We start from the raw sequence: 72,089 nt of genomic DNA on the forward strand, positions 1-72,089 counted from the left end.
TAATCATCCCTAGATAAGCAAGGTGCCGTCCAAACATCAGAGTGAATTAAATCAAAGCAGTTTGCATAAAGAGTAGATGATCTCTGAAAAACAGTCTTACAATGTTTGCCCAAAATACATGCCTCACAATCATTATTTTTAAACATGACACCTGGTAACATAATGCTTAAGGCCCTAACATGTGGATGTCCTAGCCTAGCATGCCACAGAGCATCAGTACTTAAGGAAGAAACAGAACTAAACGAGAAACAAGAACTAGAAATAGGTGCAAGGTCTTCAATCATGTAAAGATCCCCCTTGGTTGCTCCTTGCCCAATCAACTTACTGCTCTTAATATCCTGAAACTTAACATCATTAGGACTGAAAATAACATTGCATTGAAGATCAGTAGTGCATTTCTTAACTGATAAAAAATTAGAGGTGAACTCAGGCATGTAAAAAGCTTTTGAATCCTTATTAAACAAGTTCAGTTTACCAATGCCCCTAATGGGAATTCTATCTCCATTTGCAATCATAACATGTCCAAGGGCAGGTTCTATGTCTTTTATCAGATTGTTATCACTAATCATGTGATGAGATGCACCAGAGTCAATTATCAATGGTTTATGCAAGCTCCTAGCAGTCTTGGTTCTAGATGTTTCATTTTCAGCTTTCAGGCTCTTAACTACTCCTAACAATCTATCAGTTATGCTAGTATGAGCAGTGGCAGTACATGAGATTTTAAAAATGTCTAACAGTTTATCAGAGATACTAGGTAATGTATGAGCAGAGTATGAGTATCCAAGAGTGTTGCCTAGCATTTTACCAGACTCCTTGAGGGCTCGGATGAAAGCCTCAAAGTCAGCCTTGGTGATCACCTCCTGAGAAGTTAGAGCTCTGCCTTCACTTTCACCCGCCTTGACATTTGGACTAGCCCCTGATGAGCCGGCACCACTTGCTTCAGCAGAAAGGTGAGCCTTAGCTTCTCTATCCTTGTTGAACTTGCTAGGCCTGAGGTGTGGATGTAGGATCCAGCACTGACTCTTCTTATGCCCCTGCCGCTTGCAATGCTCACAGCTTCCCTCATACTTCTCATACTTCCTTCCATCTCCACGGTACGCTGCCTTGTTTGCTTGCGCCTCTTCTGCTTTATGAGCCGTGGACATTCCCTTCTTGCCTCCAAACAACCCAAGAGAGCCTTCCTCCTTCTGAAGTTGTGCGCATACCTCCTCCATGGATGGGAGAGTAGGTGATCTCAGGATATGCTTGATCACATCCTGGTAGCTTTCATCTAGAGTCATCAATAGCCCAAACACCTGATCTTGCTCTCTCCTCTCAATGAGCGATTCCTCATCAGTTGTGTTGGGTCTAAGACTCTCAAGTTCGGACCACAAAGCTCCAAACTTCCCCATGTGCTTGGTGAGATCTTCTCCATCTTGCCTCAAGACACTGATGGTTTGCTTCAGATCAAACACCCGGCTTATGTTGGACTTGTTTCCATACCTCTTATGGAGCATGTCCCAAAGGCGCTTAGGAGTCTCAAAGTGCACGTAAGCTTCAAGTATGGGGAGCTCCAGGGAGGCATGGAGCACAGACAGCACCATCAAATCCTCTTGGACCCATCTCTTTGCTTCAGCTACCGCAAGAGTCTTCCCGTCGCCTTCTTCTTCATCTTCTTTGGCCACTGGCTCCGGACCATCATCTGTGATGTGGTTCCACAGCCCTAGCCTTCCAATGGTAGTCCTCACCAACTGGGACCACATCAAGTAGTTCGAGCCTCCCTTCAGTGAAACCGGAACCGTCACCAGTTTGCTAAAGTTGGTCGTCTCCATCTCCTCTTCTTTAACACACAAGAACAAACTCGCAAATGTAAAGAAAGGAACAAGGATCTCTCAATACCAAAGCCAACCTGGCTCTGATACCATATGATTTTAGAGAGTAGAATAGGTATTGAGAGATTAAGAGAGATTTGGTAAGAGATTAAGAGAAGTTTAGAAGAGATTGTGAGAGAAATGGGGAGATTAAGTATGATCCATGATGAACAAGAGAGAGACTAGAGAGAGAGTAACATAACTCGCGTGAATTCATTAATGAGAGAGTGTTTACAATATATAGGAGTGTGATACTAGGGTTTAAGAAGAGACTAAGCATGTGAGGTCAAGTCTAAGGGAGCCTTTAATTTGAACCGGACCAATGAGCCTCTCCACACGCGTGGTCACTATGCTAAAAGTGAACCTTATCCTTCCAGCCTGTGCCAGCCTGTAGAGACGCTCTTCCTCTATCCATAAACGGTCATATGCCTTCTTTGGTCAAGGCAAAACATGATCAGACCGTGAACTTCTTCTCGCGGTAACATTTCTTTACCGCTTGGTCGATACCGTCTGTACGGCCGTACGGCCATGGTACGGACCTGTACGGACCGGTACGGACGGTTCTCCCTAAGGCCAATCCTTCTCCTCTTCTCCACATCACAACCTCTTCAACCCTGAACAACTCTCCTTATATTCCTCAGCTCATCTCAACAGAAGGGAGATAGTGCATCAAGCTGTTCGCAAGGGCCAACTTTATGACTTTTAGGAATGTAAAGGATTATCTGAGTTTAGAAAGGATTAAAGAAGGAGAATAAGAGATTAAGAGACAACTTAGAGACTAATGGAGAATCTTAGTGAAATGAGTAAAGAGAAAGATTGTTTAGAACTGTCTAATCTTTATTAAGAGATGAGATTACATATATATAGGTCCATACACTTAGGGTTTTCGAAATCATAAAGCTAAGTAAGCATGTAGAGTCAAAGAGGAGCCTAAGCTTTAATTTGAACCGGCCAATGAGTGTCTTCACACGTTTGGAGCATCTTCTTGATCCAAGACTAGATGCTCTTCCTTTCCAGCTCTTGCCAGCCTGTCCTAGCTGTCAAGCCGCGTCTCCCTTATCCTCTCAACGTTCGGATAAGGTCTTGGCCGAGTGTAACTTAAGCTCAGTACATGGGAGTTACTTGGATAGTTACTTGATCCCTTTTTACCTTGTACGGATGATCACTTGTACGGCCTTGTACGGATGATCAACCCATTCCTCCTCTTCACCTCTTTGCTCTCTTTATGTTCTCAACTCCTTTGTGTCTTTACCTCAAATGTCTCAACTCTGATTAACACTCCCCCTCAAGCTTAGCTTTGTGTATACACTTTTGTGTATGTAGAGTGATGAATAAATATCAAGAGATGATTAGTGTAGTTTGTATAAGATTTGGAGATTAAGAGAATAAAGAACAAGAGAGAATACTCAAAACTCCATTAATTGATTCAGATGAGAGATTACAAGCTATAAAGAGATTACAATCATGTCTAGGTTCAATGTATTCAATCTAGACCTATAAGCATGTGGAGTCAATAGAAATGCTAGGCTGAGATGCTTCACATGCTTGAACAGGCTGTCACTTGCTGTAAAGGTGCTTATCCTTTCCAGCCAAGAGGAACCTTATCCTTTACCCTCTTCTCACGAATTCTATCCCTTCTCTTCACCAAGTTACCTTCCCATCACTTCAGGTAACTTCCCAAGTAGTTACTGTGGTTAAAATAAAGTTACCACAGTAAAACTCTAAAGTTACTGTCTCAGCCTCAACACTCTATTGAACCTCAAAGCTTCATCTCTTCACTTCTTTGTCTTCATCTCAACACTCCCCCTCAAGCTTGACCATGTGGAACAAGTCAAGCTTGGAAACCATGAAGACCTCCCTCATTAAAAACCTCACCAAAGAAAACCCATTGGGATAAAACTTTGATGAGGGAAAAAGAGTGGAGACTCCATGGTTAAGGGGCTCAGCTCCTGGGAGTAAGATCAATGAGTCCAAGCCTGGATAGTATGGACTCCATTGTCTTCAATCTCGCTGCCTTGGTAAACACATCTGCAAGCTGATCTTCACTTCTTGTATAACATGGCAGAATCACTCCTAAGATAATCATCTGCCTCACCTTATGACAATCCACCTCTATGTGCTTTGTTCTCTCATGAAATACTGAGTTGGAGGCAATGTGGATAGCTACTTGATTGTCACAATGCATAGTCATAGGAGTACTCTGCTCAATCTCTAGATGCTTCAAGATCCCCTTGATCCACACCAACTCGTTTGTCAGCTTCAACATGGCTCTATACTCAGCTTCAGCACTTGAACAAGAGATAACCTTCTGCTTCTTACTTTTCCAAGTAACCAAGTTCCCTCCAATGAATGTACAATACCCAGTAGTTGATCTCCTGTCCACTCTATCTCCTGCCCAATCAGCATCACAATACCCAACCACTTCTGTACTGCCATTACAACCCATCCAAACTCCTTGACCAGGCGTGCCACTCAAATACCTCAGTATCCTATCAACCATCTTCCAATGATGTACCTTTGGCGCCTGCATATGCTGACTTACTTGATTCACAGCAAAACATATATCAGGTCTGGTGATAGTCAAGTAGATCAGTTTGCCCACCATCTTCCTATACAGCTTAGCATCCTCAAACAACTGCTTCTCTTCAACCTCCCCCTCACGCAAAACCTTATACCCCTCCTCAAGAGGTGTCTTTGCTACCTTTCCTCCAAGTACATCACTCTCCTTCAGCATATCCATTGTATACTTCCTTTGAGACATAAACAAACCCTCCTTGGATCTGCATATCTCAATCCCCAAGAAATACTTCATCTCTCCCAAGTCTTTGATATCAAACACAGACTTGAGGAACTCTTTCGTAGCTTTAATCCCAGCCTTGTCACTCCCTGTGATGATTAAATCATCCACATATACCAGTATCACAATGATCCCTGATGGAGTAACCAAAGTGAAGAGTGTATGATCCAGTTCAGACTTCCTGAATCCTCTCCCATTTAGAGTTGTACTCAGCTTCCTGTACCAAGCTCTAGGAGACTGTTGAGTTGAGCTGAGTATAAGTGTGAAGCAAGTGAGGAGTTGAGACTAAGGAGATGAGTTGAAGCTTGGGAAGGTTTGGGTAAAGTCCGTACAAGACCGTACAGTCCGTACATGACCGTACAGTCCGTACACATGAAGATGGGTGAAACCTTGACAAGGGTAAAGAAGTTATGTGCGGTAACTTAGGTGAAGGGAAGGAACTTACCTTGAGGCATCAGACCGTTTAGGGATAAGGTAGAGCGCGCCTTGACAGGCTGGAACAGCTGGAAAGGCAAGAGCATCTCGGTCCAAGATGCCAGATACTCCGCGCATGTGGAGAAGCTAATTGGCTAGTCCAAATGAGCTTATCCTCTCCTGATTGACCTCACATGCTTTAGTCTTCTCTTGATTTCGAAAACCCTTGTATGCTCACTCTATATATTGTAACTCATCAACCCTGATGAAGATTATGCAGTTTGAGTCTCTCTAATCTCTTAGACACTATGGTTCTCTCTTAGACTCTAAACGACTCTACCTAGTTACTTAATCTTTCACAAAATCACTTCTTAAACACTCTCTTTATTCTGATTACTCTAAGGATCTCTTAATCTCATATGGTATCAGAGCCAGGTTCATTTGAATCTGGGGTTTGATCTTTAGAGAGTTACAAACGGCGTTGAAGCTACACGCGAGTAGTCTTGAAGCTGTGATACGTTCTAGTTGAAGCTGTGCTACGTTCTGTGTGTTTGCGTGATTCTAGACTCAAGGTTGGTGTGTACAAGATTCAAGATTCAAGTTTTCAAGTCAAGCAAAGATGGAACATGGGATGAACATGAGGATGAAGGTAGCGGTTACTTTCAAAGGTAGCAACTACCTTGTGTGGTCTCGGATGGTGAAGACTGCGGTGGGGAGTAAGGGTTTGTGGGGGCACATCACAACAGGGGAGGCTCCGAAACTCATTACTCAGGGAGGAGATCAAGAAGAGGTCTCCAATAAAGCGGCTGTGGAGAAATGGCAACAAGAAGACATGCTGGTGATGACGGTTCTACACGCATCCTTGGACCCAGCTATCTTGGATGCCTACAGCTACTGTGAGTCAGCCAAAGAGCTGTGGGACACGCTGAAGAAGGTGTATGGGAACACTTCCAACCTCAGCCGTGTGTTTGAAGTGAAGCTAGCGATCAACCGTCTTGCACAAGAGGACATGGAGTTCACTAAGCACTTGGGGAGGTTCAGGTCCTTATGGTCAGAGCTGGAGATGCTGAGGCCGAGCACAACTGATCCAGATCAGTTGAATGAGAGGCGCGAGCAAGACAAGGTCTTTGGGTTGCTTCTCACACTGAACCCGGCCTACACCCAACTCATCCAGCACATGTTAAGGTCAGACAAGCTTCCGGACCTTGAGGAGGTGTGCGCGCAAATCCAAAGGGAGCAGGGATCTATGGGGTTGTTTGGAGGAAAGGGGGAGCTCTCTCTTGCCAATCAAGCAGCTCATGAGGATTCAACCGAGGCTCCACAAGCAAACAAGGCATCTCACGGGAAGTACGAGGACAGGAAGTTCAATGGCAACTGTGATCATTGCAAGAAGCATGGTCATAAGAAGAGCCAATGCTGGATACTGCACCCACACCTCAAGCCGGCCAAGTTCATGAAGGAGCGTGAGGGAAGGGCAAATGTGACTGAAGGTTCAAGTGGAGCTGGCACCAGCAAGATCAGTGAAGTGGATGGGCTTGGAGGCAATGATGGGAATGGGAAGTCTCTGGTGGCTTACACAGGCGCCTCAAGCTCCCGCAGCAATGATGACTACATCAAGAGATCAGACCTTGATGCCCTCTTCAAAATGCTAAAGGAAAACGGTAACACTTACGGTTATTCCTTTGGAGCTTCTATGATTGCATATAAGGATGATCACTTGATTAGAGAACTAGTAGAACGGTTAGAAGCTAGGAATGAGTATAGACATGCCCACATTGCTAGAACTGATAAGATGCATCCATCACTTAGTAATCTATGCCATAATGCTAAACGAGTAGGTAAACCATTGATTGTTGATTCTGGTGCATCACATCATATGATAAGTGATGAGAACTTGATTAAGGATATAGAACCTACACATGGGCATGTGATGATAGCAAATGGGGATAAGATACCTATTAGAGGAATAGGAAAGCTTAAGCTGTTTAACAAAGAATCTAGAGCCTTTTATATGCCTGAATTCACATCAAACCTATTATCAGTGAAGAAATGTACTAATGATTTACAATGCAATGTTATCTTTAGTCCTAATGATGTGAAGTATCAGGATATTGAGAGCAGCAGATTGATTGGGAAAGGGGTGACTAAGGGAGATCTCTATATGCTTGAAGAACTCACTTCTGTTCCTGATTATAGTTGCTCGTTTACTTCTGCTTCTTTGTTGAATAAAAATGCATTGTGGCATGCTAGAGTAGGACACCCTCATGTTAAAGCTTTGAACTTAATGGTACCAGGTGTTGTGTTTTAGAACAAAGACTGTGTATCACTTTTAGTGATGTTTAGAGTGATCTGAGTATTTAGGAAAGATTAGAAGAGATTTAGAGAAGATTAAAGTATAAAATGAGATTAAGAGTCTAAGTAAGAACTAGAGAGAGACTAAGAGAGACTCATAACTTCTTAACATTAATAATGAGAGAGTTTACACTTATATAGGAAGCTTAAGACACTAGGGTTTCGATTACATAAAGTAGAAAGCATGTGAGGTCAATAACCAGCTAAGAGCTCATTTGAATCCTTCCAATGAGAGTCTCCACATGTGTAAGGCATCTTTGAATATGCCTTTACCTTTCCAGCCTATGACAGGCTGTCAGACGCGCCTCCCTTATCCTTCTAATGTTCAGCTCAACTTCAGGTTCACGGTAAGTAAGGTAAAGTAACTCCAGCCTGTTTACATTTCACCTTGGCCGAGTTACTTCTTGCGGATGGTCGTTGGTACGGCCTGCGTCCGTACTGCTCTCCCTATCCGTACTGTCTGTCCGTACATGCTCCTTCTCTTAGTTGCTTATTAACTCCTCAACACTTCTACACCCTCTTGGACTTCTTCTTCATATTGTAGTGCACTCTTCTCAACACTCCCCCTCAAGCTTAGCTTTGTGAAAGCCTAAGCTTGGACAGCCATGAGATCTTCCTCATTAAAAACCTCACTAAGGAAAACCCATTGGGATAAAACCTTAATGAGGGAAAAAGAGTAAAGATCTCACAGCTAAGGGGATCAGCTCCTTCTCTTCCCAAGATCTATGAGTCCCAATCTAATGTGAATGGACTCCATAGTCTTTTGTCTTGCCGCCTTGGTGAACACATCAGCCAACTGATCTTCACTTCTCGTATAGCAAGGTAAGATCACTCCAAGCACAATCATCTGTCTCACTTTGTGGCAATCAACCTCAATGTGCTTGGTTCTCTCATGGAACACCGAGTTGGATGCAATGTGAATGGCAGCTTGGTTGTCACAATGCATTGTCATTGGAGTGGCTTGATCAATCTCCAAGTGCTTCAAGATGCCTTTGATCCACACCAACTCGTTTGTCAGCTTCAGCATGGCTCTATACTCAGCTTCAGCACTTGAACATGACACCACCTTCTGCTTCTTGCTCTTCCAAGTCACCAAGTTGCCTCCAATGAAAGTGCAATAGCCGGTAGTTGATCTCCTATCAGCTCTATCTCCTGCCCAATCAGCATCACAATAGCCCACCACTTCTGAGCTTCCATTGCATCCCATCCAAACCCCTTGATCCGGCGAGCCATTTAGATACATCAGCAGCCTCTCCACCATACGCCAATGATGTTCCTTGGGAAGCTGCATGTGTTGACTCACCTGATTCACAGCAAAGCATATATCAGGTCTTGTGATGGTAAGATAAATCAATTTGCCAACAAGTTTTCTATAGAGTTTAGGATCATGAAATGGCTTGCTGTCTTCAATCTCCCCCTCTCTTGGTACTTTGTAGCCATCCTCCATTGGCATCCTTGCTGTCTTGCCTCCATAAGCACCTGCATCTTTCAAAAGATCAAGTGTATACTTTCTTTGGGACATGAACAAACCTTCCTTGGATCTACAAATCTCAATTCCAAGGAAGTATTTCATTTCTCCCAAGTCTTTGATTTCAAACATAGTCTTTAGAAACTCCTTGGTTGCTTTGATACCTTCCTCATCACTTCCTGTGATAATGATATCATCCACATACACAAGGAGAGCAACCATACCTGAGGGTGTCGTGAGTGTAAAGAGAGTGTGATCCAACTCTGACTTCTTGAAGCCTCGGCCGTTTAAGGTTGTGCTCAACTTGTTATACCAAGCTCTTGGTGATTGCTTCAACCCATAAATAGCTTTCTTTAGCCTCAGTACATTCCCTCTCTTCACTAGATGTTCCAGGCCTGATGGAGGATGCATATAGACTTCATCCTCAAGTTCTCCTTGTAGAAATGCGTTCTTTACATCCATTTGCCACAATCCCCATCCAAGGTTCACAGCCAAGCTTAAAACAATCCTAATGGTGTGCAGCTTGGCCACTGGTGCAAATGTTTCAATGTAATCCTCTCCATATGTCTGAGTGAACCCTCTTGCTACTAGTCTAGTCTTCTTCCTCTCAATCGACCCATCAGCCTTGTACTTGATTGTAAAGATCCATCTACTAGACACAGCTTTCTTCCCTTTTGGTAGTTCACTCTCATACCATGTATCATTCTTTATCATAGCTCCTGCCTCAGCTCCTACTGATTCCTTCCATTCCTTATCCTCCATTGCCTCTTCATAGCTTCTTGGAATGTGATTCTCATCCAAGTTTACCATGAATGCGCAATGTGCTTCTGGATATTGAGCAAAAGAACACACGGCCTGAGTAGGATGCTTCACAGCTTGGGCATTGTAGTACACTCTTGTGTTTACCCAACTGGAAGGATCCTTTCTCAGCCTTGTACTTCTTCTCAATACTGGCCCTTCTTGCGCCATCTCTTGTTCTTCTTGTGGCAGCACACTTGTTTCAGATCTTTCTTCTCCTAGCTGACTTGCTTCAGCTCCTTCTTCCCTTAGCTGACTCTCTTCAGCTCCTTCTTCTTGATCATTTGATTCCACAGCTTGATCATGAGAGCCAGAACTCATCATGAGAGCCAGAACTCTCTTCTCTACTTGTTTCTTCACGGTTTGGAGTTCTTGTTTCATTCCCCCCCTCATGCTCAAGGTTGGAAGTCTGATGATCCGGGACTGGGGTAGTTCTTCTCCCCCCTTGATGTCCTTGATTCATGTTGATTCCAAGGCCTTCTAGGATAATCCTCAAGGTTTCAGCTCTATCAGAGGTAAGATCCTTCAAGTCTTCTTGAATCTGTTCCTCATAATATCCTTTCTCTTCAACAAACTTTACTTCTCTAGACTAACACTCTCCTTGTGTTAGGATCATAGCACTTGTATCCTTTCTGACTTGATGAGTATCCAATGAACATTGCCTTTGAACTCTTAGCTTCTAGCTTGTTTCTTATCTCTCCAGGCACCATCACAAAACACAAACACCCAAAGACCTTCATATGCTCGAGAGAAGGCTTGTACTGATTCAATACCTCAAATGGTGATTGTCCTTGAAGGATCAGAGTTGGTGTCCTGTTGATGAGATAACACGCCGTAGCAACAGCATCACTCCAAAACTTCTTAGGCACATTGGATTGAAACATCATGGACCTGGCTACTTCCATCAAATGCCTGTTCTTCCTCTCAGCCACACCATTCTGTTGTGGTGTATAGGGACAGCTTGTCTGATGAAGAATTCCATGCTGAGCTAGGTGTAGCTTGAATGCTTGTCCCGTGTACTCTCCTCCATTATCTGACCTGAAAATCTTTATCTTGGCATTGTAATGGTTAGTCACATAGGATTGAAAATTTTTTAAATGCATCAAGTACCCTATCTTTGGTTGGAATTAAGGTTAACCAGGTGTATTTGGATTTTTCATCAATGAAAGTTACATAATACTTATGGTTTTCTCTAGATAGACAAGGTGCAGTCCAAACATCAGAATGAATAAGATCAAAACACTTTTCATAAACAGTAGTAGACTTGGTAAAGACAGTTCTACAATGCTTGCCTAAAATGCAAGCTTCACAATCATTATTCTCAAAGGAAACACCTGGCAACATCAGTTTTAAAGCCTTATTTATTATGAGGGTGTCCTAATCTAGCATGCCACAATGCATTTTTACTTAAACCAGAACTAGAAACAGAGGTAAACGAGCAGCTATATCTAGAAACAGGAGTGAGATCTTCAAGTAAATATAGCTCTCCTTTAGTCACTCCCTTTCCAATCATCTTGCTGCTTTTAATATCCTGAAACTTCACATCATTAGGACTGAATATAACATTGCATTGCAAATCAGTAGCACATTTCTTAACAGATAACAAGTTTGATGTAAATTCAGGCATATAAAAAGCTTTAGTTTCCTTATCAAATAGTTTAAGACTTCCTATTCCTCTAATAGGAATCTTATCTCCATTAGCAATCAGTACATTTCCATTCATTGGCACAATGTTTTTAATTAAGCTAGTGTCACTTATCATATGATGAGATGCACCTGAATCAATCACTAATGGCTTAATGTCATGAGAACTAGCAATATGTGCAAGGATACTAGATGGTTTGAATGCATGATCATTTCTAGCAAAGTTTGCAATCCTAGATTGATTTACCATTTCTATCAAGTTCTCATGCATACTATCAGTTCTAGTTAGATTCTCATAGTTCTCTACCACCCTAGCACCAAAAGAATACCCAAAGATGTTACCATTCTCCTTGAACATCTTAATGAGAGCATCAAGGTCGGATCTCCTTAGATACTCTTGATCATTGTTCCCACGGTTGCTTGATGCTCCAGTGTAGGCTACAAGAGACTTTCCATCACCTGCCTCACGCCCATCTATCTCCTTTCCTTTGCTTGTACCAGCTCCACTTGTACCATCCGAGACATTAGCCCTTGCCTCACGATCCTTCATGAACTTAGCCGGCTTGAGGTGAGGATGGAGTATCCAGCATTGGCTCTTCTTGTGGCCATGCTTCTTGCAGTGATCACAACTCCCATTGAACCTCCTCTCCTCAAACTTCCCATGCGCAGCCGTAGCCTTGTTTGCTTGTGGGGCTTCACTACCTTCCTCTTGAGTTGCTTGGCTTGCAAGGGAAAGGTCTCCTTTCTTTGCAAACAACCCAATGGAGCCTTGCTCCTTCTGAATCCGCGCACACACATCCTCAAGATCAGGTAGAGTGTCTTCTCTAAGCAGGTGCTGGATGAGACCGTTGTAAGCCGGGTTCAGCGTGAGGAGTAGCCCAAAGACCTTGTCTTGCTCTCTCCTCTTGTTAAGCTCATCAGCATCCGTTGTGCTTGGCCTAAGCATCTCCATCTCGGACCAGAGACTCCTGAATCTCCCTAGATGCTTGGTGAACTCCATGTCTTCTTGTACAAGGTTGTTGATGGCTTGCTTCACTTCAAACACTCGGCTTAGGTTTGACGTGTTGCCATACACCTTCTTCAAAGTATCCCACAGCTCCTTAGCAGACTCACAGTAGCTGTATGCATCCAGAATGGCCGGCTCAAGTGACGCATGAAGCACAGACATCACCAGCATGTCCTCTTGATGCCACTTCTCTTCCGCCTTGCTTGCAGCCTCACCATCATCCTCTCCTTGAGTGATGAGTTTTGGAGCTTCTCCGGGGGTGATGTGCTTCCACAACCCCTTGCTTCCCACCGTGGTTCTCACCATCCGAGACCACACCAAGTAGTTGGTTCCCTTGAAACACACAGCTACCTTCATGTTCATGTTCATCCCACTCTCCATGTTGAATGATGAACCCTCTAAGCTTCAGAAACTTTATCTTGAGTTGAATGACTTGTAGAAACCTTCACCGCCTCGATCTTCAACCCACACAGCTTCAGATGACACACCACAACCAGTCTTGAACTTGAAAAAATACCCAGAAACTCTCAAACACACAAGAACACACAAGAGTTTCTTCAAAGCTTCAACCTTGAGGCTTCAAAGAATCTCACACGACCTCAGGCTCTCACGAACCTGGCTCTGATACCATATCACTTTTAGTGATGTTTAGAGTGATCTGAGTATTTAGGAAAGATTAGAAGAGATTTAGAGAAGATTAAAGTATAAAATGAGATTAAGAGTCTAAGTAAGAACTAGAGAGAGACTAAGAGAGACTCATAACTTCTTAACATTAATAATGAGAGAGTTTACACTTATATAGGAAGCTTAAGACACTAGGGTTTCGATTACATAAAGTAGAAAGCATGTGAGGTCAATAACCAGCTAAGAGCTCATTTGAATCCTTCCAATGAGAGTCTCCACATGTGTAAGGCATCTTTGAATATGCCTTTACCTTTCCAGCCTATGACAGGCTGTCAGACGCGCCTCCCTTATCCTTCTAATGTTCAGCTCAACTTCAGGTTCACGGTAAGTAAGGTAAAGTAACTCCAGCCTGTTTACATTTCACCTTGGCCGAGTTACTTCTTGCGGATGGTCGTTGGTACGGCCTGCGTCCGTACTGCTCTCCCTATCCGTACTGTCTGTCCGTACATGCTCCTTCTCTTAGTTGCTTATTAACTCCTCAACACTTCTACACCCTCTTGGACTTCTTCTTCATATTGTAGTGCACTCTTCTCAACACTGTGAAGCTTGTATTTTAGGCAAGCATTGTAGAACTGTGTTTCAAAAGTCTACTACCATTTATGATAATTGCTTTGATCTAATTCATTCAGATGTGTGGACTGCCCATTGCTTATCTAGAGATAGTTATAAGTATTTTGTCACATTCATTGATGAAAAATCCAAATACACCTGGTTAACCTTAATTCAGACCAAAGATAGGGTACTTGATGCATTTAGGAACTTTCAAACTTATGTAACTAACCATTATCATGCTAAGATTAAAATTTTGAGATCAGATAATGGAGGAGAGTACACGAGTCATGCATTCAAGCAACACCTATCACAACATGGGATCCTACATCAAACAAGCTGTCCTTATACTCCACAGCAAAATGGAGTGGCTGAGAGGAAGAATAGGCATCTCATGGAAGTGGCAAGGTCACTTATGTTTCAGAGTAATGTTCCAAAGAGATTTTGGAGTGATGCGGTTGCCACTGCTTGTTACCTGATAAACAGAACTCCAACCAAAGTTCTGAATGAGAAGGCTCCATTTGAAGTTCTGAACAGGTACAAGCCAGCTCTTGATTACTTGCGAGTCTTTGGATGCCTATGCTTTGTCCTCAAACCAGGAGAGATGATCAACAAGCTAGAAGCAAGAAGCACTAAGGCTGTGTTCATAGGATACTCAGCTACACAGAAAGGATACAAATGCTATGATCCTATAGCAAGGAGAGTTCTTGTATCTAGAGATGTGAAGTTCTTGGAAGATAGAGGATACTATGAAGAAAAGAATCAAGAAGACCTGAAGGACTTAACATCAGACAAGGCCACCACCTTGCGGATCATTCTTGAAGGTCTTGGAATCAGTACATCCCAGGATCCGAGGAATCACGCAACTACACCTCCTGAAGTTGGTTCACCATCCCACCTTGATCATGAGGGAGGAGAGGAGCATGAGGAGCCTATGCAAGAGGCCAACCAAGATGAAGGAGGAGTAGAGAATGAAGGAGAAGAGAGCATAGGCTCGGATGGTCATGGACATGATCATGGTGTGACACAAACACCTTCTCAAGATGAAGTGGTAGAAGAACAACAGGAAGAAGAACCGGTTGTGCAGCCACTAAGAAGGAGTACAAGGATAAGGAAGGATCCTTCCAGTTGGGTAAACACGAGAGTGTACTACAATGCCCAAGCTGTGGAGCATCCTTCTCAAGCCGTGTGCTCCTTTGCTCAATATCCAGAAGCACATTGCGCTTTCATGGTAAACTTGGATGAGAATCACATCCCAAGAAGCTATGAAGAAGCAATGAAAGATAAAGAATGGAAGGAATCAGTTGGAGATGAGGCAGGAGCGATGATCAAGAATGATACATGGTATGAGAGTGAGTTACCAAAAGGGAAGAAGGCTGTGACTAGTAGATGGATATTCACAATCAAGTACAAAGCGGATGGAAAGGTTGAGAGGAAGAAGTCAAGGCTAGTTGCAAGGGGTTTCACTCAAACTTATGGAGAAGATTACATAGAAACCTTTGCACCAGTAGCTAAACTCCACACAATCCGGATTGTACTAAGCTTGGCTGTGAATCTTGGATGGGGGTTATGGCAAATGGATGTGAAGAATGCGTTTCTACAAGGTGAACTTGAGGATGAAGTGTATATGCATCCACCTCCAGGCCTTGAACACTTAGTGAAGAGTGGAAATGTGTTGAGACTGAAGAAAGCCATCTATGGGCTGAAGCAATCACCAAGAGCTTGGTACAACAAGTTGAGCACTACTCTGAATGGCCGAGGCTTCAAGAAGTCTGAACTAGATCACACCCTCTTCACACTCACGACTCCCTCAGGTATGATTGCACTCCTTGTGTATGTTGATGATATCATTATCACAGGGAGTGATAAGGAAGGTATCATAGCAACCAAGGAGTTTCTTAAATCCATGTTTGAGATTAAAGACTTGGGAGAAATGAAATACTTTCTTGGAATTGAGATATGTAGATCCAAGGAAGGTTTGTTCATGTCCCAAAGGAAGTATACACTTGATCTTTTGAAAGGTGCAGGTGCTTATGGAGGCAAGACAGCAAGGATGCCTATGGAGGATGGCTACAAAGTCCCACGAGAGGGGGAGATTGAAGACAGCAAACCTTATCAGGATCCTAAACTCTATAGAAAACTAGTTGGCAAATTGATTTACCTCACCATAACTAGACCTGACATTTGTTTTGCTGTGAATCAGGTGAGTCAACACATGCAAGTACCTAAGGAACATCATTGGCGCATGGTGGAGAGGATCTTGATGTATCTCAACGGCTCACCTGATCAAGGAGTATGGATGGGCTGCAATAGAAGCACTGAAGTGGTGGGATACTGTGATGCGGATTGGGCTGGTGATAGAGCAGACAGGAGATCAACCACAGGCTATTGCACATTCATTGGAGGCAACTTGGTGACTTGGAAGAGTAAGAAGCAGAAGGTGGTGTCTTGCTCAAGTGCAGAAGCTGAGTATAGAGCTATGCTGAAGCTCACCAACGAGTTAGTATGGATCAAAGGCATCTTGAAGCATTTGGAGATTGATCAAGCCACGCCAATGACCATGCATTGTGACAACCAAGCAGCTATCCACATTGCCTCCAACTCGGTGTTCCATGAGAGAACCAAGCACATCGAAGTTGATTGCCACAAGGTGAGGCAGATGATCATCTTAGGAGTCATCTTGCCATGCTACACAAGAAGTGAAGATCAGTTAGCGGATGTGTTCACCAAGGCTGCAAGACAGAAGACAATGGAGTCCATTCACATACGGCTGGGCCTCATTGATCTTGGGAAGAGAAGGAGCTGATCCCCTTGGCTGTGAGGTCTTTACTCTTTTTCCCTTATCAAGGTTTTATCCCAATGGGTTTTCCTTGGTAAGGTTTTTAATGAGGAAGATCTCATAGCTATCCAAGCTTAGGCTTTCACAAAGCTAAGCTTGAGGGGGAGTGTTGAGTTGAGCTGAGTATAAGTGTGAAGCAAGTGAGGAGTTGAGACTAAGGAGATGAGTTGAAGCTTGGGAAGGTTTGGGTAAAGTCCGTACAAGACCGTACAGTCCGTACATGACCGTACAGTCCGTACACATGAAGATGGGTGAAACCTTGACAAGGGTAAAGAAGTTATGTGCGGTAACTTAGGTGAAGGCAAGGAACTTACCTTGAGGCATCAGACCGTTTAGGGATAAGGTAGAGCGCGCCTTGACAGGCTGGAACAGCTGGAAAGGCAAGAGCATCTCGGTCCAAGATGCCAGATACTCCGCGCATGTGGAGAAGCTAATTGGCTAGTCCAAATGAGCTTATCCTCTCCTGATTGACCTCACATGCTTTAGTCTTCTCTTGATTTCGAAAACCCTTGTATGCTCACTCTATATATTGTAACTCATCAACCCTAATGAAGATTATGCAGTTTGAGTCTCTCTAATCTCTTAGACACTATGGTTCTCTCTTAGACTCTAAACGACTCTACCTAGTTACTTAATCTTTCACAAAATCACTTCTTAAACACTCTCTTTATTCTGATTACTCTAAGGATCTCTTAATCTCATAGAGACTGCTTAAGCCCATATATTGCCTTCTTCAATCTCAAAACATTTCCTGGTTTTACTAGATGCTCAAGACCAGCAGGAGGAAGCATGTATACCTCATCTTCTAGCTCACCTTGTAAGAAAGCATTCTTCACATCCATTTACCACAAATCCCACTCCAAGTTTGTTGCAATAGACAACACAATCCGAACTGTGTGTAGCTTAGCTACTGGTGCAAAGGTATCAATGTAATCCTCTCCATAGGTCTGTGTAAATCCTCTTGCAACCAATCTGGTCTTCTTCCTATCAATCTGTCCATTTGCTAGATACTTGATTGTGAAGATCCATCTACTAGACACAGCCTTCTTTCCCTTAGGCAGCTCACTCTCATACCATGTATCATTTTTGATCATAGCACCTGCTTCAGCTCCCACTGATTCTTTCCATTCCTTGTCTAACATAGCCTCTTCATAAGTCCTTGGTACATAACTCTCATCCAGACTGTTCATAAAGGCATAGTGCTCCTCTGGAAACTCAGCAAAGGAACACATGGCTTGAGAAGGATGCTCCACAGCCTGGGCATTGTAGTACACTCTCGTGTTTACCCAGTTGGAAGGATCCCTCTTTATCCTTGTGCTCCTCCGCAAGGTCTCAACCAGTTCTTCAGCCTGAACATTATCTTGTGTTTCCTCTCCTAAACCAGTAGGTTCTCCCTGCTCATTTCCACCTGACTGAGCCTGACTCTCCTCTGTACCAGTAGACTCTCCTTGCTCATCTCCACTAGACTGAACAACATTCTCTACTTCCTGTGTCTCCTCATGATCATGCTGTCCTGAATCCTCTTGGTTCTGCTCCTGCTCCTCTGATTCAGATCCATTCCCCCTCTCATGATCAAGAGGGGTTGTTTCTCCAGCTTGATTAGAAGGTTCTCTCCTTCCTGGTTCCTGATGTTGGGATAATCCTATCCCTAGCCTCTCCAACAATACTCTCAGTGTTGTTGCCTTCTCTGATGGAGCTTGGGACAGATCCTCCAGGTCTTCCCATTTCTTCTCCTCATAATACCCTCTAGACTCAACAAACTTCACTTCTCTGGATACCATAACCCTCCTGGTTATTGGATCATAACATTTGTACCCTTTCTGAGTGATTGAGTACCCAATGAACATAGCTTTAGTACTCTTTGCCTCTAGCTTGTTCCTCCTCTCTCCGGGAACCATCACATAACATAAGCACCCAAAGACTCTCAAATGATCAAGGTATGGCTTGGTCTTGTTCAATACCTCAAAGGGAGACAGGTTCTTTAGGATCTTGGTTGGAACTCTGTTGATGAGATAGCACGCAGTCTGAACAGCATCCCCCCAAAACCTCTTTGGAACATTTGCATGAAACATCATTGACCTTGCTACTTCCATCAGGTGCCTATTCTTTCTCTCAGCCACCCCCATTCTGCTGTGGTGTGTAAGGACAGCTTGTCTGCTGCAGAATCCCATGTTTTGCTAGATGACTCTTGAAAGCATTGCTAGTGTATTCTCCTCCATTATCAGATCTTAGCACCTTCACAGTAGCATTGTATTGATTAGTTACATATGCTTGGAAGTTCATAAAGGCTTCTAGGACTCTATCTTTAGAGGGAATCAAAGTGACCCATGTATACTTTGATTTCTCATCAATAAAAGTCACAAAGTACTTCTGGCTATCCCTAGACTCACACGGAGATGTCCACACATCTGAGTGAACTAGATCAAAGCAATGCTCATATATAGTCTCTGAAGTTGGAAAGACAGTCCTACAATGCTTTCCTAATATGCATGCTTCACACTCCAAGTGATTAAATAACATATTAGGCATGATTAACTCAATTGCACGAGCATGAGGATGTCCTAATCTAGCATGCCAAGTCATACTATCACACCTATCAACAGCACTACTTAAGCACACAGAATCAAAGGGTTTAGAATTCTTAGCCATTTGAAGATGGTATAGCTGATTCTTGCTGTCCCCTCTGCCAATAACTCTCCCAGTCTTTAAATCTTGAAACTCCACTTCATCAGGTCTGAATACTACTTGACAATCAAGATCAATGGTAGCTTTCTTCACAGATAACAGATTTGAAGTGAACCGGGGCATGTAGAAGGCAGTGGTGTCCTTCTCAAACAGTTTGAGCTTTCCCACTCCTTCTATTGGGATCATAGCACCATTAGCAATCATAACACTCCCTGTTGCAGCCTTGATCTCACTTATAAGTCTCCTATCACTGATCATATGATGGCTTGCTCCAGAATCAATCACAATGGGTTTAGGAGCTCCGGATTGTACACACTGTTTCTTGCTTGCTGCTAAAGCTTGTACATGTTCCATGAACACTCTCCATTCCTTCCTGGTGATGCAATCATCAGCTCCACCCTCTTTCTCCTGCTCTCTTAACACCACACTGTCTTCTACTGATTCACCCATGTAGGCTGAGTAAGAACACTCTCCTCTCACCACTAGTTGCGCAGCCTCCTTGATCATCTTCAAGCTCATCTTGTCACTCAGATAACCAGACTCACTGTCCTTCCTCCAAGCCTTTCTCCTCATTAACCACTCCTTAGAAAGTTTTCTCAACCTTCCCTTCTTACAGCTTGTACCTCCCTTCCATCTATCTGGCTTCCTGTTCATCTCCCACACATCACAAGTGTGTTTAACAAGCTCACATATCTCTTCCATAAGAAAGCTAAAGATCACATCTTGCTTCCTCCTTTCTTGACACCATCTCGGATTTGATGTGTGTGCTTTCACCACATCTAACTCTGACCATACTTCTCTCAGCCTTCCCACAAGCTGATAACACTCATCCTTTCCTTGTCTCAAGCCGCGGATCACCCCTTTGCCCTCAACGACTCTTACAAGTTTGGAATTGCCTAAAGTTGCTTCAACCTCACTCTTTGTAGTGTTTCCTTGAACAACTTCATCTCCCAGCTTCAGACCTCTTGTCTGACCTTCTTCAGTAGCCATTTCCATGAAAGGCTTCCCCTTTCCATGACTACTCCATAACCAACAGCTTTCCAAAGCTTCCTTTATCCATCTTGAACACACTCCATCCCTCTCTTCTTCACGCTCCACTGATTCACTAGATCTATACTTCATCTTCTGTTGAGGCTGATTGGATCGACCAGAAAGCCTCCCAAATACCCAGAAAGTGAAGAACAGCTCAAGAACAGCTCAAGAACACCAAGAGCAACACAAACAGATTCGCAAATCACCACTCCCTTCCTTGCCAACCTGGCTCTGATACCATATACACTTTTGTGTATGTAGAGTGATGAATAAATATCAAGAGATGATTAGTGTAGTTTGTATAAGATTTGGAGATTAAGAGAATAAAGAACAAGAGAGAATACTCAAAACTCCATTAATTGATTCAGATGAGAGATTACAAGCTATAAAGAGATTACAATCATGTCTAGGTTCAATGTATTCAATCTAGACCTATAAGCATGTGGAGTCAATAGAAATGCTAGGCTGAGATGCTTCACATGCTTGAACAGGCTGTCACTTGCTGTAAAGGTGCTTATCCTTTCCAGCCAAGAGGAACCTTATCCTTTACCCTCTTCTCACGAATTCTATGTTGAAATGAGTTGAGTATAAGCAAGGGAAGTGATGGGGTATAAGGAAGCATTATGAGAAGGATGTGTTAAGGAAAGGATGAGGTATGAGGTCGACCAGTCCGTACAATCCGTACTGACCGTACTGGCCGTACAGGCCGTACATTCTAGGGTCGACCCATCATCAACCAAAACTTACCATCCTTACCCAAGTTACTTTGGAGAGTTACCTTGAGTGTTAAGGAGGCTTATGACCGTTGAAGGGAAGAAAGGAGACGCGGAGAAGACAGGCTGGCATAGCTGTAAAGTAATCAGCATCTTGGAATATGCTGAAAGTGTGTGAAGCACTCCATTGGCTAGTTCAAACCATCCGCTCCCTTTAGCTTTGACTACACATGCTTTGCCTTATCTCTTATGCTGAAACCCTAGTCTTTCCTTTGCTATATATTGTAAACTCTGCCTTGATTAATATTAACACGAGTTTATGAGTCTCTCTCTCTCTAGTTCATCATGATAATCTCATACACTTTCTCTTAAACACTCTAATCTCTCTTGAATCTCTCTTAGACTTCTCAATACCTTTCATATTCTCTAAAGTCATATGGTATCAGAGCCAGGTTGGCTGTGGTATTGAGATCGTGTGTTCTTCAGCTTCAGATAAAAGTTCTTTCTTGTGAGATTCTAAACCAAGTCCAAGCAAATCAAGATGGGAGGAAACAAGGTGATTACGGTTCCGATTTCACTCAAGGGTGGGGAAAACTACCTGTTGTGGTCTAGGCTTGTGAAGACAGCCATTGGGAGGCTAGGGTTATGGGGTCACATCACAGATGAAGCTCCAGCACCAGTGGCCAGTGAGGAAGAAGGTGGAAGAGAGCTCGCGGTTGCTGATGGAAAGAAGTGGATTCAAGATGACTTGATGGTGCTATCTGTGCTGCAAGGATCTCTTGAAGAACATCTCTTGGAAGCCTACAGCTAATGTGAGACTCCAAAACACCTGTGGGAGGTACTCCAAAAGACTTTTGGGAACGTTACCAATCTGAACCGTGTGTATGAGATCAAGAAAGCTATCAACACACTGGTACAAGATGGAGAGGAGTTCACCAAGCATTTGGGCAAGTATAGATCTTTGTGGTCTGAGCTTGAATCATTGAGACCAAGCACGGCTGATCAAGAGCTACTCATGGAGAGGAGGGAGCAGGATCAGGTGTTTGGATTGCTGTTGACTTTGGATCCTCCGTTCAATGATGTGATCAAACACATGTTGAGGATGCCAAGTCTTCCATCCATGGAGGAAGTGTGTGCGCAGCTCCAGAAGGAGGAAGGGTCTCTTGGTCTCTTCGGAAGCAAGGGAGACTTAGCTCTAGCCAACAAGGCTGAGGAAGGAGCGCAAGCTAACCGTGCAGCATACAAGACTGATGAGAGGAAGTATGGTGATGAGAGGAGGTTTGGAGGCAACTGTGATCACTGCAAGAAGCCGGGACACAAGAGGAGCCAGTGCTGGATCCTTCATCCCCATCTCAAGCCGGCCAAGTTCAACAAGGATCGAGAAGCCAGAGCTAACCTGTCTACTGAAGCAATTGAAGCCGGTCCATCAGGAGCAGGCTCAAGTGCACAAGTGGGTGAAAGCGCAGGCAAGGCAATGGCAACTCACTACACGGCCGCAAAGAGTTTGGAGCATGAAGTGATCCGCAAATCTGACATTGATGCCCTCATCAAAGCTCTTAAGGAGTCTGGTACATTCGGAAACACTCTTGGTTACTCTTATACTGCTCATATGATGCCTAGGAATGAGAATAGGTTGATAGATATCATTGAGAAATTAAAACTGAGAAATGAATCACCTAGAACTCATCTTGCTAGAGGCATAAAACCATTGATTGTTGACTCTGGTGCATCTCATCACATGATTAGTGATGATAGCTTGATCAAAAACATAGAACCTGCTCATGGTCATGTAATGATTGCAAATGGAGATAGAATTCCCATTAAAGGTGTAGGAGACTTAAAGCTATTTGATAAGAACTCTAAAGCATTTTACATGCCTGATTTTACTTCTAATCTCTTATCTGTTAAAAGATGTACCAATGATCTACAATGCAATGTTATCTTTAGTCCTAACAATGTGACATTTCAGGATATTGAGAGCAATAAGTTGATCGGACAAGGAGTAACCAAAGGGGATCTTTATGTACTTGAAGACATTAACCCCATTTCTAGTTGTTTGCTGAGTTCTGTTTTAAGTAAAGGTGCATTATGGCATTCTAGGCTAGGACATCCACATGTTAGAGCCTTAAGCTTAATGTTTCCAGGTGTCATGTTTAAAAATAATGATTGTGAGGCTTGTATTTTGGGAAAACATTGTAAGACTGTCTTTAAAAGATCTACTACTATCTATGATAAGTGTTTTGATCTTGTTCACTCTGATGTATGGACTGCTCCCTGCTTATCTAGAGATAATTACAAGTACTTTGTCACATTTATAGATGAGAAATCTAAATACACCTGGATAACACTCATTAAAACAAAGGATAGGGTTCTTGATGCATTTAAAAACTTCCAATCTTATGTATCTAACCAGTATAATGCCAAGATTAAGATTTTCAGGTCTGATAATGGTGGAGAATATACTGGCAATGCATTCAAGAGTCACCTAGCTCAACATGGGATTCTACATCAGACAAGTTGTCCATACACTCCTCAACAGAACGGTGTAGCTGAGAGAAAGAATAGACACCTAATGGAGGTGGCAAGGTCTATGATGTTTCATACAAGTGTGCCTAAGAGATTCTGGAGTGATGCTGTGATCTCGGCTTGTTATCTAATCAATAGGATACCAACCAAGATCCTGGAAGATCAAGCTCCTTATGAAGTTTTAAACAGAAGCAAACCTGTGCTGGATCACTTAAGAGTATTTGGATGCGTGTGCTTTGTTCTTGTACCCGGGGAGCTAAGGAATAAGCTAGAAGCAAAGAGCACAAGAGCCATGTTCATTGGCTACTCAACGTCACAAAAGGGATACAAATGCTATGATTCAGAAGCCAGGAGAGTTCTTGTGTCTAGAGATGTGAAGTTCTTGGAGGATAAGAGCTTTTATGGAGATAGAAAGTGGGAAGATCTTGAAGATTTGTCTCAACCATCTGATCGAGCTACAAGTCTTAGGCGTGTACTGGAAGGACTTGGAATCAACATGTCCCAGGATCAGCAACCATCAAAGGAGAATGAAGCTGAAGAACCATCACACCATGATCATGAGGGGGGAAATGAGGCTGAGCCTGAAGATCATGAGGATCAAGACTCAGATAGTCATGGTCAAGGTGTGATGCAAAGAGAGGAAGAATCCATACAAGAAGATTATGTGGAACCAATTGAACCAAATGAAGTAGAAAGAGAAGCAGTTCAGCCTACGGTGGTGCAGCCTACGGTGGTGGAGGTGGAACAAGCCCCATTAAGGAGAAGCACACGGCTGAAGAGAGATGCTTCCAACTGGGTAAACACGAGAGTGTACTACAATGCTCAAGCTGTGAAGCATCCCTCTCAGGCTGTGTGCTCATTTGCGAGCTACCCAAAGGAACATTGTGCATTCATTACAAGCTTAGATGAGAGCAGTGTACCAAGATCATATGAAGAAGCAATGTTACATGAAGATTGGAAAGAATCAGTGGGTGATGAAGCAAATGCTATGATAAAGAATGACACTTGGTTTGAAAGTGAGTTACCAAGAGGGAAGAAGGCAGTAACAAGCAAGTGGATATTCACTATCAAGTATCTACCTGATGGAACTATTGAGAGGAAGAAGACAAGACTGGTGGCTAGAGGATACACTCAAACATATGGGGAAGACTACATTGATACCTTTGCCCCTGTTGCCAAACTCCATACCATAAGAATTGTACTATCTCTTGCTGTGAATCTTGAGTGGGAGCTTTGGCAGATGGATGTGAAGAATGCCTTTCTTCAAGGAGAGCTAGAGGATGAAGTGTATATGTATCCCCCACCGGGTCTAGAGCACCTTGTGAAACCTGGAAATGTATTGAGACTCAAGAAGGCTATCTATGGGTTGAAGCAATCTCCTAGAGCATGGTATAACAAGCTGAGCACTACCTTAAATGGGCGTGGGTTCAAGAAGTCTGAATTGGATCACACTCTCTTCACTCTCACTACACCCTCAGGTATCATCTGTCTACTTGTATATGTTGATGACATTATCATAACAGGTAGTGATAAGGCTGGTATAAAAGCCACAAAGGAGTTTTTGAAATCTGTGTTTGAAATCAAAGACTTAGGAGAAATGAAATACTTCCTTGGAATTGAGTTGTGTAGATCTAAGGAAGGATTGTTCATTTCCCAAAGGAAGTTAATAGCTTCCTGGTCAAGGAAGAACCCTAGGATGCTCTTGAGGGTCGATCTGGTATTGATTTGGTGGTGATGGATCAGGTTACTAACACTGATGGAAAGATGATCGATTGATGAGTTGATAGAAAGGGGATTGGTGATCGATGGTAGAGATGGTTTCAGTGATGATCTGCGGAATGATCAGGCACTGATTGGGATGATCTTAGTCCGTGAGAGGCAGCCCCACTAGTGAACAAGATCAAGGCTTAAGGAAGATCACTCTTCTAGCCAAATTCGATGTCCAAAAAACTGAACAAAGGAATCACAAGTTTTGAGAGAATTTTTGATAACAAAAGTGATTGATCTTATTCAGATCTTGCAGAGAGTTTAAGTAGAAAGAAAGGAATGCAAAGAGTCACCAAGGACTTGTAGTTTTCGAAAATATCTTAAGTAAAACTAGGTAGTGTTGAAGATTGAACAATTGAATATCTTCAAGGCTTCTTTGACTTGGTTTTCTTCAGATGTCGAGATTGGTTTAGTGTAAACCAATCTGAGAATTGCCACCTTCAATTGTCTTGTCTTTGATCTGGTTATTGGCCCATTGGAGAAAGAGAATGGGTCTCTTGCTGAGTTAAATCCAATTGAACTCCCATCCAGCTCCTTGTATCCAATTGTAGTGTTCGTCTCATCCAGCTCCTCTTCACTGTCACTCTCTTCCAGCTCTTCATGCGTAAGATCAGCTACTGGTTCAGTCAAGCTCACATCATCCCCTCCTCCTTTAAAAGGATTTGTCCTCAAATCCAAATCATCTGCACGAAAAGGGATCAAGTCAGCAACATTGAAAGTAGAACTTATAGTATACTTACCTTGAAGGTCAATCTTGTAAGCATTGTTGTTGATCCGTTCAAGCACAGTGAAAGGTCCATCTGTCCTTGGCATCAGTTTAGACTTTCTTTCTTCAGGAAACCTCTCCTTTCTCAAGTGAATCCATACAAGATCTCCTGGTTCCAGCAACAGCTCATGTCTCTTCTTGTTTGCTTGCTTTTCATACTCCTTGGTCCTCTTCTCAATGTTCTTCTTTACCTGTTCATGCAATGAAACAACAAACTCGGCTTTTGCCTTGCCATCAAGATTAGTTTGCTCATTGTATGGTAAAGGCATGAGATCCAAAGGAGTCAAAGGATTGAATCCATAAACAATCTGAAAAGGTGAGAACTTTGTAGCACTATGCACAGAATGGTTATAAGCAAACTCCACATGAGGAATACAATCTTCCCAAGTTTTGATGTTCTTTTTAATCACAGCACGCAAGAGAGCAGACAAAGATCTGTTAACTACTTCAGTTTGTCCATCAGTTTGAGGATGACAAGTAGTAGAGAACTTCAACTTTGTTCCAAGTTTAGACCACAATGTTCTCCAGAAATGACTAAGAAATTTAGTATCCCTATCAGACACTATTGATCTAGGCATGCCATGCAAACGAACAACCTCTCTAAAGAAAAGTTCAGCAACCATCAAGGCATCATCAGTTTTGTGACATGGAATGAAATGTGCCATTTTTGAGAACCTATCAACAACTACAAAGATTGAATCTCTGCCCTTTCTAGTCCTAGGCAAACCAAGCACAAAATCCATAGATATATCAATCCATGGAGCATCAGGAATGGGAAGAGGAGTATACAAACCTTGAGGTCGGGCCTTGGCTTTGGCTTGGGTGCAAGTAACACATCTGCTGCATACTCTCTCCACATCTCTTCTCATGGCCGGCCAGTAAAAGTGCTCTTTCAGGTGGGCGAGTGTCTTGGCAACTCCAAAGTGCCCCATTAATCCTCCTCCATGTGCTTCCCTAACATACAACTCTCTCAAAGAACAGTTAGGTAAACAAAGTCGATTTTCATAGAAAAGAAAACCCTCCACTTGATAAAACTTTCCACTGGTATGTTTCTTGCTTTCTTCAAATTGAACTTTAAAATCTTGATCATCTTCATAATAAGACTTTATTTATTCAAAACCTAACAGCTTAGCTTCCATAGAAGTGAAAAGAGTATACCTTCTGGAGAGTGCATCAGCCACAATGTTTTCTTTACCTTGTTTATAGTGAATCACATAAGGAAAGGTTTCCAAGAACTCTACCCATCTGGCGTGTCTCTTGTTGAGCTTGTGCTGTCCCTTCAGGTGTTTCAAGGACTCATGATCAGTGTGTATAACAAACTCCTTTGGCCAGAGAGAGTGCTGCCAAGTTTGGAGTGCTCTAATCAAAGCATAGAGTTCCTTGTCATAAGTTGGGTAGTTCAGCATGGCTCCACTTAGTTTCTCACTGAAATATGCTATGGGTCTCTTCTCCTGCATCAGCACAGCTCCAATACCTACACCAGAAGCATCACATTCAATTTCAAAGGTCTTAGTAAAATCTGGAAGAACTAGCAAAGGAGCATTAGTCAACTTCCCTTTCAGGTTTTGAAAAGCCTCCTCTTGCGCCTTCTCCCACTTGAAACCCACATCCTTCTTGATGACTTCAGTGAGTGGTGCAGCTATGGTGCTAAAATCCTTCACAAATCTTCTATAAAAGCCGGCAAGACCATGGAAACTTCTCACCTCGCTCACACTCTTAGGACTAGGCCAGTCTCGGATAGCTTTAACCTTTTCCTCATCCACTCTGATTCCCTGTGCTGTTACAACAAATCCTAGAAAAACAAGGTGATCTGTCCCAAAAGTGCATTTCTTAAAGTTAGCAAACAAGGATTCTTTCCTAAGCACTTCTAACACAGATTTCAAGTGATGCACATGCTCAGCCATACTCTTGCTGTAGATCAAAATATCATCAAAATAAACTACAACAAAGTGTCCTATAAAAGACCTCAAGACATGGTTCATCAACCTCATGAAAGTGCTAGGGGCATTGGTAAGACCAAATGGCATAACAAGCCACTCATACAGACCATGTTTAGTTTTAAAGGCTGTTTTCCATTCATCCCCTTCTTTCATCCTAATCTGATGATATCCACTTTTTAAATCTACCTTAGAGAACACACAAGAACCATGTAGCTCATCCAACATATCATCAAGTCTAGGAATAGGGTGTCTGTACTTTACAGTGATATTGTTGATGGCTCTGCAATCTACACACATGCGCCAGCTTCCATCCTTCTTAGGCACAAGGAGCACTGGTACTGCACAAGGGCTCATGCTCTCTCGGATATGTCCTTTCTCAATGAGCTCATCTACTTGCTTCTGTAGCTCTTTTGTTTCTTCAGGGTTGGTTCTATAGGCAGGGCGGTTTGGGAGAGAAGCTCCAGGGACCAAGTCTATTTGGTGTTCAATCCCACGCATGGGAGGAAGTCCTTTTGGGCTCTCGTCTGGAAAGACATCACCATAGTCCTGCAAAAGAAACTCAAGTTCACTCGGTAGAACCGGTGCAGGGTCAGAAGAAGACATTAGTGCACCTTTAAAAACAAATAAAAGCATAGATTGTTGAAGACACAAAGCTTTCTTGATCTCACTACCCTTGGCTAAGAGATTAGTCTCCTTCTTTTGCTTGTCAGCTGGTTTCTCTTTAGCTTCTTGTCGCCTAAGTTTTAGTTGAAGTTGATCCTCATGTACCTCTTGTGGAGACAAAGGTGCCAGTACAATCTTCTTGTCTCTGTGGGTGAAGGAATGCCGGTTAGTGAACCCATCGTGAATGACTCTTCTATCATACTGCCAAGGCCTTCCCAACAAGATATGGCTAGAGTCCATGGGCAGAACATCACACACGATCTCATCTTGGTATCTTCCAATGGTTATAGGAACCATTACTTGATCAGTGACCTTCAGCTCGCCCTCCTCATTCAACCATTGTAGAAGGTATGGCCTAGGATGCTTCCCTGTTTTCAATCCAAGCTTTTCTACAAGAGCTTCACTAGCAACATTAGTACAGCTTCCTCCATCTATAATCAAACTGCATACTTTTTCATAAACTATGCAACGAGTATGAAAAAGATTCTCCCTTTGATTATCTTCATCTAGCTTGGATTGTACTGCCAATGATCTCCTTGTGACAAGTAGTTCTCCACGAACTGGATAGTCTATGGCTTCCTCTTCTTCTTCGGATATCACCTCACCACTGTCCAAGAGGATCATTGCTTTCTTGTTGGTGCACTCATTGGCATAGTGCCCAAAACCATGACATTTGAAGCACTTCACATCCCTGGATCTAGCAGCTGGTGCCTTTCCCTTGTCCTCATGCTCTTCCTTGGGTTTCACAAAAGACTTGTCATCTTTGGTAGTAGGCGCTTTGTAGTTGTTGCCATAGGATCCTTTGGTTGAGGACTTTCTCTTCAGTTGCTGCTCAATGAGGATTGCTTTGTGAAGCAATTCATAGATGTCCTCATACTCCTGCATCTCCAAGCGGTCCTGGATGTCTCTGTTAAGCCCAGCCTGAAATCGAGCCATAGTAGCTTCAGAAGCTTCTTCAACAGCCGCTTTGATCATGAGTATTTCCATCTCTTGATAGTAATCCTCCACGCCTTTGGTTCCTTGGGTAAGTCTCCTCAGCTTTTGATGAATCTCTCTACCATAGTGGTTTGGAACAAACCGCTTCTTCATGAGTGTCTTGAGCTCAAACCATGAAGCAACTGGCGGCTCTCCAGTCCTTCTCCTAGTAGTAACAATCTGATCCCACCAATGCAAAGCATACCCACTGAATTCTGTCACAGTAAGCTTCACCTTCTTTGTTTCTGAGTAGTGCTGGCAATCAAACACTCGCTCAATCTTCGTTTCCCATTCAAGATAAGCATCTGGATTGCTGGTTCCACTGAAGACTGGTATTCGAAGTTTGAGACTCCCAAGGTTATCATCTGGTCTGTTCCTTGCTGCATGGCGTGTAGGGGATCTTGCTTGGGAGGCTGCACGTCCTGTTCTCACTGATCTTGCTGATCCCACGGACCGTTCTCCATCAGTACTACGGCCAGAAGAAGTATCTTCATCCTCAGACTCGTCTCCTACTGCAGGTCGCTTGCCTCTCCTCTTTTCCCTAGCTGCTCTCCTAACCTGTGAAGTTGTGCCAAAGACAGGGTTAGTAGAACGAGTAGCTCCAACAAATTCAAGTTTTTTATCCATCTCTTTCATGAGAGTAGCCATGATAGCATCTAGTTGTGCTTTATCCAGTCTAGCCACGGGCCTTTCTTTATCACTTTCAGACATGGTTTCCTGTTAAGACTTCAACAAGAAAAGTAAGTACACAATAGATATAGCCGAAGCCTCACTTAGTGTTTCTCTCAAGTGTTTCTCTCAATGATTTTTCAAGTGATTTTCCCAGTGATTCCAAGAGTTCAATGATCAGACAAACAAACTCAAAGCCAGAGAAGTAAAAATCCCAAAACCCCAAAGAAATAGATAGACAGATTTAAGAAATTTTGGTTTGCAAGGAGCTTTACCACCAGAGACTGGATTTATCTTCAGTCTGGCTGGATTTCTCCTCAGCCCTAGTCGGATTTCTCCTCGACTTTCTTAGATACTTAGATTTCTTTTTTTTTTTTTTATACTGGTTGGCCCCCTTGCAGATACAACAGATAGAAAGTAAAGAGAAAAAGAAAACTGCAGAGAGTTGCAGAGAATCAGAAAAGGAAATTAGGTTCCCAAAACAGAGAGAGAAGAATTGAATCGACAAACCCCTTTGATTAGAAGCCCTCAAGCTGCTCTGATACCACTTAATAGCTTCCTGGTCAAGGAAGAACCCTAGGATGCTCTTGAGGGTCGATCTGGTATTGATTTGGTGGTGATGGATCAGGTTACTAACACTGATGGAAAGATGATCGATTGATGAGTTGATAGAAAGGGGATTGGTGATCGATGGTAGAGATGGTTTCAGTGATGATCTGCGGAATGATCAGGCACTGATTGGGATGATCTTAGTCCGTGAGAGGCAGCCCCACTAGTGAACAAGATCAAGGCTTAAGGAAGATCACTCTTCTAGCCAAATTCGATGTCCAAAAAACTGAACAAAGGAATCACAAGTTTTGAGAGAATTTTTGATAACAAAAGTGATTGATCTTATTCAGATCTTGCAGAGAGTTTAAGTAGAAAGAAAGGAATGCAAAGAGTCACCAAGGACTTGTAGTTTTCAAAAATATCTTAAGTAAAACTAGGTAGTGTTGAAGATTGAACAATTGAATATCTTCAAGGCTTCTTTGACTTGGTTTTCTTCAGATGTCGAGATTGGTTTAGTGTAAACCAATCTGAGAATTGCCACCTTCAATTGTCTTGTCTTTGATCTGGTTATTGGCCCATTGGAGAAAGAGAATGGGTCTCTTGCTGAGTTAAATCCAATTGAACTCCCATCCAGCTCCTTGTATCCAATTGTAGTGTTCGTCTCATCCAGCTCCTCTTCACTGTCACTCTCTTCCAGCTCTTCATGCGTAAGATCAGCTACTGGTTCAGTCAAGCTCACATCAGAAGTACACACTTGATCTTTTGAAAGATGCAGGTATACAAGGAGATAAGACAGCAAAGATGCCTCTTGAAGATGGATACAAGATTCCACGTGAGGGGGAGATTGAAGATAGCAAGGCCTTTCATGATCCAAAGCTATACAGGAAGCTAGTAGGGAAGCTCATCTACCTCACCATCACACGACCAGACATTTGCTTTGCTGTGAACCAAGTGAGCCAGCATATGCAAGTTCCAAAGGATCATCACTGGCGCATGGTGGAGAGACTGCTCTTGTATCTGAACGGGACATCAAGCCTTGGAGTTTGGATGGGATGCAACTAGAGTACTGAAGTAGTGGGATATTGTGATGCGGATTGGGCTGGAGATAGAGCAGACAGAAGATCAACCACTGGCTACTGTACATTCATTGGAGGCAACTTGGTGACTTGGAAGAGCAAGAAGCAGAAGGTGGTGTCTTGTTCAAGTGCTGAAGCTGAGTATAGAGCAATGCTGAAGCTTACCAATGAGTTGGTATGGATCAAAGGGATCTTGAAGCATTTGGAGATAGAGCAAGCAACTCCAATGACTATGCATTGTGACAATCAAGCGGCTATACACATTGCAACCAACTCAGTCTTCCATGAGAGAACCAAGCACATTGAAGTTGATTGTCACAAGGTGAGGCAGATGATTGTCTTGGGAGTAATCTTGCCATGCTACACAAGGAGTGAGGATCAACTTGCGGATGTGTTCACCAAGGCTGCAAGACAAAAGACTATGGAGTCCATTCATACCAGATTGGGACTCATAGATCTTTCCTCAAGGAGCTGATCCCCTTTGCCATGAGGTCTTTACTCTTTTTCCCTCATCAAGGTTTTGTCCCAATGGGTTTTCCTTGGTGAGGTTTTTAATGAGGAAGATCTCATGGCTGTTCCAAGCTTGAATGGATTCTAGAATTCAAGCTTGAGGGGGAGTGTTGAAATGAGTTGAGTATAAGCAAGGGAAGTGATGGGGTATAAGGAAGCATTATGAGAAGGATGTGTTAAGGAAAGGATGAGGTATGAGGTCGACCAGTCCGTACAATCCGTACTGACCGTACTGGCCGTACAGGCCGTACATTCTAGGGTCGACCCATCATCAACCAAAACTTACCATCCTTACCCAAGTTACTTTGGAGAGTTACCTTGAGTGTTAAGGAGGCTTATGACCGTTGAAGGGAAGAAAGGAGACGCGGAGAAGACAGGCTGGCATAGCTGTAAAGTAATCAGCATCTTGGAATATGCTGAAAGTGTGTGAAGCACTCCATTGGCTAGTTCAAACCATCCGCTCCCTTTAGCTTTGACTACACATGCTTTGCCTTATCTCTTATGCTGAAACCCTAGTCTTTCCTTTGCTATATATTGTAAACTCTGCCTTGATTAATATTAACACGAGTTTATGAGTCTCTCTCTCTCTAGTTCATCATGATAATCTCATACACTTTCTCTTAAACACTCTAATCTCTCTTGAATCTCTCTTAGACTTCTCAATACCTTTCATATTCTCTAAAGTCATATTATATCCCTTCTCTTCACCAAGTTACCTTCCCATCACTTCAGGTAACTTCCCAAGTAGTTACTGTGGTTAAAATAAAGTTACCACAGTAAAACTCTAAAGTTACTGTCTCAGCCTCAACACTCTATTGAACCTCAAAGCTTCATCTCTTCACTTCTTTGTCTTCATCTCAACATTGTGAAAGTCTAAGCTTGGACAGCCATGAGATCTTCCTCATTAAAAACCTTACCAAGGAAAACCCATTGGGATAAAACCTTGATAAGGGAAAAAGAGTAAAGACCTCACAGCCAAAGGGGATCAGCTCCTTCTCTTCCCAAGATCAATGAGGCCCAACCTGATGTGAATGGACTCCATAGTCTTCTGTCTTGCAGCCTTGGTGAACACATCCGCTAACTGATCTTCACTACTTGTGTAGCATGGCAAGATGACTCCTAAGATGATCATCTGCCTCACCTTGTGACAATCCACTTCAATGTGCTTGGTTCTCTCATGGAACACCGAGTTGGAGGCAATGTGGATGGCAGCTTGGTTATCACAATGCATTGTCATTGGCGTGGCTTGATCAATCTCCAAATGCTTTAAGATGCCCTTGATCCACACCAGCTCGTTGGTCAGCTTCAGCATAGCTCTATACTCAGCTTCTGCACTTGAGCAAGACACCACCTTCTGCTTCTTACTCTTCCAAGTAACCAAGTTGCCTCCAATGAATGTGCAATAGCCTGTGGTTGATCTCCTGTCTGCTCTATCACCAGCCCAATCCGCATCACAATATCCAACCACTTCAGTGCTCCCATTGCAACCCATCCATACTCCTTGATCAGGTGAGCCGTTGAGATACATCAAGATCCTCTCCACCATGCGCCAATGATGTTCCTTAGGCACTTGCATGTGTTGACTCACCTGATTCACAGCAAAGCAAATGTCAGGCCTAGTTATGGTAAGGTAAATCAATTTGCCAACTAGCTTTCTATAGAGTTTAGGATCCTGATAAGGTTTGCTGTCTTCAATCTCCCCCTCTCGTGGGACTTTGTAGCCATCCTCCATAGGCATCCTTGCTGTCTTGCCTCCATAAGCACCTGCACCTTTCAAAAGATCAAGTGTATACTTCCTTTGGGACATGAACAAACCTTCCTTGGATCTACATATCTCAATTCCAAGAAAGTATTTCATTTCTCCCAAGTCTTTAATCTCAAACATGGATTTAAGGAACTCCTTGGTTGCTATGATACCTTCCTTATCACTTCCTGTGATAATGATATCATCAACATACACAAGGAGTGCAATCATACCTGAGGAAGTAGTGAGAGTGAAGAGGGTGTGGTCTAGTTCAGACTTCTTGAAGCCTCGTCCATTCAGAGTAGTACTCAGCTTGTTGTACCAAGCTCTTGGTGATTGCTTCAGTCCATAGATAGCTTTCTTCAGTCTCAACACATTCCCTCTCTTCACTAAGTGTTCCAAGCCTGGAGGTGGATGCATATACACTTCATCCTCCAGCTCTCCTTGTAGAAATGCATTCTTCACATCCATTTGCCATAAGCCCCATCCAAGATTCACAGCCAAGCTTAATACAATCCGGATTGTGTGCAGTTTAGCTACTGGTGCAAAGGTCTCAATGTAATCCTCTCCATAAGTTTGAGTGAAACCTCTTGCAACCAGTCTTGACTTCTTCCTCTCAATTGTTCCATCAGCCTTATACTTGATTGTGAAGATCCATCTACTAGTCACAGCCTTCTTCCCTTTTGGTAACTCACTCTCATACCATGTATCATTCTTGATCATAGCTCCTGCCTCAGCTCCAACTGACTCCTTCCATTCTTTATCCATGATTGCTTCTTCATAGCTTCTTGGGATGTAGTTCTCATCCAAGTTAACCATGAAGGCACAATGTTCTTCAGGGTATTGAGCAAAGGAACACACAACTTGAGAAGGATGCTCCACAGCTTGGGCATTGTAGTACACTCGCGTGTTTACCCAAGAGGAAGGATCCTTTCTCAGCCTTGTGCTCCTCCTCAATACAGGTTGTTCTTGCTCTTGAACCGGCTCAGCTTGTGTATGCGGTTCTTGTGCTTCACTCTGATGTTCTTCCTCTCCTTGGTCTTGCTCACCTTGATGATGAGAACCTGAGTTGAACTCTCCTTCCTCACTCAAGCCGACTCCTTCTTGGCCATTTTCTTGAGTTTCAGGTTCACTTCCCCCCTCATGATCAAGGTGAGGTGTTTGAGCAGCTCCATTTGGTGCAGTTGAGCTCTCTTCTTGTCTTCCACTTCTTGTGGATTGATCCTGGTTCATCTTGATACCGAGACCTTCCAAAATGATTCTTAAGACTCCAGCCTTATCTGATGTGAGATCCTTCAAATCTTCTTGATTCTTCTCCTCATAGTATCCTCTTTCTTCAATGAACTTCACATCTCTAGATACAAGCACCCTTCTAGCTTCTGGATCATAACACTTATATCCTTTTTGAGTTGTTGAGTAGCCAATGAACATTGCCTTTCTGCTCCTTGCTTCTAGCTTGTTCCTCAACTCTCCTGGTACTAGTGTTGAGATGAGGTAATAAAGAGTGACTACATTGATAGAGAAAGAGGATTGAGACAGACAGTAACTTTGGAGTTACCACAGTAACTTTGGTTTTACTGTGGTAACTAAGTTAAAGCTTGGAAAGTTACCTTGGCTCACATTGGATAGTAAGCCACGACCAAGAGCTGTATGGATAAGGGGGGAGCAGTCTGGATAAGGTTTCCTCACAGCTAGAGAGGCTGGAGACAGGCTGTAAAGTAGACAGCATCTAGTAAAAGATGCCAAAGGGATCAAGCATGTGAAGACTCCCATTGGCTGCTTTTGGATGGCTCTCTTTGACTACACATGCCCTGAACCTCTACCTTATCTATTGATTTCGAAATTGATTGTCTCTCTCATATAAGTATGTTGTAAACCTCATCTTTATTAATTAATGGAGTTTTGAGTCTCTCTCTTTATTCTCTCACTAAAATCTCTTAATCTCTTTAATCTTTTCATCTGATTATCTCTGATTATTTGAATCATGCTCTAATACACAAAAGTGTATATGGTATCAGAGCCAGGTTGGCAAAAAGGGGGTGAGTGTGATTTCTTTTTCTCAAAATCAGAGTGTTCTTGAGTGTTCTTGAGTGTTCTTGGGATTATTGAGGTTTCTGGGTATGTGTGTTGTCTATTCTTGTGTGGCTGGGTTTATTTGAGATTCTCTGGTGGAAACATGGATATGAAGCACGAATCTAGTGGAGCAGTGAAGATTCAAGAAGAAAACAAGTGGGTTTGGCCAAGATGGGTAAAGACAGCTTTGGGAAGCTGTGAGATTTGGAGTAATCAAGTAAAGGGAGAACCTTTAATGGAGAGAGCTGCTGATGGGGGTCAGACAGCAAGGTTGAAATGTGAAGATCAGTTGAGTCTTGAAGAAAGTATATCTCTTGAGAAGATTGAAGATGTTTATGAGAACAAGATCAATCTAAGGAGGATGTATGAAGTCAGGAAGATGATCTGTGAGTTGAAACAAGGGAAAGAAGGTTTCAATCAGCATGTGAAGAAGCTGAGATGTTTGTGGTCGGAGTTACAAAGCTTGAGACCAAGAAGTTGTGATCCGAGAGTGCTAGAAGAGTGGCGAGAGCAAGATGTTGTCTTCAGCCTCCTTGCAAGCTTGGATTCATCTTATGGCTGGTTGGTAAAGCTTATTCTCAAGGAAGAGAAGCTACCCAACATGGAAGAAGTGTGTGTACTTGTTCAGAGGCTTCATCAAGTGATGGAAGAGAACAAAGAGATAACTTGGAGTAAGGAGGGTGCTAAAAGGAAGAAGGGAAGGCTGAGACGACGTTCTAAGGCTCAGATCAGAAGAGGAAGGTGTTGGAAGAGAAGCATACTGTCTGGTTATCAAGGTAGCTATGGTACTATGAAGATGGGCAGAGTAGAAGCACAACAGATTCTTATGGGAGAGTGTTCTTACTCAGCTTACATGGGAGAATCTGTAGAGAGCAGTGGGGTTATGAGGAAGCTAGAGACCAAAGGAGCGGATGAGCGTGTCACAAAGGAGGAATGGGATGAGTTTGTCAAGTATGTGTATGCTTTGGCTACGACCCGGAGACAGGGTGCTCCTGCCAAAGCATCCACATCCAACAAACCCATCATTGTTGATTCTGGAGCAAGTCATCACATGATTAGTGACAGAAGCTTAATGAGTGATGTAAAGAAAGCTACTGGGGGTGTGATGATAGCTAATGGTGATAGGATTCCTATAGAAGGAGTTGGAAAGCTCAAGCTATTTGATAAAGACTCAGATGCCTTCTACATGCCACAGTTTGCTTCAAATCTACTATCTGTAAGGAAAGCCACAATTGATCTTGGCTGTCAAGTAGTATTCAGGCCAGATGATGTTGAGTTCCAAGATTTGAAGACTGGAAGGGTCATTGGGAGAGGAGACAGCAAGAATAATCTATACCAGCTCCAATTGGCTAAGATTTCTAAACCCTTTGATTCTATGTGTTTGAGTAGTACTTATGAGAAGATTGATAGTATTACTTGGCATGCTAGATTGGGTCATCCTCATGCTCGTGCTATTGAATTGATAATTCCTAATATGTCATTTAATCACTTGGAGTGTGAAGCATGCATATTAGGAAAGCATTGTAGGACTGTTTTTCCAACATCAGAAACTACTTATGAGCATTGCTTTGATCTAGTTCATTCAGATGTGTGGACTGCTCCTTGTTTGTCTAGAGATAGCCAGAAGTACTTTGTGACATTCATTGATGAGAAGTCTAAGTATACTTGGCTTACATTGCTTCCATCTAAAGATAGGGTGCTAGAAGCATTTATGAACTTCCAAGCATATGTATCTAATCAATACAATGCTACTGTGAAGGTACTGAGATCAGATAATGGAGGTGAATACATCAGCAATGCCTTCAAGAGTCATCTAGCCAAGCATGGGATTGTGCATCAGACTAGCTGTCCTTATACACCACAGCAGAATGGTGTAGCTGAGAGGAAGAACAGGCACTTGATGGAGGTTGCTAGATCAATGATGTTTCATGCAAATGTCCCAAAACGTTTTTGGAGTGATGCTGTGCAGACTGCTTGCTATCTCATCAACCGGGTTCCAACCAAGATATTGAAGAATCTGTCTCCATTTGAAGTGTTGAACAAGAGCAAACCTGTCATTGATCACCTACGTGTCTTTGGGTGTGTGTGCTATGTCATGGTTCCAGGAGAGCAGAGAAACAAGCTGGAGGCAAAGAGTACTAAGGCTATGTTCATTGGTTACTCTATCACTCAGAAAGGGTACAAGTGCTATGATCCTGAAGCAAGGAGAGTGATGGTATCTAGAGAAGTGAAGTTTGTTGAAACAAAAGGTTATTATGAAGAAAAGGAGTGGGAAAATCTGAAGGATTTGTCTCAAGCTCCATCTGATAAGGCAACAATACTGAGAGTGTTGTTGGAGAAGCTCGGGATAGGGTTGTCCCAGGATCAGGAACCCGGCAGGAGAGAGTCTTCCAATCAGACTGGTGGAGCTGGAAGAACAACTCCTCTTGATCATGAGAGGGGGAATGGAACTGAATCTGGTGAGCAAGAGCAAAACCAAGAGGATTCAGGTCTTCATGATCAAGTTGAGAACAATGTTCGGTCTAGTGGAGAAGTGGATGAGGTTCAGTCTAGTGGAGAAGTAGATGAGGTTCAGTCTAGTGGAGAAGAACAAGTCGGACCGGCCAGTTCAGAAGAAGAGCAAGTGGAGCCGGCTAGTGTGCAAACTGAAGATCAGGTGCAAGCTTTGAGGAGGAGCACAAGGATAAAGAGGGATCCTTCCAACTGGGTAAACACGAGAGTGTACTACAATGCCCAGGCTGTGGAGCATCCTTCTCAAGCCGTGTGTTCCTTTGCTGAGTTTCCAGAGGAGCATTATGCCTTTATGATTAGTCTGGATGAGAGTTATGTGCCAAGGACTTATGAAGAAGCTATGTTAGACAAGGAATGGAAAGAATCAGTGGGAGCTGAAGCAGGTGCTATGATCAAGAATGATACATGGTATGAGAGTGAGCTGCCTAAGGGAAAGAAGGCTGTATCTAGTAGATGGATCTTCACAATCAAGTATCTAGCAAATGGACAGATTGATAGGAAGAAGACCAGACTGGTTGCAAGAGGATTTACACAAACCTATGGAGAGGATTACATTGATACCTTTGCACCAGTAGCTAAGCTGCACACAGTTCGGATTGTGTTGTCCATTGCAACAAACTTGGAGTGGGATTTGTGGCAGATGGATGTGAAGAATGCTTTCTTACAAGGTGAGCTAGAAGATGAGGTATACATGCTTCCTCCTCCTGGTCTTGAGCATCTAGTAAAACCAGGAAATGTTTTGAGATTGAAGAAGGCAATATATGGGCTGAAGCAGTCTCCTAGAGCTTGGTACAGAAAGCTGAGTACAACTCTCAATGGGAGAGGATTCAGGAAGTCTGAACTGGATCATACACTCTTCACTTTGGTTACTCCATCAGGGATCATTGTGATACTGGTATATGTGGATGATTTGATTATCACAGGGAGTGATAAGGCTGGGATTAAAGCCACTAAAGAGTTCCTCAAGTCTGTGTTTGATATCAAAGACTTGGGAGAGATGAAGTATTTCTTGGGGATTGAGATATGCAGATCCAAGGAGGGTTTGTTTATGTGTCAAAGGAAGTATACAATGGATATGTTGAAGGAGACTGATGTACTTGGAGGAAAGGTAGCCAAGACACCTCTTGAAGAGGGGTATAAGGTCTTACGTGAGGGGGAGGTTGAAGAGAACCAGTTGTTTGAGGATGCTAAGCTGTATAGGAAGATGGTTGGCAAGCTGATCTACTTGACCATCACCAGACCAGATATATGTTTTGCTGTGAACCAAGTGAGTCAGCATATGCAGGCACCAAAGGTCCATCACTGGAAGATGGTTGATAGGATACTGAGGTATCTGAGTGGGACGACTGGACAAGGGGTTTGGATGGGTTGTAATGGCAGTACAGAAGTGGTTGGGTATTGTGATGCTGATTGGGCAGGAGATAGAGTGGACAGGAGATCAACTACTGGGTATTGTACATTCATTGGAGGAAACTTGGTTACTTGGAAGAGTAAGAAGCAGAAGGTTATCTCTTGTTCAAGTGCTGAAGCTGAGTATAGAGCCATGCTGAAGCTGACAAACGAGTTGGTGTGGATCAAGGGGATCTTGAAGCATCTAGAGATTGAGCAGAGTACTCCTATGACTATGCATTGTGACAATCAAGCAGCTATCCACATTGCCTCCAACTCAGTGTTTCATGAGAGAACAAAGCACATAGAGGTGGATTGTCATAAGGTGAGGCAGATGATTATCTTAGGAGTGATTCTGCCATGTTATACAAGAAGTGAAGATCAGCTTGCAGATGTGTTTACTAAGGCAGCGAGATTAAAGACAATGGAGTCCATACTATCCAGGCTTGGACTCATTGATCTTACTCCCAGGAGCTGAGCCCCTTAACCATGGAGTCTCCACTCTTTTTCCCTCATCAAAGTTTTATCCCAATGGGTTTTCTTTGGTGAGGTTTTTAATGAGGGAGGTCTTCATGGTTTCCAAGCTTGACTTGTTCCACATGGTCAAGCTTGAGGGGGAGTGTTGAGATGAGGTAATAAAGAGTGACTACATTGATAGAGAAAGAGGATTGAGACAGACAGTAACTTTGGAGTTACCACAGTAACTTTGGTTTTACTGTGGTAACTAAGTTAAAGCTTGGAAAGTTACCTTGGCTCACATTGGAGAGTAAGCCACGACCAAGAGCTGTATGGATAAGGGGGGAGCAGTCTGGATAAGGTTTCCTCACAGCTAGAGAGGCTGGAGACAGGCTGTAAAGTAGACAGCATCTAGTAAAAGATGCCAAAGGGATCAAGCATGTGAAGACTCCCATTGGCTGCTTTTGGATGGCTCTCTTTGACTACACATGCCCTGAACCTCTACCTTATCTATTGATTTCGAAATTGATTGTCTCTCTCATATAAGTATGTTGTAAACCTCATCTTTATTAATTAATGGAGTTTTGAGTCTCTCTCTTTATTCTCTCACTAAAATCTCTTAATCTCTTTAATCTTTTCATCTGATTATCTCTGATTATTTGAATCATGCTCTAATACACAAAAGTGTATAACTAGAACATAGCATAAGCATCCAAACACTCTCATGTATTCCAAGGATGGCTTGCGCTTGTTCAGAACTTCAAATGGTGCTTGATCCTTCAACACCTTTGTAGGCATCCTGTTGATTAGGTAGCACGCAGTGGATACAGCATCACTCCAGAATCTCTTAGGTACATTAGCTTGGAACATCAGTGACCGAGCCACTTCCATCAAGTGTCTGTTCTTCCTCTCAGCTACACCATTCTGTTGTGGTGTGTAGGGACAGCTTGTTTGATGAAGGATTCCATGGTGATCTAGATGACTCTTGAACGCATAGCTTGTGTACTCTCCTCCATTATCTGATCTCAAAATTTTAATCCTAGCATGATAATGGTTAGTCACATAAGCTTGAAAGTTCTTGAATGCATCTATCACCCTATCTTTTGATGGAATGAGTGTTAACCAGGTGTATTTAGATTTTTCATCAATGAATGTGACAAAATACTTATGATTATCTCTAGAAAAACTAGGTGCACTCCACACATCAGTATGAATCAAATCAAAGCAATTTTCATAAACAGTAGATGTTCTTGGAAACACATTCTTACAATGCTTGCCTAAAATGCAAGCTTCACACTTATTATTTTCAAAAACCACACCTGGTAACATCAAGTTTAAAGCCCTCTCATGGGGATGACCTAGTCTAGCATGCCACAATGCATTTTTATTCAAACTAGAAGCAGAAGTAAATGAGCAGTTATAATTGGAAACATGATCAAGCTTCTCAAGCATGTATAAGTCTCCCTTTGTAACTCCTTTTCCAATCAATTGGCTGCTCTCAATATCCTGAAACTTCACATCATTAGGACTGAATATAACATTGCAATTCAAATCAGTAGTGCATTTCTTAACTGAAAGTAGGTTTGATGTGAATTCCGGAATGTAAAAAGCTCTAGTGTTCTTATCAAATAGCTTTAAGTTTCCTATTCCCTTAATAGGTATCTTATCCCCATTTGCAATCATCACACATCCATTAGTAGGTTCTATATCTTTAATCAGGTTGGTGTCACTAATCATATGATGAGATGCACCTGAATCTATAATCAATGGTTTGGATGTATTGCTAGCACTATGGCAGATGCTAATCTGTGATCTATATGCATTCATCCTAGCATTTCTATCAATGCAATGCTCAATTCCAGTCTTACTATCAATCCTAGCAATCTCAGCCACATTAGGAGTCATTTCTATAGTTCTAGCAATCATAGAAGTGAGATTTTAGAGATTTAAGAAGGTATTGAGAGATTAAGAAAGATTAAAGAGAAGTTTAGTGAAAGATTTAAACAAGAATCATGGTTTGAGAGTGATTAAGAGACTTTGCGATTTAAACTAGAGAGAGAGTAGAGAGAGAGTGATTCAATCTCGTTGATCATTAATCAGATGAGGTTACAACTTATATAGTATGAGAGCTTAGGGTTTACAAGGTTTAAAGATAAGCTAAAGCATGTGTAGTCAACCAGGAGAGGAGCGCATATCATAAAGCATCCAATGAGCTTCTTCCCGCATGTGAAGCATCTTGGATCTTTGACTAGGATGCTGACAGTCTGTCACAGCCTGGCACAGCCTGTCAGATGCGCTCCTCAAGCTCTCTCAACGGTCTGATCCAAGTAGAGCATGGTAGAAGGTAAGAATGATCCGTTTACTCCCCTCTTGGTTAAACGGTCATGGTAACTTCTTCTTTACCTTGTACGGCCACCTTGTACGGCCTGTCCGTACACTCACATCCCTAACTTCATCCTCAAGCCTCTAACCTTCTCTAGCTTCATATCACATATTTGCATCACCTCATTTCAACACTCCCCCTCAAGCTTAACCATGTGGAACAAGTTAAGCTTGGAAGGACCATGAGATCTTCCTCATTAAAAACCTTACCAAAGAAAACCCATTTGGGACAAAACTTTGATAAGGGAAAAAGAGTAAAGACCTCATGATCAGGGGACTATTCTATGGGTGTAAGATCAATGAGTCCTAACCTGATGTGTATGGACTCCATTGTCTTTTGTCTTGCTGCCTTGGTGAATACATCCGCTAACTGATCCTCACTCCTTGTATAGCATGGCAAGATTACTCCCAAAACGATCATCTGCCTCACCTTGTGGCAGTCTACTTCAATGTGCTTGGTTCTCTCATGGAACACTGAGTTGGATGCAATGTGTATAGCTGCTTAGTTGTCGCAATGCATAGTCATTGGTGTAGCTTGCTCTATCTCTAAGTGTTTCAAGATCCCTTTGATCCATACCAACTCATTGGTTAGCTTCACCATTGCCCTATTGATATGATCATGGACCAGCTAGTTGATAAAGATGAAGAAGGAGAGACTGAAGATACACTAGCTGAAGAGGAAGCTGTCCTAGCCATTCCCACAGGTCCTATCACTCGTGCAATGACAAGGAGACTCAAAGAAGCAGTTGGAAACATACTGAAGATCTCTAAGAAGCAAGAAGACTGTCTTGGTAGAAGCTTGAGCTACCAAGACACACTCATCACCATTCATGTGATCTTACCATCAAGCTGATCATCATCTAGGCAAGTGGCTTGGTATACTCTTTTTCCCTTGATTAGTTTTGTCCCACTGGGTTTTCTAATCAAGGTTTTTAATGAGGTATCAAGTTCACTTACACATTCCTAGTTGATGTATCTTGGATGCAACTCGGCCTAAGTCATCTTGGACCGACTTCATCATCTATCTTATATTATGTTTTAGTCTAAGTGTTGTGTTATTATTTTGAAACCGTGTGGAGCCTTTTCCTTTAAGTTTTCTTATGTTTTCGAGACCTTGTGCATGTACAAGGATCTCTCTATTTAAGTGTATCACAAACCCTCATCCTAATCTAAGTTATCTTTTGTTTAAACCTTGTGTTTTCTTCTCCCTTGCTTTCACGAGTTAAGAGAGTGTCTGGTGAGTAGTATCCAGTCTGTTGGTGTGTAATATCCAACGCCCAAGGGCTTTAGAAAGGTGTGTCATATCCGATCTAAGCCTAGGAGTATCAAGGAGCCTTTCCGCAGCCTCTTGTGTCACCATTCGATCCACAGCCTTGATAAACTTGAGTCTTTGATTCGTTTATGCAAGGATCTATCCAAACCATCCAGAGAAGGGTCCTAGGATCTCATTAAGTGGTATCAGAGCACTCTGGAAGGGGAGTTTCGATTTCTCTTTTGCGATTTCTTAAAAGATCTACTCTTTGTCGATTCATATTTTTTTGATCAATCGGTTCTTGTGTGTTTATTCTCACTTGATCTGCTTGTTTCATTATCAGGATTGCTAGATCTGATTGTTTCGTGTCTCATACTGATAGATCTAAGAATTTCGATCAAGTTTTGAACAAAAACCTTTTCACATTCTTGTCGATTACGTTATCGTTTTGATTGATCCGAAAGTTTCTTGTGATTGTGTGACTCGATCTGTTGTTAGAATCATAGATCAGGATTTGATTATCTCATTTCATCATCCGTTGAATCTGATCTGTTATTGTTTCATTTTCGAAAAGATTGAATTCAAATCATCGCGTGTTGATCAAGTATCTTCATTTGCCGCTTTGTTTGAATACTTTGTTTCCTTATTTGAATCTTGAGTTCTGAATTCTTTTGAACTACTTACTGGTTCAAGTTTTTCGTGTATCAGGAAGCAATGGCCAGTGCGAGGTATTGAGCACCAAATTGATTTTGTGCCCGGTTCTACACTTCCCAATAGGCCAGCATACAGAACCAATCCGGTGGAAACCAAAGAACTACAAAGGCAAGTAGAGGAACTGATGGAGAAAGGGCATATCCGAGAGAGCATGAGTCCTTGTGCTGTTCCAGTGCTACTTGTGCCCAAGAAAGATGGGAGCTGGCGCATGTGTGTTGATTGCAGAGCCATCAACAATATCACTGTAAAGTACCGCCATCCTATTCCTAGATTAGATGATATGCTTGATGAATTGCATGGTTCTTGCATATTTTCTAAGATTGATTTGAAAAGTGGATACCATCAGATTAGGATGAAAGAAGGAGATGAATGGAAAACTGCATTCAAAACTAAACATGGTCTATATGAGTGGTTAGTCATGCCGTTTGGATTAACCAATGCACCTAGTACATTCATGAGATTAATGAATCATGTTCTTAGATCATTCATTGGCATATTTGTTGTGGTATACTTTGATGACATCCTTGTATACAGTAAGAGCTTTGATGATCATATAGAACATCTTAGAGCTGTTCTTGATGTGCTTAGAAAGGAATCTCTTTTTGCTAACCTTAAGAAGTGTACTTTTGGAACGGATCACTTGGTCTTTTTAGGCTTTATTGTGGGTGCAGATGGAGTTAAAGTTGATCCGGAGAAAGTAAGAGCTATACGAGAATGGCCAATTCCTAAGACAGTGAGTGAAGTGAGGAGCTTCCATGGACTTGCTGGTTTCTATAGGCGCTTTGTGAAAGACTTCAGCACCATAGCATCTCCCTTGACTGAAGTAATCAAGAAAGAAGTCGGATTCAAGTGGGGAGAAGCACAAGAACTTGCCTTTCAATGCCTAAAAGAGAAGCTTACTAATGCCCCTCTTCTTATACTTCCTGATTTTAATAAAACTTTTGAAATAGAATGTGATGCTTCAGGAATTGGAATTGGTGCTGTATTGATGCAGGAGAAGAGACCCATTGCATACTTCAGTGAGAAGCTTGGAGGAGCTACCCTCAACTATGCATCTTATGATAAAGAACTATATGCCTTGGTGAGAGCCTTGCAGACTTGGCAACATTACCTCTGGCCTAAAGAGTTCGTCATACACACCGATCATGAGTCTCTCAAATACCTCAAAGGACAGCACAAACTCAGCAAGAGACACGCAAGGTGGGTTGAGTTCATTGAGACATTTCCTTATGTCATCAAGTATAAACAAGGTAAGGAAAACATAGTTGCTGATGCACTATCCAGAAGGTATGTTCTCTTGAACACTCTTGATGCTAAGCTATTAGGATTTGAGCAGATTAAAGGAATGTATGAGAATGATCCTGATTTTAAAGAAGCTTACAACTCTTGTGAGAAATTTGCTGAGGGACACTACTTTAGGCATGATGGTTTTCTTTTCTATGATAATCGATTGTGTGTGCCTAACTGTTCTTTGAGAGACTTGTTTGTTAGGGAATCTCATGGAGGAAGTCTCATGGGTCACTTTGGTATTGCAAAGACTCTTAAAACTTTGCAGGATCATTTCTTTTGGCCTCGGATGAAAAGAGATGTGGAGAAACTATGTGAGAGATGTGCAACTTGCAAACAAGCCAAGTCTAAGGTTCAGTCTCACGGTTTGTATACTCCTCTCCCTATACCTTATCATCCTTGGAATGACATATCTATGGATTTCATTGTTGGCTTGCCTAGAACTAGGACTGGAAAGGATTCTATCTTTGTGGTTGTGGATAGGTTCTCAAAGATGGCACATTTCATAGCTTGTCACAAAACTGATGATGCATTGCATATTGCTAACTTGTTCTTTAAAGAGATTGTGCGCATTCATGGCATGCCTAAGACTATTGTTTCTGATAGAGATACTAAGTTTCTTAGTTATTTTTGGAAGACTCTTTGGTCTAAGCTAGGTACTAAACTCTTGTTTTCTACTACTTGTCATCCACAAACTGATGGACAAACTGAAGTAGTTAATAGGACTCTAGGAACACTCTTGCGTGCATTCATAAAGAAAAACTTGAAATCATGGGAAGACTATTTGCCTCATTGTGAATTTGCATACAATCATGCTGTGCATTCTACTTCTAAGTTTTCTCCTTTTGAGATTGTTTATGGGTTCAATCCCAACTCTCCTTTGGATTTAATTCCTTTACCTGAGTGTGAAAGGGTCAGCATTGATGGCAAAAAGAAGGCAGAGATGGTGAAACAACTCCACGAGCAGGCTAGGCTCAACATTGAGGCAACAACCAAACAGTATGTTAAGCATGCTAACAAAGGAAGGCGTGAGATGGTCTTTGAAGTGGGTGATCAGGTCTGGATTCACCTAAGGAAAGAGAGGTTTCCCAATGAAAGGAAGTCCAAGCTGATGCCGCGGATTGATGGACCTTTTAAGGTCATAAGGAAGATCAGCAACAATGCCTACAAACTGGATTTGCAAGGTAAGTATGATGTGAGTAATAGCTTCAATGTTACTGACTTGATCCCTTTTATTGCAGATGAGCCAGATTTGAGGACAAATCCTTTTCAAGTGGGAGGGGATGATATGATCATGGACCAGCTAGTTGATAAAGATGAAGAAGGAGAGACTGAAGATACACTAGCTGAAGAGGAAGCTGTCCTAGCCATTCCCACAGGTCCTATCACTCGTGCAATGACAAGGAGACTCAAAGAAGCCGTTGGAAACATACTGAAGATCTCTAAGAAGCAAGAAGACTGTCTTGGTAGAAGCTTGAGCTACCAAGACACACTCATCACCATTCATGTGATCTTACCATCAAGCTGATCATCATCTAGGCAAGTGGCTTGGTATACTCTTTTTCCCTTGATTAGTTTTGTCCCACTGGGTTTTCTAATCAAGGTTTTTAATGAGGTATCAAGTTCACTTACACATTCCTAGTTGATGTATCTTGGATGCAACTCGGCCTAAGTCATCTTGGACCGACTTCATCATCTATCTTATATTATGTTTTAGTCTAAGTGTTGTGTTATTATTTTGAAACCGTGTGGAGCCTTTTCCTTTAAGTTTTCTTATGTTTTCGAGACCTTGTGCATGTACAAGGATCTCTCTATTTAAGTGTATCACAAACCCTCATCCTAATCTAAGTTATCTTTTGTTTAAACCTTGTGTTTTCTTCTCCCTTGCTTTCACGAGTTAAGAGAGTGTCTGGTGAGTAGTATCCAGTCTGTTGGTGTGTAATATCCAACGCCCAAGGGCTTTAGAAAGGTGTGTCATATCCGATCTAAGCCTAGGAGTATCAAGGAGCCTTTCCGCAGCCTCTTGTGTCACCATTCGATCCACAGCCTTGATAAACTTGAGTCTTTGATTCGTTTATGCAAGGATCTATCCAAACCATCCAGAGAAGGGTCCTAGGATCTCATTACCTATACTCAGCTTCAGCACTTGAACAAGATACTACTTTCTGCTTCTTGCTCTTCCATGTCACAAGATTACCTCCAATGAATGTACAATAGCCGGTAGTTGATCTTCTGTCTGCTCTATCTCCTGCCCAATCAGCATCACAATAGCCCACCACTTCAGTACTCTTGTTGCATCCCATCCAAACTCCAAGGCCGGATGTACCGTTCAGATACAAGAGGAGTCTCTCCACCATTCGCCAGTGATGCTCCTTTGGGACTTGCATATGCTGGCTCACTTGATTCACAGCAAAGCATATATCCGGACGTGTGATGGTAAGGTAGATGAGCTTCCCTACTAGCTTCCTGTATAGCTTTGGATCATGAAAGACCTTGCTATCTTCAATCTCCCCCTCACGTGGAACCTTGTATCCATCTTCAAGAGGCATCCTTGCTGTCTTATCTCCTTGTATACCTGCATCTTTCAACAGATCAAGTGTATACTTCCTTTGGGAAATGAACAATCCTTCCTTAGATCTACACAACTCAATTCCAAGGAAGTATTTCATTTCTCCTAAGTCTTTAATTTCAAATACAGACTTTAAAAACTCCTTGGTGGCTTTTATCCCAGCCTTATCACTACCTGTTATAATGATATCATCAACATACACAAGTAGACAAATGATACCTGAGGGTGAAGTAAGTGTGAAGAGAGTATGATCCAATTCTGATTTCTTGAATCCACGCCCATTTAAAGTAGTGCTCAGCTTGTTGTACCATGCTCTAGGAGATTGTTTCAACCCATAGATAGCCTTCTTGAGTCTCAACACATTTCCAGGTTTCACAAGATGCCCTAGGCCTGGTGGTGGATGCATATACACTTCATCTTCTAGTTCTCCTTGAAGAAAGGCATTCTTCACATCCATCTGCCAAAGTTCCCACTCAAGATTCACAGCCAGAGATAATACAATCCTTATTGTATGGAGCTTAGCAACCGGAGCAAAGGTGTCAATGTAGTCTTCCCCATATGTTTGAGTGTATCCTCTAGCCACCAGTCTTGTTTTCTTTCTCTCAATAGTCCCATCAGGCTTGTACTTGATAGTGAATATCCACTTGCTGGTTACTGCCTTCTTTCCTTTTGGCAGTTCACTTTCAAACCAAGTGTCATTCTTTATCATGGCATTAGCTTCATCACCTACTGATTCCTTCCAGTCTTCATGTAGCATTGCATCTTCATATGATCTAGGCACATAGCTTCCATCTAAGCTGATCATAAATGCGCAATGCTCTTCTGGATAGCACGCAAAGGAGCACACAGCTTGAGAGGGATGCTCCACAGCTTGGGCATTGTAGTACACTCTTGTGTTTACCCAGTTGGAAGCATCTCTCTTTAACCGTGTGCTTCTCCTCAATGGAACTACTACATTCTCTTCCACGGCTTCTTCTGGTATCTGGCTTTCTTCACTAGCTTCCTGACCTCCATGTTGATCACTTCCCCTTGAGTCATCTTCACTTTGAACATGAGAGTCTGTGCTTTGTTGTTGATTTTCGGCTTCACTTGTTCCTTGAACTTCAGTATCAGCAGATTCACTTCCCCCTTCATGTTCTAAGTGAGATGATTCTTCAACTCTAACAGGTGGTGTTGCTTGGCGTTTGTGTTGATCTGATGACACTCCAATACCAAGTCCTTGCAAAATGTTTCTTAAGCTTGCAGCCCTGTCTGATGGTTGGGATAGATCTTCAAGTTCTTCCCAATTCTTCCCATCATAATAGCCCTTTTCTTCAAAGAACTTCACCTCCCTTGATACCAATACTCTTCTGGTATTTGGATCAAAGCATTTGTATCCCTTTTGGGACGTAGAGTATCCAATCATCATAGCTTTGGTACTCTTCTCTTCTAGCTTGTTCCGCATTTCCCCGGGTACTAGCACATAGCACACACACCCAAAGATCCTCAAGTGTTCCAGCACTGGCTTACTCTTGTTAAGAACCTCAAAGGGGGACTGATCATTGAGAATCTTGGTTGGTGTCCTGTTGATTAGGTAGCTTGCGGTCATCACTGCATCACTCCAATGCCTCTTAGGCACACTCGTATAGAACATCATTGATCTTGCCACCTCCATGAGGTGTCTATTCTTCCTTTCAGCCACTCCATTTTGCTGGGGTGTATAAGGACAGCTCGTCTGATGAAGTATTCCATGGCTAGCTAGATGTTCTTTGAATGCATGACTTGTATACTCCCCACCATTATCTGACCTGAAAATCTTAATCTTGGCATTATAGTGGTTAGTAACATAGTTTTGAAAGTTTTTAAATGCATCAAGAACTCTATCCTTTGTTTTAATGAGTGTTAACCAGGTGTATTTAGATTTTTCATCAATAAAGGTGACATAATACTTGTAATTATCCCTAGATAAACAAGGTGCAGTCCAAACATCAGAGTGGATTAAGTCAAAACATTTCTCATAAACTGTAACTGATCTTTGAAACACACTCTTACAATGTTTTCCCAAAATACAAGCTTCACAATCATTATTTTTAAACATGACACCTGGTAACATTATGCTTAAGGCCCTAACATGTGGATGTCCTAGCCTAGCATGCCACAAAGCATCCTTACTTAAAGAAACCGAGCTAAACGAAAAACAAGAACTAGAGATAGGAGAGAGATCTTCAAGCATGTAAAGGTCTCCCTTAGTTGCTCCTTGGCCGATCAACTTACTGCTCTTAATATCCTGAAACTTCACATCATTAGGACTAAAAATAACATTGCAATTAAGATCAGTAGTGCATCTCTTGACAGATAACAAGTTTGAAGTAAATTCAGGCATGTAGAATGCATTAGACTCTTTATTAAACAGTTTCAACCTACCAATGCCTCTAATAGGAATTCTATCTCCATTAGCAATCATGACATGACCTTGGGTAGGTTCTATATCCGTAATCAACCTGTTATCACTAATCATGTGATGAGATGCACCAGAATCAATAATCAAAGGTTTATGTATATCCTTAGCTAGATGACTTCTAGGATGATCATTGTTATTCTTTAAGTTCTCAAGAACTCCTAAGAGTTTATTAGCAATGCTATGTTCAGTTTTACCAATCAAGGGACTCTCTAGTATGTCTAGCAACCTATCAGTTCTACTAGACATAGTATGAGCAGCAAAAGAATAACCAAGAGTATTGGGTCTTAGTTTGTTACCAGACTCCTTAAGAGCTTTGATGAGTGCATCTATGTCTGACTTCCTGATCACCTCATGCTCTAGGTTCTTTCCTCCTGAGTGGTGAGAAGAGAGAGCTCGCCCTTCACTCTCATTCACTTGTGAGGATGTACCAGCCCCGGATGCACTGCCACTGCTTGTCTCGGTGGACATGTGAGCTCTGGCTTCTCTCTCCTTGTTGAATTTGCTAGGCTTGAGGTGAGGGTGAAGTATCCAGCATTGGCTCTTCTTATGGCCTGGCTTCTTGCAATGATCACAATTCCCTTCAAAGCGGTCACCATACTTCCTTCCATCATTCTTGTAACCCGCCTTGTTTGCTTGCACATCCTCAGCCTGATGAGCCATAGATAGCTCCCCCTTTCCTCCAAACAAGCCTAGAGAGCCTTCCTCCTTCTGCAGTTGAGAGCACACCTCCTCCATTGTTGGTAGGCTTGACGATCTCAGCATGTGCTTTATGACATCCTGGTAGCACACGTCTAAGGTCATCAACAACCCAAACACTTGATCCTGCTCTCTCCTCTCCATGATGATCCCTTGATCACTGGTGCTTGGGCGCAGGTTATCCAGCTCAGACTAAAGAGCTCTGAACTTCCCAATGTGTGTAGTAAGCTCCACACCACCTTGCATCAAGGAGGTGATGGCTTTCTTCAACTCAAACACACGGTTAAGGTTTGAGACATCTCCAAATGTCTTCTGGAGCGTCTCCCATAGATGCTTAGGTGTCTCACAGAAGATGTAGGCTTCAAGCAACGGGACTTCAATAGAACTGTGTAGCACGGACAGCACCATCAGATCTTCTTGAACCCATTTCTTCTTCACCTCAGCGTCAGTGAGTACTTTTCCACCCTCAGCTTCCTCATTCCCTTTGGCCACTGGCTCTGGACCATCATCCGTGATGTGGTTCCACAACCCTAGCCTCCCAATAGCAGTCTTCACCAGCCGAGACCACAACAAGTAGTTTCCTACACCTTTTAAGGCAACCGGAACCGTAACAAGCTTACTGTAGTTTCCTTCCATCTTCTCTTTGCCTCTAGTTACTTCTAGTCTTCAATCTTGTACTTCAGTTGAGCTTCTACCACACCAGATCTTCAAGAACACACGGGACCAAAGAACCAAGGGTAAGACACTTCAACAAACTGACAAGACTTCCCGGAAGTATCAAGAACAAACGCAAGAACACAAAGAAGGAATGAGTAAGAATCACACAAAGGAACTAAGATCTCTCAATACCAAAGCCAACCTGGCTCTGATACCATGAGATTTTAGAGATTTAAGAAGGTATTGAGAGATTAAGAAAGATTAAAGAGAAGTTTAGTGAAAGATTTAAACAAGAATCATGGTTTGAGAGTGATTAAGAGACTTTGCGATTTAAACTAGAGAGAGAGTAGAGAGAGAGTGATTCAATCTCGTTGATCATTAATCAGATGAGGTTACAACTTATATAGTATGAGAGCTTAGGGTTTACAAGGTTTAAAGATAAGCTAAAGCATGTGTAGTCAACCAGGAGAGGAGCGCATATCATAAAGCATCCAATGAGCTTCTTCCCGCGTGTGAAGCATCTTGGATCTTTGACTAGGATGCTGACAGTCTGTCACAGCCTGGCACAGCCTGTCAGATGCGCTCCTCAAGCTCTCTCAACGGTCTGATCCAAGTAGAGCATGGTAGAAGGTAAGAATGATCCGTTTACTCCCCTCTTGGTTAAACGGTCATGGTAACTTCTTCTTTACCTTGTACGGCCACCTTGTACGGCCTGTCCGTACACTCACATCCCTAACTTCATCCTCAAGCCTCTAACCTTCTCTAGCTTCATATCACATATTTGCATCACCTCATTTCAACAAGAAGCACCAAATGAATACCCATGAATGTTACCATTATCCTTGAGCATTTTGATGAGTGCATCCATCTCGGATCTCCTGATGAAGTCTTGATCATTGCCTCGGGGGTTGATAGCTCCAGTGTAGGTCACCAAAGCCTTTCCATCTCCTTCACGGTTCTCCACTTCTGCTCCACGGTTGGATGGCCCTGCTCCGCTTGATCCTTCAGTCATGTGAGCTTTTGCCTCTCTCTCCTTCATGAACTTAGCCGGCTTCAAGTGGGGATGGAGTATCCAGCACTGACTCTTCTTGTGTCCATGCTTCTTGCAGTGATCACAATTCCCATTGAACTTCCTATCCTCATACTTGTTGTAACCAGCTTTGTTAGCTTGTGGAGGCTCTTCCCGGTCAGGTTGCACAGCGTTTGCAAGAGATAAGTCTCCCTTGCCTCCAAACAAACCCATTGAGCCCTGCTCCTTCTGTATCTTAGCACACACCTCTTCAAGGTCAGGCAGCTTCTCAGACCATAGCATGTGCTGGATAAGACCACTGTAGCTTGCATTCAACGTGAGCAGCAACCCAAAGACCTTGTCCTGCTCGCGTCTCTCATTTAGAAGCTCTGGATCAACCGTGCTTGGCCTCAGCATCTCCAACTCAGACCAAAGAGACCTGAACCTCCCCAAGTGCTTAGTGAACTCCGTGTCATCTTGAGTTAACCCATTGATTGCCTTCTTGACTTCAAACACTCGGTTCAGGTTAGAAGTGTTTCCATACACTTTCTGTAGAGTATCCCACAGCTCCTTGGCTGTCTCACAGTAGCTATAAGCATCTAGTATAGCCGGCTCCAAAGAGGCATGAAGGACAGACATCACCATCATGTCTTCTTGTTGCCACTTCTCTACAACACTCTCCTCGGGACTCTCCGTTTCACCCCCCTGAGTAATCACCTTTGGAGCCTCACCAGATGTGATATGCTTCCACAAACCCTTGCTTCCCACAGCAGTCTTCACCATCCTAGACCAGACTAGGTAGTTGGTTCCTTTGAATGTCACCGCGACCTTCATCTTCATGCCACTCTCCATCTTGAACAGCTTGACGTTTATAGCTTGAACAACCGGTTAGATCTTGAACTGAGAACCCACGCTGCTCTCTAGAACACAGATTCACTCTTGAGTCTTCAAATGAACCTCCCACGGACCACAAAGACACACACAAAACACCTTGAGCTTTTGAACTCTCAAGAAACTCTCAAACACACTCACTTGTTCTCTTAAAGTTTCAAACTTGAATCCTTAAGAGAATCACTCACGAACTCAGATTGTAATCAACCTGGCTTTGATACCATATGACATTTAGGAATGTAAAGGATTATCTGAGTTTAGAAAGGATTAAAGAAGGAGAATAAGAGATTAAGAGACAACTTAGAGACTAATGGAGAATCATAGTGAAATGAGTAAAGAGAAAGATTGTTTAGAACTGTCTAATCTTTATTAAGAGATGAGATTACATATATATAGGTCCATACACTTAGGGTTTTCGAAATCATAAAGCTAAGTAAGCATGTAGAGTCAAAGAGGAGCCTAAGCTTTAATTTGAACCGGCCAATGAGTGTCTTCACACGTTTGGAGCATCTTCTTGATCCAAGACTAGATGCTCTTCCTTTCCAGCTCTTGCCAGCCTGTCCTAGCTGTCAAGCCGCGTCTCCCTTATCCTCTCAACGTTCGGATAAGGTCTTGGCCGAGTGTAACTTAAGCTCAGTACATGGGAGTTACTTGGATAGTTACTTGATCCCTTTTTACCTTGTACGGATGATCACTTGTACGGCCTTGTACGGATGATCAACCCATTCCTCCTCTTCACCTCTTTGCTCTCTTTATGTTCTCAACTCCTTTGTGTCTTTACCTCAAATGTCTCAACTCTGATTAACAAACTTGATCCCCTGCTGTCAAATGGCTGTCTTACATTGAAGCATTAGATTCATGTCTAAATGCTGAGTAAAGAAGCTTTAAAAATTGCCTAAGTTATGATTTTAGAGAATAAGAAAGGTATTGAGTAGTCTAAGAGAGATTCAAGAGAGATTAGAGTGTTTAAGAGAAGGTGTATGAGATTATCATGATGAACTAGAGAGAGAGACTCATAAACTCGTATATATTTATTAATCAATCAGATTACAAGTTATATAGTAAGGGAGAGAGACACTAGGTTAAACATTAGGGAAAGCATAAGCATGTGGAGTCAAAGGGGAAGAGGAGCGTCCATTTGAAATGATCCAATGGGAGAGCTTACACGCTTTGGTATCTTGGCATCTAAGACCAAGATGCTGTTTGCTTTACAGCCTGGAACAGCTAGAGACGCGCTGGTCTTCTTCCCTCAACGGACTGATCGTGATAAGGCTGTAACAAGGTTAATCTCTCCAGGTAACTCCACTTGGGTAACTTTAGGATGATCCTCTTTCCCTAAGTGTACGGCCTCACTTGTACGGCCTTGGCTTGTACGGACATCCCTCATGTACTGATTCCTTATTCAGAATCCTCTCATCCCTTCATGCCTTCACCTTGATGTCTCTTCTCTCCTTTTATTTAACACTCCCCCTCAAGCTTAGACTCTTGCAAAGCTAAGCTTGGAAAGGCCATGAGATCTTCCTCATTAAAAACCTCACCAAAGAAAACCCATTGGGACAAAACTTTGATGAGGGAAAAAGAGTGAAGAACTCATGGCTAAGGGGACTCAGCCACTTGGTGTGAGATCCAGGAGTCCTAGCCTGATGTGAATGGACTCCATGGTCTTCTGTCTCGCGGCTTTGATAAAGACATCAGCTAACTGATCCTCACTCCTTGTATAGCATGGCAAGATTACTCCCAAGACAATCATCTGCCTCACCTTGTGGCAATCAACTTCAATGTGCTTGGTTCTCTCATGGAAGACTGAGTTGGTTGCAATGTGTATAGCCGCTTGATTATCACAATGCATAGTCATTGGAGCTGCTTGCTCTATCTCCAAATGCTTCAAGATCCCTTTGATCCATACCAACTCATTGGTAAGCTTCAGCATTGCTCTATACTCAGCTTCAGCACTTGAACAAGACACCACCTTCTGCTTCTTGCTCTTCCAAGTCACCAAGTTGCCTCCAATGAATGTACAGTAGCCGGTGGTTGATCTTCTGTCTGCTCTATCTCCAGCCCAATCCGCATCACAATATCCCACTACTTCAGTACTCTTGTTGCATCCCATCCAAACTCCAAGGCTTGATGTCCCGTTCAGATACAAGAGCAGTCTCTCCACCATGCGCCAGTGATGATCCTTTGGGACTTGCATATGCTGGCTCACTTGGTTTACAGCAAAGCAAATGTCTGGTCGTGTGATGGTGAGGTAGATGAGCTTCCCTACCAGCTTCCTGTATAGCTTTGGATCATGAAAGGCCTTGCTATCTTCAATCTCCTCCTCACGTGGAATCTTGTATCCATCTTCAAGAGGCATCTTTGCTGTCTTATCTCCCTGTATACCTGCATCTTTCAAAAGATCAAGTGTGTACTTCCTTTGGGAAATGAACAATCCTTCCTTAGATCTACACAACTCAATTCCAAGGAAGTATTTCATTTCTCCTAAGTCTTTGATTTCAAACACAGATTTCAAAAACTCCTTTGTGGCTTTTATACCAGCCTTATCACTACCTGTTATAATAATGTCATCAACATATACAAGTAGACAGATGATACCTGAGGGTGTAGTGAGAGTGAAGAGAGTGTGATCCAATTCAGACTTCTTGAACCCACGCCCATTTAAGGTAGTGCTCAGCTTGTTATACCATGCTCTAGGAGATTGCTTCAACCCATAGATAGCCTTCTTGAGCCTCAATACATTTCCAGGTTTTACAAGGTGCTCTAGACCCGGTGGGGGATGCATATACACTTCATCCTCTAGCTCTCCTTGAAGAAAGGCATTCTTCACATCCATCTGCCAAAGCTCCCACTCAAGATTTACAGCAAGAGATAGTACAATTCTTATGGTATGGAGTTTGGCAACAGGGGCAAAGGTATCAATGTAGTCTTCCCCATATGTTTGAGTGTATCCTCTAGCCACCAATCTTGTCTTCTTCCTCTCAATAGTTCCATCAGGTAGATATTTGATAGTGAATATCCACTTGCTTGTTACTGCCTTCTTCCCTCTTGGCAACTCACTTTCAAACCAAGTGTCATTCTTTATCATAGCATTTGCTTCATCACCCACTGATTCTTTCCAATCTTCATGTAACATTGCTTCTTCATATGATCTTGGTACACTGCTCTCATCTAAGCTTGTAATGAATGCACAATGTTCCTTTGGGTAACTCGCAAATGAGCACACAGCCTGAGAGGGATGCTTCACAGCTTGAGCATTGTAGTACACTCTCGTGTTTACCCAGTTGGAAGTATCTCTCTTCAGCCGTGTGCTTCTCCTTAATGGGGCTTGTTCCACCTCCACCACCGTAGGCTGAACCACCGTAGGCTGAACAGCTTCTCTTTCTATTTCATTTGGTTCCACATGATCTTCTTGACCATGACTATTTGAGTCTTGTATGGATTCTTCCTCTCTTTGTATCACACCTTGACCATGACTATCTGAGTCTTGATCCTCATGATCTTCAGGCTCAGCCTCATTTCCCCCCTCATGATCATGGTGTGATGGTTCTTCAGCTTCATTCTCCCTTGATGGTTGCTGATCCTGGGACATGTTGATTCCAAGTCCTTCCAGTACACGCCTAAGACTTGTAGCTCGATCAGATGGTTGAGACAAATCTTCAAGATCTTCCCACTTTCTATCTCCATAAAAGCTCTTATCCTCCAAGAACTTCACATCTCTAGACACAAGAACTCTCCTGGCTTCTGAATCATAGCATTTGTATCCCTTTTGTGACGTTGAGTAGCCAATGAACATGGCTCTTGTGCTCTTTGCTTCTAGCTTATTCCTTAGCTCCCCGGGTACAAGTACAAAGCACACGCATCCAAAGACTCTTAAGTGATCCAGCACAGGTTTGCTTCTGTTTAGTACTTCATAAGGAGCTTGATCTTCCAGGATCTTGGTTGGTATCCTATTGATTAGATAACAAGCCGAGATCACAGCATCACTCCAGAATCTTTTAGGCACACTTGTATGAAACATCATAGACCTTGCCACCTCCATTAGGTGTCTATTCTTTCTCTCAGCTACACCGTTCTGTTGAGGAGTGTATGGACAACTTGTCTGATGTAGGATCCCATGTTGAGCTAGGTGACTCTTGAATGCATTGCCAGTATACTCTCCACCATTATCTGACCTGAAAATCTTAATCTTTGCATTGTTAGGACTAAAGATAACATTGCATTGTAGATCATTGGTACATCTTTTAACAGATAAGAGATTAGAAGTAAAATCAGGCATGTAAAATGCTTTAGAGTTCTTATCAAATAGCTTTAAGTCTCCTACACCTTTAATGGGAATTCTATCTCCATTTGCAATCATTACATGTCCATGAGCAGGTTCTATGTTTTTGATTAAGCTATCATCACTAATCATGTGATGAGATGCACCAGAGTCAACAATCAATGGTTTTATGCCTCTAGCAAGATGAGTTCTAGGTGATTCATTTCTCAGTTTTAATTTCTCAATGATATCTATCAACCTATTCTCATTCCTAGGCATCATGTGAGCAGTATATGAGTAACCAAGAGTGTTTCCGAATGTACCAGACTCCTTAAGAGCTTTGATGAGGGCATCAATGTCAGATTTGCGGATCACTTCATGCTCCAAACTCTTTGCGGCCGTGTAGTGAGTTGCCATTGCCTTGCCTGCGCTTTCACCCACTTGTGCACTTGAGCCCGCTCCTGATGGACCGGCTTCACTTGCTTCAGTAGACAGGTTAGCTCTGGCTTCTCGATCCTTGTTGAACTTGGCCGGCTTGAGATGGGGATGAAGGATCCAGCACTGGCTCCTCTTGTGTCCCGGCTTCTTGCAGTGATCACAGGTTCCTCCAAACCTCCTCTCATCACCATACTTCCTCTCATCAGTCTTGTATGCTGCACGGTTAGCTTGCGCTCCTTCCTCAGCTTTGTTGGCTAGAGCTAAGTCTCCCTTGCTTCCGAAGAGACCAAGAGACCCTTCCTCCTTCTGGAGCTGCGCACACACTTCCTCCATGGATGGAAGACTTGGCATCCTCAGCATGTGCTTGATCACATCATTGAACGGAGGATCCAACGTCAAAAGCAACCCAAACACCTGATCCTGCTCCCTCCTCTCCATGAGTAGCTCTTGATCAGTGTGGGAACCGAAATTCGCACTGTCGATTTCCGTTTAAATAAGGAAACTAGGAAAACCCTAATTTCCCAGAGGTCCCGGATCTCTGCGAGAGCCAACGACAAGTGATCGAATATATGCGGAAATCATGAAAAGATAACAAACGAGTTTAGAGAAAACAGTAGATCTTATTTCGAGTCCGCGTAAGAGCGTTGCGATCATTACAAGAGAATACAAAGGCTTTTGCCGCAGGGGCCGTCAGCGAGTTACCTAGTTCTAGCAACATAAAACCCTAATCCTAGTTGAGTCGCAGCTCGATAACAAAGGACGAAAAAGATATCTAAAAGGCTTAGATTGATTTCGGACTGAACCTTGTTAAAGGCTGCCTACGTACCCCTTTCGAGGATCAAGCCGAACGTAGTTCAATTGATAGAGCTGGACAAGAGATCGAACTGCCTGGGCGAGTTCGTCTAGTAATTGAGTGCCAGTCATAGAAACCGAACTTGTCGAGAATAAGCCTAAAGTTTCTAAGTGCAGAGAATTCCGAATCTAAAAAGTTCTCTCCCTTGCTCCTCGCCTAGGACTCCTTATATACTAGCTCCAAGGTCGGTTTACGCTTTTACTCTTCTGCCCTTAAGCCGTCATAGCATAAAAATGGAGATATTCCATTTTTCCCGATCTTCACAATTATCTTCAAAACTTCCGTATTTATCCGCGGAAACTTGACATTTATCCTTCCTTGTAGACCAAGCGTAAACCAGGCTGTGGTTTACGGGCTTTTGATTAGGAAAATCGTAGGATGGGCCTCGAGTCGTGTTTTAGGTCCCTTTGGGCCGTCTTCCGACTCGACACGTTTACTACGAGTTTTCCGCGGTTTCTAATCCGCGAAGTTTGATCGATGAATTAGAATGGCGGGAAACATGGACTGAGCTTGCTACGGTCTTCGGGAGATAGCATTCGAAGGTTTTGACGAGAATGCAAGAACTGGTGTCGTATTGACGTTCGGAAAGGTTCAATCGCTACACAGCGACCGAACTTTGGCTCGAGCCCGGTCGCTTCGTAGCGACCGAGCGGGACGAGCGCTCGGTCGCTACGTAGCGACCGAGCTTTGCTGAGCTCGGTCGCTACGTAGCGACCGAGCGGGACGATCGCTCGGTCGCTACGTAGCGACCGAGCTTTGGCTCGAGCTCGGTCGCTACGTAGCGACCGAGCGGGACGATCGCTCGGTCGCTACGTAGCGACCGAGCTTTGGCTCGAGCTCGGTCGCTACGTAGCGACCGAGCGGGACGATCGCTCGGTCGCTACGTAGCGACCGAGCTTTGGCTCGAGCTCGGTCGCTACGTAGCGACCGAGCGGGACGATCGCTCGGTCGCTACGTAGCGACCGAGCTTTGGCTCGAGCTCGGTCGCTACGTAGCGACCGAGCGGGACGATCGCTCGGTCGCTACGTAGCGACCGAGCTTGGCTGAGCTCGGTCGCTACGTAGCGACCGAGCTTTGGCTCGAGCTCGGTCGCTACGTAGCGACCGAGCGGGACGATCGCTCGGTCGCTACGTAGCGACCGAGCTTTGGCTCGAGCTCGGTCGCTACGTAGCGACCGAGCGGGACGATCGCTCGGTCGCTACGTAGCGACCGAGCTTGGCTCGAGCTCGGTCGCTACGTAGCGACCGAGCTGTGTGCATGCTTGGTTGCCGCGTATCGATCGAGCTTGGCTTGTCCGCGGTCTGATTTCCATACTCGAGCTTGTCCGCGGCCGATTTGGATACATGTCCGTTGCCTTCGGACAATCGGTATTTAGTGGTTCGATTGAGATTTGGACGATATTTTACTGCAAGGCTCTTCGTAAAGATTCTTTACGAAGATTACTTTTCGTAAAAACGGTTATGCTGATTTTTACGGACTTTCAGACATTGATTCCGTCGTGACCGATTTTGACCCCAACAGTTAGCCCCCCAGCTCGTTAGAATCATGAGCTTCTAGCGTGAGGTTCTAGCGAGTGGCTTGGCAAGTTAGGCAAGGTAGGTGAGTTAGGCGGAATTAATGGTTGAAAAGGTCTGTGGTAAGTGATCTTCTCGCTCTCCTAAAAGTAGAAAACGCGATAAGATTGGGGCTGCGCCTTATGACGGCTGCCTACGTACCCTTGTTGAAGGGATCAAGCCTTTCGTAGTTCATCTTGGAGTTAAGGTTCTTATGACTAGTTTTCCAGTAGGACCTTTATGGTCTAGTTTTTATGTAGCGGTTATAAGGCGTGTTGCTGCCGATGGCATTTTGTATGGGTGTAGAGGGAAGACTACGAGTTGTCGTCTCGTAATCTAACTCTGTGTGAATTGCCATATCCATAATCTGTTTCGAGAGTTTTCCGCAGTGTGTAAACTTGCGGGATTTTCTGAAGACGTTCGAATATTGGCAAAGAGACAAATTTTGGGATCTCGTATCAGGGTGTTTGATACTATGCCTAGAGATGTTAGAGACCAGTGCGCTGGGTTTAGGGCAAGACCTAGGTTTACTCCTGGTTTTAGAGGGTGCGATGACTAATTCGACTTACGTATCCCGTTTCAGTTTCATCCTGATTCCATACCGATTTAAAGTCCGCGATAGGTTCTCGGCTTATACGACTTGTATGGTTGGAATCGAGCATCTCTCCGGAGACCGGAAGTGCTGGACCAAAATTTCGGATTTCTTTTATAGCGCTATTATCCTTGTGTCGGATGTAAGAGAGTCATCTTCTACGAGATGGCTAAGTCTGTTTAGGACGTTAAGAGTTTGTTGTGATCAGCAACAAACTTAATGGTAAAAATTACTATTTTGAGTCTTCGCGAAGAATATGTTTTGAGAAGATGTTAGTGCGTATGACTGTCTGGTCTTCCATGAAGGTGTTTTTATCGAGGAAGGAAATTTCGTCGAAGAACTAATCTTCAGGCGTCCGCGACGTCTCGCGATGCTGAAGATTTGTTATTCTTTCGTATGCCACGTTTCGTGCTTGAAATGTTCGCGGGCTTTGAAGATATTTCGCGATGTTGCGAGGGTTTAGTATTAGCCCTGTGTTTGAGAAACATTCTGGTTTGACTAAGAATGTTCGCAGCCAAAAATTGTTGTTCCTGTTCGGATGCTAATAGTTTTGTTTGCGATCGAGGAATTATGACTGAGGTGTCGTGTAAATTTGTCCATGGGAACAAGTGTTTTCCTTCATGGTGCTTTGTGAAGAGTTGGCCTTCCGAGATGTATTTCGTGCATTTTTTAGGATGTTTCGTATAGCTCTAGAAGCTTTGTTACGAATTTTTCCTTACATGCCGCGTATTGTGGTTAAAACGTTGCGGGCTTAAAGTGAATTGTGGAGCGTATTGAACTTGGTCAATTTTCGAAAAGTTTAGATTTTCCGTTAACCGTTTGGTTGTTAGGACTTAGTTTCGTTATGAAGAATTTATCATATGATTTCCGATTGTGGGCTATACGATAATTTATCATATCATATAACCGATTTTACGAAGGTCGTAAATCAGTGATATGTATACATATGTCAAAGTAGCATTGTTTCTGCGGGTTCTACGAGAAACGTTCCCGCTGTGATTTTGATCTTAGGTGAAGGTTGCTTGGCGTTACCCATGGAGTATTACCGAAGTTTATTTCAATACGATCTAGTCGCGGAACGTTTTTCATAGGTTTTTCGAGAGGATTCTCATGACACATTTGTTTCTTGAAAGAATTGGTCAACCAGAAGTGGATCTAGCTAACCATCGGGAGGAAAGTGCTTCTTTTAATGTGCACGATGCTACATATATTCTCGAGTTTTCTTCGTCGCAAATGTTTTCGATACTTTTCCGTGACTTACTTGGTACAACGGAAACTGAAAGAAATGCTTTGGTGATTGAAGATTTCTCGCCGCTAAGTTTAAAACGAAACTGGCTTTCTGAAGCCGGAAAAGGCTTCAATACTTTGGCTAATCGTCGAGTTTCAGTTTGATATTGGTACAAGTTTTCTGTACGCATGATTGCGACAAGAAATGATGTATAGTTTTTGAGATTATGTTCATGATCGTCTGGATATGTTGCTAGCGTTTAGACGAATATTAAGATTGTCGTTTGCCTATTCTTGACGATTTGCAGAAGTTTTTTGAAGTTTGGGAGTATACGAGTATAGTATACGTACCTACTCCCCCTTTTTTTTTTTACGAAAGAAAAACGGTTGAACCGATACTTTGAAGGGTTGTGTACGTTTCCTCTCCTGATGTTTGGAATGATCGATAATTCGGGACGATTTATAGACGACGCTTGGACTGTGATTTGGTTGTTTCCACGTTGACGACTTGGGATATGTCGGTTCCGAGAAAATTGCCAGAAACGAATCGGTTTTAAGACGACGTTCATGTCTCTAACTTTTTCTCTCTTTAGGAAGCGAGCTTGATATGCGTGGCGATCATTTCTCGACTTTCGGAGAGTTTAGATCGGTTTGCAAGATTTGGATGAACAATTATGGGACAATATATCGAGACAGGAAAAATCGCTTAAAACTTAGTTCGCTAGACTATCCGCCTAGGTTTTACGTTCCCTAAAGTTCTATGGCAGCCTCAAAGTAATTTCCTACGAAAATTCCAAGTCTGATTTCAAAAATTTCAAGTCGGAAATACCTTAGTTCTCTCGAAGATGCAGTTTTGTCCCTTCTCAGTTTTGCGTGCTCATTTCCGTTTCCTATTCTCGTGTATGTTCGCCATTTCCGATATTGGTGTTTACCCTTTGAAACTTGACATTTATCTTCCGAACTTGACTGTTATCTTCTCCTTAGATAAGACGTCGATTTTTGTAAAAAGGTCCAACGTAATCGTATAGTTAAGGCGGCTAAGGTGTTAAGTTAACCATTGCCGTTTTATACGATTAATCTGAATCCATGCGAGAAAATAGGTCTTTGCGGTTTTTTTTTTTTTTATATCGTAAAGTCTCAATGGTAACTTCAATCGAGGCGAAACAAGAGACGTTTCGATCGAGATTCGAAAGTGAACGCAAAGATGGAGGTAGGGTGAGCAGAAACAAGCCAAGGAGTTTAGGATGAGGTTTACTTGTTTTTGTCGTAAAATCTCAACGGAAACTCCGATTGAGACGAAACCAAAAGCGTTTCGATGAGAATTCAAAGGAGAACGCAAAGGAGGACCCCTTTGAGGCCTGACAGGTTGCTATAGCGAGTGAGGATGTCATCTCGGTCGCTATAGCGAGTGGAAGGGAGCCGAGACGAGTCCCACTTGTTTTCGTCGTAAAATCTCAACGGAAACTCCGATTGAAACGAAACGAAAAGCATTTTGAAGAGGATTCAAAGGAGAACGCAAAGGAAGAACCCTTTGAGGACTTACAGGTCGCTACGTAGCGACTGACAGTCTGACAGGTCGCTACGTAGCGAATGGAAGCAAGCCAAGAAGCGTCCTACTTGTTTTCGTCGTAAAATCTCAACGGAAACTCCGATTGAGACGAAACGAAAAGCGTTTCGACGAGGATTCAAAAGACAACCCAAAGGAGGACCTTTCTGAGGCCTTACAGGTCGCTACGTAGCGACTGACAGTCTGACAGGTCGCTACGTAGCGAGTGGAAGCAAGCCGAGACGAGTCCCACTTGTTTTCGTCGTAAAATCTCAACGGAAACTCCGATTGAGACGAAACGAAAAGCGTTTCGACGAGGATTCAAAAGAGAACCCAAAGAAGGACCTTTCTGAGGCCTTACAGGTCGCTACGTAGCGACTGACAGTCTGACAGGTCGCTACGTAGCGAGTGGAAGCAAGCCGAGACGAGTCCCACTTGTTTTCGTCGTAAAATCTCAACGGAAACTCCGATTGAGACGAAACGAAAAGCGTTTCGACGAGGATTCAAAAGAGAACCCAAAGAAGGACCTTTCTGAGGCCTTACAGGTCGCTACGTAGCGACTGACAGTCTGACAGGTCGCTACGTAGCGAGTGGAAGCAAGCCGAGAAGAATCCCACTTGTGTTCGTCGTAAAATCTCAACGGAAACTCCGATTGAGACGAAACGAAAAGCGTTTCGACGAGGATTCAAAAGAGAACCCAAAGAAGGACCTTTCTGAGGCCTTACAGGTCGCTACGTAGCGACTGACAGTCTGACAGGTCGCTACGTAGCGAGTGGAAGCAAGCCGAGAAGATTCCCACTTGTGTTCGTCGTAAAATCTCAACGGAAACTCCGATTGAGACGAAACGAAAAGCGTTTCGACGAGGATTCAAAAGAGAACCCAAAGGAGGACCTTTCTGAGGCCTTACAGGTCGCTATGTAGCGAGTGGAGAGTTGGCTTGAGCTCGGTCACTACGTAGCGACCGAGCAGTGTGTGTGCTCGATCGCTACGTAGCGACCGAGCAGCGTGTGCGTGCTCGGTCGCTACGTAGCGACCGAGCAGTGTGCGTGCTCGGTCGCTACGTAGCGACCGAGCAGTGTGCGTGCTCGGTCGCTACGTAGCGACCGAGCGGCGTGTTCGTGCTCGGTCGCTACGTAGCGACCGAGCAGCGTGCGTGCTCGGTCGCTACGTAGCGACCGAGCCGTGTGAGTGCTCGGTCGCTACGTAGCGACCGAGCAGCATGTGTGCTCGGTCGCTACGTAGCGACCGAGCGGCGTGTTCGTGCTCGGTCGCTACGTAGCGACCGAGCAGCGTGCGTGCTCGGTCGCTACGTAGCGACCGAGCCGTGTGAGTGCTCGGTCGCTACGTAGCGACCGAGCAGCGTGTGTGCTCGGTCGCTACGTAGCGACCGAGCAGCGTGCGTGCTCGGTCGCTACGTAGCGACCGAGCAGCGTGTGTGCTCGGTCGCTACGTAGCGACCGAGCAGCGTGTGCGTGCTCGGTCGCTACGTAGCGACCGAGCAGTGTGCGTGCTCGGTCGCTACGTAGCGACCGAGCTGTGTAATCGTTTTGTTGTGTTTCCTTTTTCCGCGATTAACGTAGGGGTTTTTCAGCGGTTTTTTTGGGAGAACAAGTTTTATCCTTCCGAAATGTTTTCGGAAAACGTGTTTTGGTAAAACCCTTATGCATCGAGATTTGTTTACGGGGTTTTGATAAGATTTATCGTTTCCCTTCTTGTTTACAGGAGGAATCGCGAGCTTGTTTTAGTGCTCTTCCTGTGGCGGAAGGTCGCGACTAAGTTTTCGATTTTGTTGAAAACTACGGCGTTTGCGTAAGCGTTGGCCATAGGAGCAGTCAGTGCTGCGAGTTTGTCTTTCATATATCCAAACATCGTTTCGATCAAGCGTTTTGTGGCCATGAGTAAGAGTAATCCGTAACCCCCCCTCCTTCTAGCGCCAAACTGTGGGAACCGAAATTCGCACTGTCGATTTCCGTTTAAATAAGGAAACTAGGAAAACCCTAATTTCCCAGAGGTCCCGGATCTCTGCGAGAGCCAACGACAAGTGATCGAATATATGCGGAAATCATGAAAAGATAACAAACGAGTTTAGAGAAAACAGTAGATCTTATTTCGAGTCCGCGTAAGAGCGTTGCGATCATTACAAGAGAATACAAAGGCTTTGGCCGCAGGGGCCGTCAGCGAGTTACCTAGTTCTAGCAACATAAAACCCTAATCCTAGTTGAGTCGCAGCTCGATAACAAAGGACGAAAAAGATATCTAAAAGGCTTAGATTGATTTCGGACTGAACCTTGTTAAAGGCTGCCTACGTACCCCTTTCGAGGATCAAGCCGAACGTAGTTCAATTGATAGAGCTGGACAAGAGATCGAACTGCCTGGGCGAGTTCGTCTAGTAATTGAGTGCCAGTCATAGAAACCGAACTTGTCGAGAATAAGCCTAAAGTTTCTAAGTGCAGAGAATTCCGAATCTAAAAAGTTCTCTCCCTTGCTCCTCGCCTAGGACTCCTTATATACTAGCTCCAAGGTCGGTTTACGCTTTTACTCTTCTGCCCTTAAGCCGTCATAGCATAAAAATGGAGATATTCCATTTTTCCCGATCTTCACAATTATCTTCAAAACTTCCGTATTTATCCGCGGAAACTTGACATTTATCCTTCCTTGTGACCAAGCGTAAACCAGGCTGTGGTTTACGGGCTTTTGATTAGGAAAATCGTAGGATGGGCCTCGAGTCGTGTTTTAGGTCCCTTTGGGCCGTCTTCCGACTCGACACGTTTACTACGAGTTTTCCGCGGTTTCTAATCCGCGAAGTTTGATCGATGAATTAGAATGGCGGGAAACATGGACTGAGCTTGCTACGGTCTTCGGGAGATAGCATTCGAAGGTTTTGACGAGAATGCAAGAACTGGTGTCGTATTGACGTTCGGAAAGGTTCAATCGCTACACAGCGACCGAACTTTGGCTCGAGCCCGGTCGCTTCGTAGCGACCGAGCGGGACGAGCGCTCGGTCGCTACGTAGCGACCGAGCTTTGCTGAGCTCGGTCGCTACGTAGCGACCGAGCGGGACGATCGCTCGGTCGCTACGTAGCGACCGAGCTTTGGCTCGAGCTCGGTCGCTACGTAGCGACCGAGCGGGACGATCGCTCGGTCGCTACGTAGCGACCGAGCTTTGGCTCGAGCTCGGTCGCTACGTAGCGACCGAGCGGGACGATCGCTCGGTCGCTACGTAGCGACCGAGCTTTGGCTCGAGCTCGGTCGCTACGTAGCGACCGAGCGGGACGATCGCTCGGTCGCTACGTAGCGACCGAGCTTTGGCTCGAGCTCGGTCGCTACGTAGCGACCGAGCGGGACGATCGCTCGGTCGCTACGTAGCGACCGAGCTTTGGCTCGAGCTCGGTCGCTACGTAGCGACCGAGCGGGATGATCGCTCGGTCGCTACGTAGCGACCGAGCTTGGCTGAGCTCGGTCGCTACGTAGCGACCGAGCTTTGGCTCGAGCTCGGTCGCTACATAGCGACCGAGCGGGACGATCGCTCGGTCGCTACGTAGCGACCGAGCTTGGCTGAGCTCGGTCGCTACGTAGCGACCGAGCTTTGGCTCGAGCTCGGTCGCTACATAGCGACCGAGCGGGACGATCGCTCGGTCGCTACGTAGCGACCGAGCTTTGGCTCGAGCTCGGTCGCTACGTAGCGACCGAGCTTGGCTCGAGCTCGGTCGCTACGTAGCGACCGAGCTGTGTGCATGCTTGGTTGCCGCGTATCGATCGAGCTTGGCTTGTCCGCGGTCTGATTTCCATACTCGAGCTTGTCCGCGGCCGATTTGGATACATGTCTGTTGCCTTCGGACAATCGGTATTTAGTGGTTCGATTGAGATTTGGACGATATTTTACTGCAAGGCTCTTCGTAAAGATTTCTTTACGAAGATTACTTTTCGTCAAAACGGTTATGCTGATTTTTACGGACTTTCAGACATTGATTCCGTCGTGACCGATTTTGACCCCAACAATCAGCCGTGCTTGGCCTCAATGATTCAAGCTCAGACCACAAGGATCTATACTTGCCCAAATGCTTGGTGAACTCCTCTCCATCTTGTACCAGTGTGTTGATAGCTTTCTTGATCTCATACACACGGTTCAGATTGGTAACGTTCCCAAAAGTCTTTTGGAGTACCTCCCACAGGTGTTTTGGAGTCTCGCAGTAGCTGTAGGCTTCCAAGAGATGTTCTTCAAGTGATCCTTGCAGCACAGATAGCACCATCAAGTCATCTTGAATCCACTTCTTTCCATCAGCAACCGCGAGCTCTCTTCCACCTTCTTCCTCACTGGCCACTGGTGCTGGAGCTTCATCTGTGATGTGACCCCATAACCCTAGCCTCCCAATGGCTGTCTTCACAAGCCTAGACCACAACAGGTAGTTTCCCCCACCCTTGAGTGAAATCGGAACCATAATAACCTTGTTTCCTCCCATCTTGATTTGCTTGAACTTAGTTTAGAATCTCACAAGAAAGAACTTTTATCTGAAGCTGAAGAACACAAGATCTCAATACCAAAGCCAACCTGGCTCTGATACCATATGATTTTAGAGAATAAGAAAGGTATTGAGTAGTCTAAGAGAGATTCAAGAGAGATTAGAGTGTTTAAGAGAAGGTGTATGAGATTATCATGATGAACTAGAGAGAGAGACTCATAAACTCGTATATATTTATTAATCAATCAGATTACAAGTTATATAGTAAGGGAGAGAGACACTAGGTTAAACATTAGGGAAAGCATAAGCATGTGGAGTCAAAGGGGAAGAGGAGCGTCCATTTGAAATGATCCAATGGGAGAGCTTACACGCTTTGGTATCTTGGCATCTAAGACCAAGATGCTGTTTGCTTTACAGCCTGGAACAGCTAGAGACGCGCTGGTCTTCTTCCCTCAACGGACTGATCGTGATAAGGCTGTAACAAGGTTAATCTCTCAAGGTAACTCCACTTGGGTAACTTTAGGATGATCCTCTTTCCCTAAGTGTACGGCCTCACTTGTACGGCCTTGGCTTGTACGGACATCCCTCATGTTAAATAAAAGGAGAGAAGAGACATCAAGGTGAAGGCATGAAGGGATGAGAGGATTCTGAATAAGGAATCAGTATATGAGGGATGTCCGTACAAGCCAAGGCCGTACAAGTGAGGCCGTACACTTAGGGAAAGAGGATCATCCTAAAGTTACCCAAGTGGAGTTAACTTGAGAGATTAACCTTGTTACAGCCTTATCCTGATCAGTCCGTTGAGGGAAGAAGACCAGCGCGTCTCTAGCTGTTCCAGGCTGTAAAGCAAACAGCATCTTGGTCTTAGATGCCAAGATACCAAAGCGTGTAGGCTCTCCCATTGGATCATTTCAAATGGACGCTCCTCTTCCCCTTTGACTCCACATGCTTATGCTTTCCCTAATGTTTAACCTAGTGTCTCTCTCCCTTACTATATAACTTGTACTCTGATTGATTAATGAATATACACGAGTTTATGAGTCTCTCTCTCTCTAGTTCATCATGATAATCTCATACACTTTCTCTTAAACACTCTAATCTCTCTTGAATCTCTCTTAGACTTCTCAATACCTTTCATATTCTCTAAAGTCATATGGTATCAGAGCCAGGTTGGCTGTGGTATTGAGATCGTGTGTTCTTCAGCTTCAGATAAAAGTTCTTTCTTGTGAGATTCTAAACCAAGTCCAAGCAAATCAAGATGGGAGGAAACAAGGTGATTACGGTTCCGATTTCACTCAAGGGTGGGGGAAACTACCTGTTGTGGTCTAGGCTTGTGAAGACAGCCATTGGGAGGCTAGGGTTATGGGGTCACATCACAGATGAAGCTCCAGCACCAGTGGCCAGTGAGGAAGAAGGTGGAAGAGAGCTCGCGGTTGCTGATGGAAAGAAGTGGATTCAAGATGACTTGATGGTGCTATCTGTGCTGCAAGGATCTCTTGAAGAACATCTCTTGGAAGCCTACAGCTACTGTGAGACTCCAAAACACCTGTGGGAGGTACTCCAAAAGACTTTTGGGAACGTTACCAATCTGAACCGTGTGTATGAGATCAAGAAAGCTATCAACACACTGGTACAAGATGGAGAGGAGTTCACCAAGCATTTGGGCAAGTATAGATCCTTGTGGTCTGAGCTTGAATCATTGAGGCCAAGCACGGCTGATCAAGAGCTACTCATGGAGAGGAGGGAGCAGGATCAGGTGTTTGGATTGCTGTTGACTTTGGATCCTCCGTTCAATGATGTGATCAAACACATGTTGAGGATGCCAAGTCTTCCATCCATGGAGGAAGTGTGTGCGCAGCTCCAGAAGGAGGAAGGATCTCTTGGTCTCTTCGGAAGCAAGGGAGACTTAGCTCTAGCCAACAAGGCTGAGGAAGGAGCGCAAGCTAACCGTGCAGCATACAAGACTGATGAGAGGAAGTATGGTGATGAGAGGAGGTTTGGAGGCAACTGTGATCACTGCAAGAAGCCGGGACACAAGAGGAGCCAGTGCTGGATCCTTCATCCCCATCTCAAGCCGGCCAAGTTCAACAAGGATCGAGAAGCCAGAGCTAACCTGTCTACTGAAGCAAGTGAAGCCGGTCCATCAGGAGCAGGCTCAAGTGCACAAGTGGGTGAAAGCGCAGGCAAGGCAATGGCAACTCACTACACGGCCGGAGTTTGGAGCATGAAGTGATCCGCAAATCTGACATTGATGCCCTCATCAAAGCTCTTAAGGAGTCTGGTACATTCGGAAACACTCTTGGTTACTCTTATACTGCTCATATGATGCCTAGGAATGAGAATAGGTTGATAGATATCATTGAGAAATTAAAACTGAGAAATGAATCACCTAGAACTCATCTTGCTAGAGGCATAAAACCATTGATTGTTGACTCTGGTGCATCTCATCACATGATTAGTGATGATAGCTTGATCAAAAACATAGAACCTGCTCATGGTCATGTAATGATTGCAAATGGAGATAGAATTCCCATTAAAGGTGTAGGAGACTTAAAGCTATTTGATAAGAACTCTAAAGCATTTTACATGCCTGATTTTACTTCTAATCTCTTATCTGTTAAAAGATGTACCAATGATCTCCAATGCAATGTTATCTTCAGTCCTAACAATGTGACATTTCAGGATATTGAGAGCAATAAGTTGATCGGACAAGGAGTAACCAAGGGGGATCTTTATGTACTTGAAGACATTAACCCCATTTCTAGTTGTTTGCTGAGTTCTGTTTTAAGTAAAGGTGCATTATGGCATTCTAGGCTAGGA

At 43.5% G+C, this 72,089-nt stretch overlaps 1 protein-coding gene across 1 annotated transcript; it reads right to left on the minus strand.

Moving 5' to 3' along the window:
* Positions 1-26,999: 26,999 nt before the first annotated feature.
* Positions 27,000-30,179, minus strand: LOC125597980. Its single transcript, XM_048772394.1, has one exon. The coding sequence runs from the start codon at positions 30,177-30,179 to the stop codon at positions 27,000-27,002; it is 3,180 nt and encodes a 1,059-aa protein (XP_048628351.1).
* Positions 30,180-72,089: the final 41,910 nt, after the last annotated feature.

Source organism: Brassica napus, unplaced genomic scaffold, assembly GCF_020379485.1.
Source record: "Brassica napus cultivar Da-Ae unplaced genomic scaffold, Da-Ae ScsIHWf_1601;HRSCAF=2214, whole genome shotgun sequence".
In the NCBI taxonomy this organism is placed as follows: domain Eukaryota; kingdom Viridiplantae; phylum Streptophyta; class Magnoliopsida; order Brassicales; family Brassicaceae; genus Brassica; species Brassica napus.

Coding starts and splice junctions, on each gene's coding strand:
- LOC125597980 (XM_048772394.1), bottom strand. CDS start 30,179: ATGTCTGAAAGTGATAAAGAAAGGCCCGTGGCTAGACTGGATAAAGCA.